The sequence below is a fragment of the Euphorbia lathyris genome, chromosome 2 (assembly GCF_963576675.1).
Source record: "Euphorbia lathyris chromosome 2, ddEupLath1.1, whole genome shotgun sequence".
NCBI classification, from domain to species: domain Eukaryota; kingdom Viridiplantae; phylum Streptophyta; class Magnoliopsida; order Malpighiales; family Euphorbiaceae; genus Euphorbia; species Euphorbia lathyris.
Genome location: NC_088911.1, coordinates 134,211,442 through 134,282,781, shown reverse-complemented (window position 1 = coordinate 134,282,781; position 71,340 = coordinate 134,211,442). Strand labels below are relative to the sequence as shown.

The 71,340-nt window shown below is 35.0% G+C and overlaps 6 protein-coding genes across 12 annotated transcripts in view; 3 read left to right on the top strand and 3 right to left on the bottom strand.

The window, feature by feature from the left end:
- Positions 1-1,775, top strand: part of LOC136217511 (serine/threonine-protein kinase Aurora-1-like) — a 6,668-nt gene extending 4,893 nt beyond the window's left edge. Inside the window, exons 2-5 of the mRNA XM_066004102.1 lie at positions 764-910; positions 1,217-1,312; positions 1,475-1,558; positions 1,590-1,775. Of these exons, the coding sequence (XP_065860174.1) occupies positions 764-910; positions 1,217-1,312; positions 1,475-1,558; positions 1,590-1,775 (513 nt within the window). The remainder of the gene's footprint in view (positions 1-763; positions 911-1,216; positions 1,313-1,474; positions 1,559-1,589) is intronic.
- Positions 1,776-16,902: 15,127 nt separating this feature from the next.
- LOC136216934 (U3 small nucleolar RNA-associated protein 20-like) lies at positions 16,903-20,291 on the top strand. Of its 2 annotated transcripts, none has more exons than XM_066003481.1 (5): positions 16,903-17,059; positions 17,239-17,304; positions 17,399-18,436; positions 19,068-19,422; positions 19,733-20,291. In XM_066003481.1, the coding sequence occupies exons 1-3, from the start codon at positions 16,946-16,948 to the stop codon at positions 18,347-18,349; spliced, it is 1,131 nt and encodes a 376-aa protein (XP_065859553.1). In that variant the 5' UTR covers positions 16,903-16,945; the 3' UTR covers positions 18,350-18,436; positions 19,068-19,422; positions 19,733-20,291. The 2 variants fall into 2 exon arrangements, with proteins under 2 accessions (XP_065859553.1, XP_065859552.1); XM_066003480.1 differs by having other exon boundaries at positions 17,399-18,877.
- Positions 20,292-23,784: 3,493 nt separating this feature from the next.
- Positions 23,785-26,897, bottom strand: LOC136220005 (uncharacterized). Its single transcript, XM_066007657.1, has 8 exons — positions 26,514-26,897; positions 26,298-26,428; positions 26,128-26,205; positions 26,006-26,050; positions 25,871-25,915; positions 25,734-25,785; positions 24,755-24,851; positions 23,785-24,197 (listed from the first exon to the last, which is right to left on the bottom strand). The coding sequence occupies exons 1-8, from the start codon at positions 26,809-26,811 to the stop codon at positions 24,032-24,034; spliced, it is 912 nt and encodes a 303-aa protein (XP_065863729.1). The 5' UTR covers positions 26,812-26,897; the 3' UTR covers positions 23,785-24,031.
- A 706-nt stretch (positions 26,898-27,603) lies between these two features.
- LOC136220004 (mediator of RNA polymerase II transcription subunit 20a-like) lies at positions 27,604-33,155 on the top strand. 4 transcript variants are annotated; one of them, XM_066007653.1, is made up of 6 exons: positions 27,605-27,755; positions 27,840-27,982; positions 28,065-28,243; positions 28,358-28,447; positions 30,021-30,267; positions 33,012-33,155. In XM_066007653.1, the coding sequence occupies exons 1-5, from the start codon at positions 27,742-27,744 to the stop codon at positions 30,252-30,254; spliced, it is 660 nt and encodes a 219-aa protein (XP_065863725.1). In that variant the 5' UTR covers positions 27,605-27,741; the 3' UTR covers positions 30,255-30,267; positions 33,012-33,155. The 4 variants fall into 4 exon arrangements, with proteins under 4 accessions (XP_065863727.1, XP_065863726.1, XP_065863725.1 ...); XM_066007655.1 differs by lacking the exon at positions 33,012-33,155 and having other exon boundaries at positions 27,604-27,755; positions 27,866-27,975; positions 30,021-30,381; XM_066007654.1 differs by lacking the exon at positions 33,012-33,155 and having other exon boundaries at positions 27,604-27,755; positions 27,866-27,982; positions 30,021-30,381.
- On the bottom strand, positions 30,970-35,660 carry LOC136220003 (probable protein phosphatase 2C 41). The gene is made up of 6 exons (XM_066007651.1): positions 35,502-35,660; positions 34,365-34,615; positions 33,150-33,437; positions 32,402-32,522; positions 32,080-32,303; positions 30,970-31,318 (listed from the first exon to the last, which is right to left on the bottom strand). The coding sequence occupies exons 2-6, from the start codon at positions 34,590-34,592 to the stop codon at positions 31,109-31,111; spliced, it is 1,071 nt and encodes a 356-aa protein (XP_065863723.1). The 5' UTR covers positions 34,593-34,615; positions 35,502-35,660; the 3' UTR covers positions 30,970-31,108.
- Positions 35,661-44,093: 8,433 nt separating this feature from the next.
- Positions 44,094-68,378, bottom strand: LOC136220002 (phospholipase D zeta 1). 3 transcript variants are annotated; one of them, XM_066007649.1, is made up of 20 exons: positions 67,889-68,377; positions 67,370-67,471; positions 67,129-67,244; positions 66,902-67,043; positions 57,880-58,050; positions 56,754-56,927; positions 55,014-55,256; positions 54,792-54,908; positions 53,963-54,102; positions 53,711-53,860; positions 53,338-53,494; positions 52,743-53,252; positions 51,845-51,955; positions 50,613-50,759; positions 50,333-50,530; positions 50,097-50,198; positions 46,841-46,972; positions 46,641-46,706; positions 44,846-44,907; positions 44,094-44,755 (listed from the first exon to the last, which is right to left on the bottom strand). In XM_066007649.1, the coding sequence occupies exons 1-20, from the start codon at positions 68,153-68,155 to the stop codon at positions 44,509-44,511; spliced, it is 3,354 nt and encodes a 1,117-aa protein (XP_065863721.1). In that variant the 5' UTR covers positions 68,156-68,377; the 3' UTR covers positions 44,094-44,508. The 3 variants fall into 3 exon arrangements, with proteins under 3 accessions (XP_065863721.1, XP_065863720.1, XP_065863722.1); XM_066007648.1 differs by having other exon boundaries at positions 44,094-44,907; positions 67,889-68,378; XM_066007650.1 differs by lacking the exon at positions 56,754-56,927.
- Positions 68,379-71,340: the final 2,962 nt, after the last annotated feature.

Sequence of the window (71,340 nt, the reverse complement as noted above, 5' to 3'; positions counted from 1 at the left end):
AGCAATAAATCTTAAAGCAAAATCAATATATTGCTAAGAAAATAATAGCTTAAAATTTAAAGATAATTTTATTGAGTTTATGAGGTGTACAAGAGGGTGTTCTCTAGAAATTTTCTAGAGTTACAATGAGATAAAAGAAAATAGTAGCACTCAAGTGTTTCCCGAAAATACCTTAAAATAATTATCTTACTATTTTGTCTCTCTCAAAACAATTGGACTACCCTCAATATTTTTGAACTCTAAAAAACTCACAATCTCTCAATTATCTTCTCTCTCACATTTTGCGTCCCCTTTCTTACATATTTCTTAACTATCAATTAATTCTTTTCTTTTATCCTTTGGCCTTTTATATGCCAAAGGATGGGTTCCTCCCATCTGCCAACTAACAAGTTGGCAGATTAATTCGGTGTGCACCGAATTGGTGCCACCCAATTAATGCCACTTTTTTTTTCCTTTTTTTAATAACTAACAAATTATAAAATTAATCCCTCAATAATACAAATTACAAAAATAGTCTCTCATTAATTGAGACTTCACAACAATTCTTTTTTTATTTAATTGTTTTAAATTAATAGTTAATTTTCTAAACAGTTAGTTGTGGGTGTCTTTAGTTACTGTATTACATAGATATTGCAATAGATTTTCCTTATGAATACAATACCAGCAAAGTTTATCACATTCTTGCACGCCGGAGCCAAATTGATTGTATACCTGCTAGAATGAGGTTTCATTCTTTAACCAATTAAATGTTCATTTGAAACAGTCTAATATCAGTGTTGCACTGAAGCAACTCTCGAGGAGTACGTTGAAAGAAAGACATATTGAACATTTTCTTGTAAGGGAGGTTGAAATTCAAAATCATCTTCAATATCCTAACATATTGCACCTGTATGGGTACTTCTACGACAAGGTATATTTCCTTTGTTCCGTTGAAATCTTTCAATAACCTCCTTTTCTTATTATATGATTTTTTTGGTTGATCTATTTGTTCGTTTTTTGATTACCCACGCACTTTTGATAAGTTTTCCCCAAATTTGTATCAGTAAGAGATGTTTAGTATTAATCCAAACAATCATATATGCAAGCCTTGCTAATTGAAAAGAAAAATGAGTTTTGATACGAAGAGAAGAGTAGAGTTTTAGAAGATAGGTATTAATAGTCAAATCACTAGTGTTAATAATCTAATTTTTCGCTATTGTTAATATGATTGTTGCAGAAGCATGTGTTCTTGGTATTAGAGTATGCCGCAAAAGGTGAACTTTCTGAACAACTGCATAAGTTTAAATACTTCACCGAAAGGCAGGCTGCTACAGTGAGTTATTTTACTTTTTTGGTGTGGCAAACCTTTAATTTTCATGAAACTTGTATGCATGATATTTGTTCCCTCTTTTCATTTTATTGTCAAATCTAGATAGCTATTTGGAAGTCATGTGACTCTGACTTTTGATGCTCTCCATGCTGTAAATATTTTCAGTATGTTGCCTCACTAGCTCAGGCTTTGATTTATTGCCATGACAAAAATGTAATACACAGAGATATCAAGCCACAAAATATTTTGGTATGTAGATGATTCAGCTGAATAGTTCAAGGTCGTTCTGATTACTTTAATTTGTTCATCACATAACCTGATTAATATTGTTGGCCTTGTGCATTCTTATTTCAATGGTGCAGTTGAATCTAGAAGGTATGATGTTGGGGTTGATATCTGGAGCCTTGGTGTATTGTTCTATGAATTTTTATATGGTGTTATTTGTTTTGAGGCCAGAGAACTATAGGGTATACTTAGAAGGTAAGCATAAACTTAAAATGACGAAGATAGGAATGCAATCTGTCAAGAGAGAGATGAGGTTGTCAGGACTCGAACCCTCGCACCTTGGGCTTGTAGGGTGCACAACACAGGCTCATCCCGCCATGTGTTTTAATTCCACAAATTAATTAGGTTGTCAGGACTCGAACCCTCGACCATTTGGTCCTAGAGGCTCTGATACCATGTCATGGAACCGATTGAACTAAAAGCTCGAACTGATAGTTAAGGCACAATCATATATCTTATATTAATCTCTGACATGTACCAGTTGGTTCTTCTGATGCAAAGGATCTAATTACTCAGGTGATCTCAAAAAGCTAAGCTAATCCCTGGATTTTTCAGGAAGTTGACAAATACCATACCATTGGTTGGATTTGAAATGTTCTTTTCTTGTTAAACAGATGCTGGTGAAGAATGCATCACATCGCTTGCCATTACATGAGCTAGGGAATATATAATCAATGATAGAAATTTGTTTGAACAAAATATAGAATTTGATTGAACAGAGTATAGAATTTGCGATGATTACACAAGATGTTGTGAAATCAATTTTAATACTTTTGCATTTATCAATTTCATATATAATTACTTTTAGAATGTGAATACTTTGGCTAGTTGCATTTTAATCAGCATTAAATTAAATTTAAGAATATAGTTAAAATATCCAATTTTGACCTTACCCCTATAAATAAATACCTACTAAATTTAAAGTCCATGTAAATATCTACTAAATTTTACTCATTTTCACGACATGATCATTAAACTTTAAAATATAATATAAAAGTCACTTTCTAACCATTTCTAGAATTCTCTCTCCTAATTAAATAACACTTAAATTGTTAATTGAAGTCTGCTACTCAAGTGTAAAGTTTAATAACTTTCATATTATGTTTTGAAATTTAATTTTCATAATATTAGTTGAGGTCATAGCCTATAATTTACACTACATTTATATTCCTAACTATTCTCTATATGTACCCTATTGTGTACTGCAATGCATTAAAATACCATACTTGTTTATTTCACCAATTTTTCAAAGGGAGCCCAGAAGTTCGACCGTATCTCGTGTTTTTTTCCTTACAACCTAGAAAGGGTTTGGGATCGACCTCATGATATCTTAGTGACCTGAGGAACTTGTGGGAATCCCGGTGGCATGTTCCGTCTAGTGGTCTTTTCGGCCAAATTCTCAAAAGGTGTACCATAAGGGTCCCATATTGTTTTTTACATGTTTATTTTATGGATCGAACCCGCGATATCATGGTACGCTGGGGGACACATGGTTCTCCGTACATGTTAGAAAGGGTCTTTGTTCGACCCCATGATATATATTTTTCACCGTATTTTGGACTCGTTTTGTTTTCTACAGTATTTTCGATTTGTGTGTTTTTTTTCGACTTGTGGTTCTCCATATGGGTTTAAAAGGGTTTGGGATCGACCGTATTTTTTACTCGTGTTTGTTCGGGTGATTATATTTTTTTGCTACTACGTTTACATCGACATATTGAACTTTATTCAGACCAACACACTTGGCGTTGTACGAGATAAGGGCGGTGTTTTCCACTTAAAAGGCAAAGATCATTATAATGTGATCCTTAGAGGTGATTTTTTCTGATTATTTTTGTTCTTCTCAAGCTCCAGGTGCAAGACATTGCTTCTAACTTTGGTGCTCATGCCCTCATGATAGAGAGAAAAAGAAAAAGGCAAGTATCCCTACCATATGAACTTTTGATAACTTGTGAAAAAATCTTTGATCGGAGCACTTCCATGTGAGGCACCATTGGGATCGGTTGGGATAGTTTGATGCTAAAGTCAGTAATATTCATGAGAGAATAAGCTGTAATCACAAAGTAGGCTTAGAATAATGTGTACCTCAATGCCTTGGGGCATGTTTATTTATACTAGAATTTAGTAACCATCGAATTAATAACTAGTAAAGACCTTCATTAATGTTCCCTTAATGCAAGATTGTTACATTATTTATGTATGGCCGTTAGCTAACTTATGGAGCTGTTTCTAGTTATTAATGATGCCAGTTTCTTTCTAGAAGTATTTGTTGCCATCATGTGGAAAAATTAATGATCAATGGCTCAATTAAAACCCTGAAAGTTTAAGGGCTTAATCATGTGTCTAGCCTCTAAGTACAGAAATGTTTTCTGACACCATGTAATAATATCAAATGCCTCCAAATGCAAGTCCACAATTATGTCCAATGTACGTGAATCATAACTCTTTAAATCTTTCAACATAATATCACATCAGCAATTTATAACGTGATCATTTCTGTATTCGTCACTGCGACTGTGTTTCGTAATCCTCATTAAGCCCAATGTACGTGAATCATAACTCTTTAAATCTTTCAACATAATATCACATCAGCAATTTATAACATGACCAACTATAAAATTTTCACTATTTTTTCCACCACTATGATATCACGTCAATAATAGATAATGTGACAAGCCATATATTGTTCACTATTTTTCCATCAATTTCCCCTCTAAATTCCTTCAGCCTGCCCATTTATTGTTGATATCCGACGAATATAACTTTACCATGTGACGCTTAAGAGACTCAAACTAACTCACGGAGAAAGAGAGCATGTGTCATCTCCTCATTGAAATAGAGTAGTATGACTGGATATCAAGAAGCTTGATTCAGGAAGTCTCACTTAATCAAATAATATTTATACCAAGAAAAAGTTGGCCAAGAAATGACGTGTCCAATCCGTTACCAATTCCTAAATTGATACCTTTTTTTAAAGGCTAAGCCTATATTGTTGTTGTTTTATACGTGGAGCCTAAATTGATACTTCCCCAAAAATCATAGGCCTATTTTGGTAATCAAATAATATTTATACCAAGAAAAAGTTGGCCAAGAAATGACGTGTCCAATCCGTTACCAATTCCTAAATTGATACCTTTTTTTAAAGGCTAAGCCTATATTGTTGTTGTTTTATACGTGGAGCCTAAATTGATACTTCCCCAAAAATCATAGGCCTATTTTGGTACCTTATCCCTTAGTGTTATTGTTATTTGTATTTTTTTATTAATGTTTTAAAAACTGGACCAGACGTCGAACCGGATTGGCAACGGAGTCATGGGTCAATGGATTCAACCGGTTGAATCAGATTTGTTGAACCAGACGACATCATATATATATATATATATATATATATATATATATATATATATATATATATATATATATATATATATATATATAGGAGATGACTCTTGTGAGAACCTTTTTTTAGGTGAGGACACACTCAAAACTATGTCGTTTTGAGTAGGAAAATTAAAAAAAAACACTACTATAGGTGGGGTTCAAACCTTGGCCTCTTCATTTACACTCCATACTATTTACCACTGAGCTAATTGTTTTTCTTATATATTATGTCGCGCGCTGCTTAATATACCAGTGTCCTTAATTTCTTATTTATTTAATTCCTCTATATTTTTTTGTAATTTATGTTTTAAAATGGTAAGGACGATGTTCTAAATATTGTTACATATGTTCTAAACTTTACAATTTGTGTTCTAAAAATTAAGTTTAATGTTTTAAAAAATAGTAAATATATGGACCATTTTTTTTTGTTCAAAAAAAAACTCATATTCTAAATAACATAACGTATGTTCTAAAAAACATAACGTATGTTCTAAAGTTTATAGTTTGTGTTCCGAAAATTAAGTATAATTTTCTAAAAAAATCAATAGATATCTAGATCGTTTTTTCATTTGTTCTATACTATAATTTGTAACTCATGTTCGAAAAAACATAACACATGTTCTAAAAAATATAACGTATGTTCTAAAAAATATGTCGTACGTTCTAAACTTCATAGTTCGTGTTTTAAAAGTTAAAATGTATGTTCTAACATATGTTTAAAAAAAATATATAGTTTGTGTTCCAAAAATTAAGTATAATGTTCTAAAAAAATCAGTAGATATCTGGATCGTTTTTCATTTGTTCTATAATATAATTTATAACTCATGTTCGAAAAAACATAACACATGTTCTAAAAAACATAACGTATGTTCTAAAAAATATATCGTACGTTCTAAACTTCATAGTTCGTGTTTTAAAAGTTAAAATATATGTTCTAACATATGTTTTAAAAAATATATTTTCTTATATAACATAAATTATAAAAATATAAAGGAATTAAATAAATAAGAAATTGGAGCATGTTCTTGGATTTTTTTATTAATAATTCATTATTATGCACATTTTTTTCTATTAATAATTCATTATTATGCAAATTTATTTTTTTTCTATTAATAATTCATTATTATGCATATTTAATCGATGTAAAGGAATTAAATAAATAAGAAATTGGAGCATGTTCTTGGATTTTTTTATTAATAATTCATTATTATGCACATTTTTTTCTATTAATAATTCATTATTATGCAAATTTATTTTTTTTCTATTAATAATTCATTATTATGCATATTTAATCGATGTTAATAAGTGCATGCGTCAAATATTAAACAATAGAAGCTAATAGCACAATGGTATATTAAGCAGCGCGTGATATAATGCACAAGAGAAGCAATTGTCTTAGTGGTAAATAGGGTGGAGTGTAGATGAGAAGTGCCAGGTTTGACACCCACTAACAACATTTAGTGTTTTTCTAATTGATTTTTATTGATTTCTATACTCAAAACGACGTAGTTTTGAGTGTTCTCACCATAAGAAAGTGTCCTCACCTAAGAGGAGGTTCTCACTTGAACCCTCCCATATATATATATATATATATATATATATATATAGGGTCGAACCTGAGACCTTTCCAATTACCCTCTCCCTACTTACCACTATGACAATTACTTCTCTTGTGTATTATATTACGCGCGCCGCTTAATAAAGCATTGTGCTAGTAGCTTCTATTGTTTAATATTTTACGCATGCACTTATTAATATCGATTAAATATGCATAATAATGAATTATTAATAGAAAAAAATATAAATATGCATAATAATGAATTATTAATAGAAAAAAATATAAATATGCATAATAATGAATTATTAATAGAAAAAATCCAAGAACATGCTCCAATTTTTTATTTATGTAATTCCTTTATATTTTTGTAATTTATGTTATATAAGAAAATATATTTTTTTGCTGCAAAAAAAAGAAAATATATTTTTTAAACCATACGTTAGAACATATATGTTAACTTTTAAAACACGAACTATGAAGTTTAGAACGTACAACATATTTTTTAGAACATACATTATATTTTTTAGAACATGTGTTATGTTTTTTTCGAACATGAGTTATAAATTATATTATAGAACAAATGAAAAAACGATCCAGATATCTACTGATTTTTTTAGAACATTATACTTAATTTTTGGAACACAAACTATATATTTTTTAAAACATACGTTAGAACATATATTTTAACTTTTAAAACACGAACTATGAAGTTTAGAACGTACTACATATTTTTTAGAACATACGTTATGTTTTTTAGAACATGTGTTATGTTTTTTCGAACATGAGTTATAACTTATATTTATAGAACAAATGAAAAAACGATCCAGATATCTACTGATTTTTTAGAACATTATACTTAATTTTTAGAACACAAACTATATATTTTGTAAAACATACGTTACAACATATATTTTAACTTTTAAAACACGAACTATGAAGTTTAGAATGTACGACATATTTTTTTTTTGTTATTGTACAACATATTTTTTTAGAACATACGTTATATTTTTTAGAACATGTTTATGTTTTTTCGAACATGAGTTATAAATTATATTATAGAATAAATGAAAAAACGATCCAGATATCTACTGATTTTTTTAGAACATTATACTTAATTTTTGAAACACAAACTATAAACTTTAGAACATATGTTATGTTTTTTAGAACATATGTTATATTATTTAGAATATGAGTTTTTTTTAACCAAACAAAAAAAAATGGTTCATATATTTACTATTTTTTTTAAAACATTATACTTAATTTTTAGAACACAAATTATAAAGTTTATAACATATGTAACAATATTTAGAACACCGTCCTTAACATTTTAAAACATAAATTACAAAAATATAGAGGAATTAAATAAATATGAAATTAGAGCATGTTCTTGGATTTTTTTTCTATTAATAATTAATTATTATGCACATTTTTTTCTATTAATAATTTATTATTATGCGTATTTAATCGATATTAATAAGTGTATGCATCAAATATTAAACAATAGAAGCTACAAGAGCACTGGTATATTAAGCAGGGCGCAACAAAATATACAAGAAAAGCAATTGGCTCAGTGGTAAGTAGTATGGAGTGCTAATGAGGAGGCTAAGGTTTGACCCACCCCAACAGTAGCGTTTTTTTCTTAATTTTCATACTCAAAACTACGTAGTTTTGAGTGTTCTCACATAACAAAGTGTTCTCACCTAAAAAAGAGTTCTCACAAGAGCCATCCCCTATATATATATATATATATATATATATATATATATATATATATATATATATATATATATATATATATACACATTAATAAGTTTATATAATAAAATTCAAATAGATTTACAATATAAAAAAAGGCCTAATACATTAGCAGCTCCCTCAACTTGTCCAAAATAGTAGATTGGCTCCTTGAACTTTGAAGTGTCTCACCAGCTCCCTCAACTTGCTTATTTCGTATCACCAACTCTCTAAATTTGTCCATAAAAGCAGATTAACTCCTTGAACTTTGCAAGTGACTCACCAACTCTCTAAACTTGCTTGTTCTGTAACAATTAAATACAAAACTTATTAAACCTAAATTCTAAAAATACATCTTCATCTATTCAAAAGTTAATTTTTTCGCTTCTCCTACCTTTCAACCTTTTATAAAAGTTAGTGTTGCAAGTTTGAGAGATTGAATGGATGAGGATCGAGAGTTACTATTATGGTTTTTGTATTTAGTTATTACAGGATAAGCAAGTTTGAGGAGTTTGTGAGACACTTGCAAAGTTCAGGGAGCTAATCTATTTTTATGGACAAATTTAGGGAGCTGGTGATAACAAATAAGTAAGTTTAGGGAACTGGTCAGATACTTACAAAGTTAAGGGAGCTAATCTACTATTTTGTACGAGTTGAAGGAGCTGGTAATATATTAAGCCTATAAAAATGATTTAAAAGTATTTTATATGTTCTAAAATTAAAAATCTTTATATATATAAACAATGGCCTAACTCACCCCAAAAGGTACCTCAAAGGGTGAGGATTGCCTCACATATTTAAGGAGCCATATAGCTTCCTCATTTAGCAATGTGGGATGTCTAACATGCCCCCCTCACGCCCAATTCATTTGGTGCGTGACGCCAATATTAGTGGGAGCCCCAACATTGAACCATGGCGCTGATACCATATAAATAAAGGCCTAACTGACCCCAAAAGGTGCCTCAAATGGTGAGAATTGCCTCATATATTTAAGGAGCCATATAGCTTCCTCATTTAGCATTGTGGGATGTCTAACACGCCCCCTCACGCCCAATTCATTTGAGTATACCCTCTGGCAACCAAACGAGCCTTATATCTCTCAATGGTGCCATCAGGGTTATGCTTTATGCGGAAAATCCATCTGGAAGTGATAGGAATTTTATCAGGAGGTAGAGCAACTAATTTCCAAGTTTCATTCTTCTCCAAAGCTTGAATTTCAAGATTCATAGCTTGCTGCCAATTTGGGTCATGTTGAGCTTCAGTATATGTCTTAGGTTCATGTGTTTGAGCCAAAGTAGTAAGAAAAGCTTTATAAGATGGGGTATAAAGGAAAGGACTGGATGAAGTTGAAACTTGATTCACCATAAAATGCTCAAGCTAGTTAGGAGGTTTAGACACACGATTTGATTGTCTAAGAGGAGGAATAGGTGTTGTGGGTAAAGACAACGAATCAACTATTAATTCGAGAATAGGAATTTGTGATGAAGCTGAATTATCAACTGGTGGTTTAGTTGTAAATGATATGGATAGGGATGAGGTAGAAGAAAGAATAGAACCAGGAGGAATAAAAATGTCTGGTAACTGATCTGAATCCACAACAGATGGAAATAATACATCATTAGATTCAAGAGAAGTAGAAGAAATGATAAGATTTGTGTGTTTGAAAGGAAAAACGTTCTCTTGAAAAATCACATCTCTAGATACAATAATCTTTTTGGTTTCAAGATTATAAACTTTATAACCTTTCTGAACAGAAGATTGACCAAGATAGACACAAGAAAAAGACCTTGTATCAAACTTCCCTTTGTGTGGATTTGTGTTTGCAACCTGACAGGCACAGCCAAATACTCTCAACCCGTCATAATCAGGTTGTTTATGATGTAATCTGTAGAAAGGAGTGTCCCAATCTAAGACCTTTGTGGGCATAGCATTAATAAGAACGGTGGCATGAAGTAAGGCTTCTCCCTAAAATTTTGTAGTTAAACCTGCTTGAAAAAGCAATGCCCTAGCCACTTCAACTAAATGCCCATGTTTTCGCTCAACAACCCCGTTCTGTTGTGGGGTATAGACACAAGTCTGTTGATGTAGGATTCCAAATTTATTAAAAACTCGTTGACAAGAGCTGCCAATAAATTCACTGCCATTATCTGATCTCAAAGCCTTGACAGTGATAGAAAATTGATTCTGTATCATGATTATAAAGTCTTCCAACAAAGAAGAGACTTGATCTTTACTTTGAAATAAGATAGTCCATATGGCTCAAGTAAAATCATCAACTAGAGTTAACATATATTTGCACCCAGTAAGAGAAACATGTTGATAGGGACCCCAGCAGTCCACATGTAAAAGAGCAAAGTTGAAAGTAGTAAAGATACTACTATTTGGAAAAGAAGCTCTATGTTGTTTGGATTTAAAACAAACATTGCAATTCAAAACAGGTGCAAGACTAGATAAGCTAGGGAAATGACCAAGTTTAGTAGAAGATACATGACCTAAACGTTGATGCCACAACATTGCATTGGTACAGTCATGATTAGCTAAAACAGGTACATTGTTTGTAACACATGCTATATCACTAGAATGAAAAGAAGACTGTGTGACCTGGTATAATTTGTGCTACTTGTAACCCTTAGCTAACACAGAATTAGTTGTTGTATCCTGTAGTAAACAACACTCATCAGTGAAAAGAAATCAAAGCTTCTTATTTTGTAATAGTTGCCCCACTGGGAGGAGATTGTATTGAAAATTGTCTATTAATAAGACTTCCTCAAGCACAACTTCCGGATGAAACACTACAGTGCCAACTTGCTTGACAACTGATGTGGAGCCATCATGGAGATACACCTTCTTTAGCTTGAGTAAATACCTCACTTTGTTGAGGTTATGCACAAAATAAGTCATGTGTGCAGTGGCTTCGGAATCCACCACCCATGGAACATTATTGCAACTACTAACTTGAAAAGTGGAATGAGAAGTACCTGACAATGAGGCAAAAGCAGAAAAATTGCCAGATTTGTGAGTTGAACTACTTCTCTTCTTGTCTTTTAAGTACTTCTGAATTTCAGCTTGAACAATCTTCTGCATATCTTGAGTTAATTGAGTTGAAGTTTCAGCATCATCATCAGACTCAGAACTATCAAGTGGTGTACAATATGTGCCTTGTATCAGTAAAGCTTTGGAGGAAGATCCTGCTCCAGAACCAGTTGAAACACTACGTTTTGTCCCTTTCCACCACTCAGGATATCCATGAATACGGAAGCAAGTGCTCTTATCATTTCTATTTGTCTTGCAAATATCACAATAACAAGTTGTACCATCCTTTGTTGTTTTAGAAGTACTGGTGTTCTTAGAAGAGGAACCAGAATGATTTGCTTTCGATCCAGAATTAGAGAAATGTGCAAAATCACTTACTTCTGCTGTTGTGACTTCCTTCCATTTTTCAATACGAAATAGCATTGAACAAGCCTTATTTACTGTAGGTAAAGGATCCATGAGTAATATCTGGTTTCTGATATGCTCATATTCCATATTGAGACCACAGAAAAACTGCATCAACTTATCCTCTTCACACAAACTCTGCACAATGAGCCTTGCTTCTCCACAGGTACAATTAGTGACAGGCTTCAACACAGCTATCTCATCCCAGAGTCTTTTCAATTTATTGAAAAATGCTGTAATTGTCATTTGAGCCTGTGAAATAGTGTTCAATTCCTTTCTGAGATGAAAGTATAAGTGTCCATCATGTTCATCGTACCTGTGCTCCAATTCTTTCCATAAATCCCTAGCAGTTGATGCAAAAAGGAAGGTATCTCCTAATTCTTTTGACATGGAATTGATAAGCCAAGAGAAAACTAGGTTATCATTTTGCAGCCAATTTTCATACTCATCAATGTCAGATTCATTTGGAATGACTTGATCCTTTAACACAAAATTAGTGCGCTTCTTAACATGTAAAGCTATCAACATTGATCTACGCCAAGAGATATAGTTTTTTCCAATTAAAGGATTATTGACTAAAACTGAACCTGGATTATCAGCAGTTCTGATCGATTGAAAATTGCTTCCTCTGTTTCGTTTCACATTACTGTTACGATCTCCTCTGAAAATACTGCTGTGATTTGTATCGCGATTCTGATTTGGAATGCGATTTGCATTCGTATTCCGATCTTGAGAATTGTCGCCGCTATGATTTCCTCTGGATCGATTTGCATCTGGATCTTCATTTAAGCTCTCCAAATGCTGCGATATTTCTTCGTCACTTGGAGTATCTAATGAAACTTCTTCTTCAATAACGACTTCATTGTTTTCATCTCGTACTACATCTGCATATGATTGCGTTTGCTTCTTCTTCGTCCTTTTTGGGAGTTGGATCTATTTTTGACGCTGGGCTCTGATACCATGTAAAGCAAATGAGAGAAGAAAACAATTCTCTTTTATTTATTTTTTGTGTATATAATACAGAATGAGGTATGTGTATTTATACTACTTTGCATACTCTACAGTGTACAAAAGTAATTTGTCCACATCAGCTAATTATAATTCTAACAATATATCATATACCATAAATTCATAAACCATAAAATTTTGATGCCTTAAATTTTATGGGCTTTTCTCTTCCACAAAGAAAAAAAAAAAGGTTTTGGGCTATTTCACAAGTCCAATTCGCATGAGTATATGTATCTACATAAATAAAAATCTAAACCTAAATTATTTGATATTCCTTCTCTTTTCATCAGCCTCCGGGCCTGTTTGTTTTACCTACTATTTGTTATTTGCTATTACGACTTGCTGTTTCCTGTTACGGTTTGCTGTTACTGTTTGTTGTTGCTGTTACGGTTTGCTGTTACTGTTTGTTGTTGCTGTTACGGTTTGCTGTTTGCTGTTGGAAAAAAACTGCTTTTCCAAAAAGCAGAGATTCTCTGCTTTTGTAAAAGACTGCTTTTCGGGTGTAAAAGACAAATAGGAGATCACTAACCAAACACCTAATACTGGCAAACAGGAGGTCACTAATCAAACACCTAAAACTCTCCTTTTTGAAGTGAAAAGGCAAGAATGAGTATGAAAAGGAGCAACCAAACACCCCTCATCTCTTTTTTTCTCATCACAATCAATTTCTTACTCTTTCATCTCTTAAAAATCTAAACATTTCTTCTCCTTCAAAGTTCCAACCACTATCACAACATTTTTTTTTCAGTTCCAACCACTATCACTCGAAAACTTGAAGGCCACCACTAATCACCTGCAAATACAAGATTAGAGAAGGAAAAGAAAAATTCAGAAAAAAAAACTAATTTCTTTTTTCTAAATACAAACGGGGTGAAACCGGTTCACCAGGTTGATCCCAGTTCGCCGATTTCACCCCATTCGTATGGGGCCACTACTAGTGATCCCAAAACACCATAACCGGACCGAAACTCTGGCCAGTTTTCGGTTAAACCGGTTCAACCGACTGGTTCGATTTTAAATCCTTAGAATCGTAAGCACAATTTATAAATTCTTAAGATTGTAAGCTCAATTTGTAAATCCTTGAGTTTTTTTTTATTTCCTTAAACTTAACATAACATCGCTTACAATTTTTTAGGATTATAAGTTCAATCTATAAATCCTTATCATTGTAAGCTCAATTTAAAAATCCTTATATTGAAATGATTAAGCTTATAATCTCTTACTCAACATAACAACCTAAGCTTAATTTATAAAAATTGATGAGGAGATCAATCCTTAAAAACCCTGAAAGTTGAAGGGCTTATGCGTTTAGCCCTCATTCTTTTGCGTCTGAGTTGTGAAGAGATAATTTGAAGTATGACCTTTAGAGACAAGGTTGATGTCAAGGTAGAAGCTAGCTTTACTTATGTTAATCAGTGATTTCTGTTGGGATTGTTTAGCCTTCTTTTTTATGTGTAAACTAAGGGGATGCGTTTTATTTATTGGTGCCTAATTTGAATTTTCATCAACTCCTTATTATATTCATGTTGATTCAGTAAAAGATGGTTTATAAATGACCCTAGGATTTATGAGGAAAAGTTGTCACTGCAGTTGCTTTTGAACATTTTTTATTCTTGTTGTCTAAGTATATACATGATCAATCTCAGTCAAAGAAATTTGTAGATCTCTTACTTCCATTGTTAGCGAAAAGATGTGAAGCTTCTGGTGAGGGTATTTGCTAACCATGTTACAGATTATTGTTAATGTTTATCTTGACATATAATATGTTATTCTTTGTCTTTGCAGATGTTTATATTAATTACTTGCAAATCATTCAAAATGTTATGCCAGCATTAGGAAATCCTTAATGCTATATGTCCACTTGTTATTTCTGTTGAATTGAATGTATGTGAACTTCTTGATGCTCTTGATAAAATTGATCCTTCTGTATCATGTGTGGTAATGTTTACTCTCTTTAGTTTCATAGCTTTGGAAATGTTATATGATATGTAAATTCTGTAACAAGATTAAAATTAATAATGTTGGATGGAATGCAGGCAAAACTTCTCTGTGAATTGAATGCAACCTCAGCATTAGAAATGGTGCTTATGAAAAGATAGATGTTGATTTTTTCCAATCTCTTCAAGAAGATCATGCGATACTTATCTTGTTGAATTTTCTACTCTAATTCTTGGTGGAGAAGTCAGTGAAACAGATAGCAATTGGACAAAAGTATGTGTTGGACGCATAATAAATAAGTTTCTTTTGAAGCATATGGGAAATGCAGTGAAAGAGGGAAGTTCAATTAGAAAGGTATCCAAAAAATCTTTCATGTATGAGTATCTTTTAGTCTTCTAAACAACTATAGCTGCTAAAGATTGTGAAATGTTGAAGCTTGGAGACCTCGATTGAACCAAGTCTTTTTCTTTTTACCTCTGAAAATTGTTTTAGTTTGCAAAAAAATAAAAAGAGAAAATACCCTTCAGTAGAAGGTCAGTTTACTTATTTCATTAACAACCACTAAAAAAATGCTAGAGATCATCCAAAGCAGCAACTTCTATTGGATTCTTTTTTATGTGGGATAATATGTTGGGAATTTTTTTTGATTGCGACAATTTAACGGAAGCGATAAATCTCAAACATAAAAATTTTATTGAATTTATGAGGTTTACAAAAGGGTGTTCTCTAGGAACTTTCTAGAGTTACAATGAGATAAAACAAAAATAGTAGCACTCGGGTGTTTCCCAAAACTACCCTAAATAATTATCTTTACTATTTTTATCTCTCTCCAAAATAATTAGCCTACCCTCTAAAATAAACTTTCAAAACTCACAAAGGCACAATTGTGTCTCCTCTCATAATCTCAACTCTCCTTACATTTTCTTTTTTTCCCAATTCTATTCTTTGAATTTAAGTATCCTTGGCTTTTATAAAGCCAATGATGACCTTGGCTCATTAATTGTGCCAGCAAATTAATTATTCAGTTGACCACCAAATTCGGTGGTCAACTTTCATCAAATTATCTATTTATTTTTTTTTTTTATAATTATAATTACAAAATCAATCCCTTACAAATTTCAAATATAGTTCCTTACTAATTAGGACTTTACACTAATTCCCTTTTTATTTAATTGTTTTAAATTAATAGTTAATTTCTCAACAATCTTCCCCTTAACTATTAATTTAAAACCTTCATTTTTTTTTGATATATATGATGTACTTTCCCATCATCACCTTGTAAAACGGAGCACTTCTCTCCGCAAACGACTTCTCGGTGCACTTCTCACCGAATCAATGATGTACTTTCCCATCATCACCGGAGCACTTCTCTCCGCAAACAACTTCTCAGAGCATTTCTCGCCGAATCGATTTGTTGATGCACTTCTCATCAACCTTCAACTATTGGAGCACTTCTCTCCAAATTAAACAAATTTTTTTTCGTCAACATGATTTGCCTCATTGACACTTTCTTTTCTCTTGTACCTGCAATTTTGTTGCACGTGCGTAAACTTCTTACACTTGAAACATTTAGGCTTCCCCTTGTGTCATTGAACCATGACTCTGATACCACTGTTGGAAATTTTTCTTGATTGCGACAATTTAGCGGAAGCGATAAATCTCAAACATAAGAATTTTATTGAATTTATGAGGTTTACAAGAGGGTGTTCTCTAGAAACTTTCTAGAGTTACAATGAGATAAAACAAAAATAGTAGCACTCAGGTGTTTCCCAAAACTACCCAAAATAATTATCTTTACTATTTTTATCTCTCTCCAAAATAATTAGACTATCCTCTAAAATAAACTCTCAAAACTCACAAAGGCACAATTGTGCCTCCTCTCACAATCTCAACTCTCCTTACATTTTCTTTTTTTCTCAATTCTATTCTTTGTATTTAAGTATCCTTGGCTTTTATAAAGCCAAGGATGACCTTGGCTCATTAATTGTGTCAGCACTAGTTGCTGGCACAATTAACTATTCAGTTGATCACCAAATTCGGTGGTCAACTTTCATCAAATTATTATTTTTTTTTTATAATTATAATTACAAAATCAATCCCTTGCAAATTTCAAATATAGTTCCTTACTAATTAGGAATTTATACTAATTCCATTTTTATTTAATTGTTTTAAATTAATAATTAATTTCCCAACACAATACTATAATGGTAAAAACTGTAGGTGGATGATGTTTGTAGAGAAAGTAGTGAGTTTCTAGTACTGACAAAGTATTGTAATTGATTGCATGAAAATCAGCAATGGATCGAGATATGGTTTTGAAACTTCCAGAGTTTGAAAATCTCAAACCGTTAAAAGCATTGTGCTCTGAGGATGCTGAGCAAGATTTTTTCAACAATATCATCCATTTGCAGGTCAAAGTTTTGTGCTTATTCTTCATCTTTCCGCAATTGTATGCAAATGTCTAATACATACAAAATGTTCAGTACCATCACAGGATACTATCAACTGTTAAATTATTGTCATTGTTTAATGGTGAGAGCAAATTATTGAGAGAAGCATATTGAGACCCTTCTATGTTTTGGTATTGCAGAAGCATAGGCGGGCAAAGGCTCTTTCTCGTTTCAGCAATGTTGTCAGTAATAGTATCGTGCCTGAGGTAAGTATCATTTAGCTCTTTAATTTTCCATAATCAGTTTTGGAAGTTCTACTTGATCTTCTATGGAACTGAAACTTTGCTTTACTAATTCCAGGGAATTCTGAATAAAGTATTTGTGCCACTCTATTTCAATATGTTGTTCGATTTGCACAGTGGAAAGGCTGGTCATGTTAAAATTGCGTGCATCGAAGCACTTGCTTCAATTGCTGCTCGGGTGGAACGGAACTTGTATTATTCATTGTTGAAGTTGCTTTCTGGAGATATACTGGATTCACAACTTCCAAGTATCATTCATCGTATTGAAAACCATTTAAAGAATCGCATGGAAAGCATCCGTGACGAAGCCAGGCTTGCTTTAGCTGCCTGTTTGAAGGAGCTTGGTCTGGAATACTTGCAGTTTGTAGTTGGGGTTTTGCGAGCCACCTTGAAGCAGGGATATGAGCTCCATGTATTGGGATATAGTCAAAATTTCATTTTGTCAAAATTTCTTTCATTTCCCATCTGTGGGAAGTTAGATTATTGTTTGGAGGATCTCCTTTCTGTGGTAGAGATTGATATTCTTGGAGATGTTGCTGAGGAGAAAGAAGTGGAAAAGATTGCTTCTAAAATGAAGGAAACTAGGAAGCTGGAGTCCTTTGAAACATTGAAAATAATTGCACAAAGTGTAACGTTCAAAAGTCACAGCTTGAAACTTCTTTCGCCAGTTAACACTTATATGCAGAAGCATCTAACACCAAAATTGAAGAACAAATTGGAGAGCATGTTGAATAACATAGCAAGTGGTATTGAATGTAATCCATCTGTTGATCAGACTGATCTACTTATTTTTATATATGGCTTTGTCGAAGATTTCATCAATGAAGAAAATGGTCAGAGTGAGAATTCTTGTATGGAATCAGTGCCCAACCGTAAACATTCTTCGAGTGGCAACAAAATTTCTTCTGGGAAAGTTATTAGAACTAAATCAGGGTGCTCACATCTTATTGCTGTGTTTCCTCTTGGGTTACTCCACAGCCGAATGAAGAGTGAAATTGGACAAAGATGACACTTCATTGTTATCAATGTTGGATCCTTTTGTAAAACTGCTTGGTGGCTGCTTGAGTTCTAGATATGAAGATGCCTTACTCCATTGGTAAGGTTACCTCTGCCATCCCTTGGATCACAAACTGATAAGTTAAAGATCACTTTATTGAGCACTGCCCAAACTGCTGTTAATGCCAATAATCCGCTGATGCAATCATGTCTAAAAATGTTAACTGTTCTCCTAAGGAGTACTAAAATCACCGTTTCTTCAGAGCAATTGCATATGCTAATTCAGTTTCCAGTGTTTGTTGACCTTGAGAGAAATCCATGTTTGGTTGCTCTCTCACTTCTAAAAGCAATAGTTAATCGCAAGCTGGTTGTTCTTGAGATATATGACATCACGACTTTTTATATCAGAACTAATGGTTACAAGCCAAGTTGAGCCAATTCGTAAGAAATGCAGTAAGATTTTATTGCAGTTCTTGCTGAACTATGATCTTTCTGCAACATATGTACAACAGCAGTTAGATTTTCTGCTCTAGAATTTAAGGTATGTACAACATCAATGACAAAGTATCTGCTGACCCTATAATGAATATTGTGGCTCCACCACAACTACTAAAGGCTGGCTCTATCAAATTATCACACTTGTATCAAGTTTCATGTTCTTGTTCACACATCTTCTGTGTGCTGTCTCTCTCTATCACTCTGTTCTCATACACTGATTTTTATGCTTGCAGTTATGAGCATTCAACGGGAAGAGAAGCTGTTCTCGAAATGCATCATGCAATCATAATCAAATCTAGCCAAAGTTCTCTGGACAAACATGCACATGTACTATTTATCTGCTTTGTGCATTGTTTGGTTAATGATAGTGATAGCCAAAGTTCTCTGGACAAACATGCACATGTACTATTTATCCGCTTGGTGCATTTTTTGGTTAATGATAGTGATAGCAAAGTTCGTCATTGAACGGGTACAGTTATAAAACTTCTGATATAACGTGTCAGTTCGCATTTAAAGAAGTCCATGCTTGACTTGTGCTTATCTTGGTACATTGATGAGAAGCGTCAAGTGCAAAGTACTGGTGCGCAGGTAAAAGTTCCAAAACAAGCAACATGTCATATTTTGTAAATGCATGAAATACGAGCAGCTAGAATTTCTGAGGCATGTGACCAGTTCTGTGCTTTTGTGTTTACTGATTTATGATATAGTCCAGGTTTTCTGTGACTTGAAGTTATAAAATGATGTGATAATAATTAAATTTTTGTTATTATCTCCTTGTGTTCTGTTTTCTTAACGAAATTTTTGTGCATAGGCCATGGGGTTGCTGGTTGAGGTCATGAATAAAAATTTTAAAAACCATGTCAGGACTATATTGCCAATAAGCAAAACCATTTTGCAGGTGGCTGCCATGGTTGCGAAACATATCGAGTCGCTTGGTGGCTTTTTATTTTGCTTCTGTAACCAAGGCTGAAGGACAAGATACAAAGAAAACATTCCAGCCTCTTCTTATGAGGCCAGAAAGAAAGGCTCTTTATGATTGCTGTTTCCTTCTGCTGCCAGCTGAGAACACAAGTCATCAATGATACAGCAGAAAACTTTATTGCACAGAATCTTGTTTTCTGAATTTGTACTATGCGTTCTTTGATGGGAAAGGAAGGAGGAATATGCGAATCCTTCTGTTTTCTGGTCTACTCGTGAACAGGGCCTATTTCTTAGAGCTTTTCAGTTGCTTGATTCAAGAAAGGGAAAGGACATATTTTTAAATGTCATCTCTGGTGTACATGAAGTTTGCTCTTCTCCCTTTTGTTCATCTATTTCTCTATGTGCTGATAATTTGTACTGCTTTTGATTTGTTTGTATTTCCTTTTGAGCTAAATTTATTGTTAGTTTAATTGTTTTGTTTTTAAAAGTGTAACCAAAGACATTTTCTGAAAATGTTTCAACATGGAAGTTGAAGCCTAATTTTGTTTATGAACTTATGCGGCTGATTTTACTGCTGCATTTATTGGACGCTCATGTAAATGGGTTTTGTTTTTTCTTCTCTTGCATCTATTCTCATTCAAAGTTTATGTGCTAATTTTGAATGGTTGAAATGTGTTTCGGATGATTTGAAGCAGCAGGTAGCGCAAGAGATTTGGGAAAGTATACGGAATTCATTAGGCATCCAAAATTTTGTAAAGATTTACAGTGAGATTAGGAAGAATGTGAAGGTGAGGAGGATAAGAGATGGCTGTTGTGAACCCGACACAAAATGCCAAGAGGAAGCTACGTATTGCAGAAAACCATAAAGTCCACAAGAAAAGGAAGATAATTGTTTGGCTTTTGGAAACTAATATATATAGGCCCAACTGAAGCGATGAGTCCAACTGCAGTATAGATGTGACCTCTTTCTCTGTAATCTGCATCTCTTTCATTATAGTAAAATATTGGTAGTGCCCCCACGTAGTCATTCATATTGAGTGGCAAACTGGGTAAACAATTCTTATGTGATTGTTGTTGTTTTTCGTTTATCGTAATTGTATTTTATTCCTAACAATAATGACAATGAAAATGGGAAGATCGATGCATTAGATATATCCTCGATTCGGTTATTCAGTTCGCCTAGACAGCCGAGAACAGTGTCTGGCAGTGGCTTCAATTTCTCGCCTGGACAGCTTCTCTTTGTGCGAGATATGTTGTTGCTGGTTTTTAGGCTTCTGCTTTGTATTCCACTGTGAAGTATGCTCTGTAAAAGAAACTGATCTATTTTTGGTAATTTAAAGGTCATAAGATGTAACTTGTACATTATTTTATTAAATCTTATATCTCGCAAATCTTATATCTCGCATATTTGCATCCTTAAAATTGGCTGCACCCTTAATTTTTAAAATAATATATCATACTCTTATAATTGACTTTAACAACCTATCATATACCCAAAGTTGGCTCATTCAGACTTCCTACATTAAGCCTGATTTTTGTTGGCACTAGGGATGCAAGTGAGGCGGGAATTCCCTGTCCCTGTCGATGACCTGCCTCCACGGGAACGGATCCCTGCTCTTTTACCCATTCTAGACCAATAAGCTTTTGTAATATGATTGTCATTATGATTATTTCTAGCTGATTGAACAACCTTATTCCTAAAATTACTAACTCTACCCAATGCAACTTCATCCCTGGTAGACAAAGTTTTGATGATGTGGTGATTGTATAGAAGGTTGTTCATTCAATGCGTGTGAAAAAGGGTAATAAATGGTTTGTAGCCTTGAATATCAACATGGAGAAAGCACATGATAGGATGGAACTCCTATCGGGTACCATTTATTTAGCCGGTTTTCTGGAGTACCGGTGTCAACTAATTGATAAATGTGTGCAATCGAGCTCTATGCAGGTAGCAATCAATAGAGAAACAACAGAATCATTCCGTCCATCTTGAGGTATCCACCAACCATATTTCCTTATTTATTTGTCAAGTGTATGGCTCGGTTGGACCATATGTTGAAAAGGGAAATCGAACTAAAAAAGGTTAAATCTATTAAACTCGTCTGTAAAAACTAAAAAAGGTTAAATCTATTAAACTCGGTTGGATCAATAGAGAAACAACAGAATCATATCGTAGACTATCTTTTTCCATGATTTATTGCTGGAACTAGATAGCCTTTTTCAACAATATCTCAAACATAGGACAAATCAACTTATAATTGATTTTGGGTAAAATGGTCACTTTACCTATTTTCACATTATGGCCACTGAACTTCATTTCTTCCCGGTATGGCCACTGAACTTTACATTCAATGGTCATACCGGGAAGAAATGAAGTTCAGTGGCCATAATGTGAAAATAGGTAAAGTTCAGTAGCCATGGGTGTAATTTACCCAATTGATTTTTGTAACCGGAATAAGGTATTCACTGCCATTTTTTATAAAATCTCTGAAACACACTTAATTTGAGGAAACAATATCATTTTGCTGAAAATAACTCAATTTCTGGATTGCTGGACATGAATGTATTTGACCTATTTTATTTGTATAATATAAAATATTCTAAAACGAAAAACCTAATTCCTTTCTTCTGGCAATAGGCAAATGGATCTTAAAGTTAGATCCAATAAAAATCTGATCTTTCTTCGTATGTACCGAATTGATTGATCATATAACGCAACAAAACAAGTAATGGAAAATAAGAATGTTAAGATGAGATAGTTTGTGAGCCGCACCCGGAGGTTCGACTTCCAAAAATTGACGGGCAGGACTACCTAAAGTAGGGTAGAACCCGCTCGCCTTAGATGTGTGTTCGATGTTCTAGGTGTTGGCAGGACCCGCCGTCTCTATACGATCATTGACGAGTCGCCTTCACCCCTGACAGGGCGAGTTGATTTTTCAGTTCTAATAACCAGCTCTATTTATTTGCCCACTCCAAGCCTTGGATCTCTATCTGTTCCGATGTGGGATTAGGCTTTGTTTAATATCACGAAGTATAGGTGAATATTTATTTACCCTTCTTGAAGTAAAATAAATTGGGATTATTATTTAGTGTTTGTTTACCCGGTTGGGTTCATATAAAACTATAAATTAGGCATACATAGGAAAGCAAATTGCTGCAATTTTCCTAAACTGCCCCCACCAAGTAGTACATATCTTAATTTATGGGTATTAATGTGTTAGGCTCGACTCGATGAAAACTCGGCTTGAAAGGAGTCAGCTCGAGCTCAAGATTGACTCATAACATTAACGAGTTCAGTCCGAGTGTTCCTAAACTCGACTAAAAAAATTCACGAACAGATTCGATTATTTTTTAATTATTGTATATATTTAATTACTTTTTAATTCAAAATAAATTTGTTATAAAGTATATGTTAAATTTGTTTTTTTAGTTTAAATTTAGTGCTTTCTTCGATAGAAGACTGGAATTAACTCAAAACATTAAAACAAATACATGTAAGTACATATTTGAACTCAAAATCATTTATGAATTGCTCTCAAGCTGAGCTTGTGTTTAGTTCTCTCAAGCTTGAGCGGACACAAATTTTCAAATTTGAACTCAAAATCATTTCTGAATTGCTCTCAACCCAAGCCTATGTTTAGTTCTCTCGAGCTTGAGCCGACACAAATTTTCAAACTTGAATTCACCCATTTTCCAGCCGAGTCTACCCAAGTTCGGTCTCGGTTCGACTCATTAACACTCCATCTTATCATATTAATTTACCATAGAAAACTATACTTAACATTTACATCACAAAAGAATACAGATATATTTACATATACTTACCTTACCTTATTAATCCTTGAACCAAACAGAGGATAAGATTAACTTTTGGAATGTTTAGTTCAACAATATGATATAGATATGAGATGATAACCACAAACAAATCAATGATGACTAATTTCTTGTATGCAGATCAATAAAATGGTTATTTGTTCATCTTGTTTTTTTAGTTCATTCCAAAATCATAATCAAAAACAAAATCCAAGAGGTTACAATGATCATGGTTGATTTACAATTACATGGTTAGTTTTAGAGAATGTAAAAATATATCAACACCTTTACAATTCACTCTAAAATCCCAATTAAAAAGCCTTCAATGGGTGTTCAGTAATTGAAGTTAGATCCTGTTAACAGTCTTGAACATTTCAGTAGCAGTTTCTTTGGCTCCAGCCCTGGTAAAGAGCATATGCACATAGCCACCTCCATGGATGTATGCTCAGGATTTTCAGCGAAATCAGCCACCGTATCGAGTCTTAAGGGACTCCGGTGGCTCTTCTTCCATTATACCAGCACCTGTTGTTGCTAGGTATTCCCGGATGGTTGTTTTACGATCTCCAAGGAAGGTGTGATCCAAGAAGTTTTCATAAGCTGTGTTGCCGAGATTCTTCGCTGCCAATACACTGAAAAGCCATTTTAATACCTTCAATATATGCACTTGGAAGGTTGCACAGGTACCAGGTTTAAAGAAAATTATTAACCTCTTTAAGAACAGTAATTAAACAAATTAGCTGCAACATACTCAATTGGCAAGCTTAGCTAGAAATCATATACTCGGTTATGGGTGAATCTTCAATACCGATAAACGCAAGCACAGAAGTGCCTTTCCCAACTAAATTGAGATAATTAGTCTTAAGAGAAGGAGACAAGATCAACAAATAGTTTGGATGGGAAACCGCTACTCATCTAAGGTCTTTGTGTCGCGATAACCTTTTCTAGCTATAAGCATATCTGTTCTCCTTTCATTTGTAACCATAAAAGTAGTTCAAGAGATCACACTTATGTAAAACACTACCGAAAGACTTGTGACCGGTTTAAACTCACTTTGATATCGTCCTATAAGCATTGATAAAATAGTTTTCAGAGGTATATATGTAACTGATTGAGAGGAAGCACTTCAAAACTTTGCACAGAATATGTCATTTCTTGTATGCATAAAATCAATGTGAAGCAGTCTTACCAATGGCGAAGGTAGGTACGACATGGTAAGATATCATCTCTCCATATCTGATGGATGTTATATCTTCCATAATGCTGAAAATAAATATCTTTGCTTCCTGAACAAAATTGGAAAGAAAATACAATAGCCTTGTGTTACTGGTAATGAACTGCATGAAGCAACAATTATAAAATGAAAAAAGTTTGGATGTTAGCTCAAGGCATGCCTAGAATACAAGCTCAATTTTTATTTTTATTTATGAAAATAGCAATTTATTAAGAACAAAAAGAACCAATCCAACGAAAACAACAAATCAAAGAATACACAGTGGAATTATATCCACGGATCCAAGCTAAAACTACTAGCCCAACTCTGAGACCCCCTAATTTTCACTTGCAAAATAATATTTATCTGTAATATGAGCCAAGACATTTTTTACAATTCAAAGGATCAATACAGGGTGGCAACAAACCTAACCCTTCTAACAGTAGGTAAAATGGTACAAGCTCAAATTCATATTCATGTGTCCATAATTCTACCAGAAAATTTTAAAAATGCATTCTTGATTGTTAGAGTCTTTCCAAGTAAGGGGAAAACTCCAAAAATTTGACTCCATGATAATGCAGACTGCAGAATATCACCAGGAATTTGCCAGATTTCTTAAAATAGATAATGAGCAACATTTCATATTATTTCTCTCTGTGCAAACTACAGAAATCTGAAATCTCTATACCATCTCACAAGAAAAAGGGTTGTTTACATGAAATTCATAAATATAATAGTATTTATTGTTTAATCAATATTTGTAATTTAATTAGTATAATATCAAAATATGAATCTTTTTTCTGTAAATGTCAATTCTTTGAATGCTTTAGTTGGTGAACTTACAGCAGAAATTCCGTTAACTGCCAAATTGACATAATTCAAATTTTTTATTGACAAAGCTTTAAATAATTTTTAAAATATGAATTTCTATGTAAATTCCCCCAAGAAAAATTACCTTTGCATCTAATTTGGAAAAATTCCTCATCACTATAACGGGCACAGAGCACCTGCATCCATAAAACCAGCAGTTTGTTATTAGTAAAAAATTTTATGAGCTCTTGCATTCCACAGAATTCAAGGATATCTACATACAGATAGACTATCAGATGGCTTGCCATCAAGTGTTTCTGGAACAGCCTGCCAAGGAGAGATACAATTAAGAGATAAGGAAGCTGCTTGAATGATCCATAAAAACAGTAATCATTTCTGAAATAACCAGCAACTCACAGCTAGAAATCGGAACTCAAGCTCCCTGTCCATGAAAGCAGGAATCTGACTTGAACAACACATTTATCTCAGTTCATCAAAGTGATCAACGAAATCATGTAAATTACACTCATTAAACATACCCCTGATTTATCAATCTCAAAAACTGTAACCACAAGAGTTTCACCTTCATAGGGCTCCACGCTCAAGCTCGAAATCTCCTGCAGAAATTCAGATAAGATGATTAACTCACATGTATATGAAGGCTTCCATCAGAAGTTGAACAGATTTATAAATTGATTTGTTTGCAGACCTTAGTTTCAGGCCTGGCGATGCCACGGTCGAAGAAAATTGGCGCCACATGAGCAAATACGCGCCGGAATCCATTCAACCTCGCAACTCTAAAGTTTTTCAGATCAGGAAATGTGCTTCTTGCACTTTTCTCTGTTTCATTAAGCATCACATAAACAATCAGTATCCACATACAAATATGAGAAGTACATTGCAAAATGATGATAATTGTACGTGCCGGAGAGGAGAGAGCCGAAGCCGCATATGGAGATGAGACCGGAGGGAGAGAGAAGGCTATGAAAATCGGACTCATCACGAAGTTCGGTTACTTCTGGTTGAGAGGTCGCCGAGGACATGACTGAAAAAGGTAGACGGGGAGTTCTCCGGTGGCTGGATTTGGAAGAGAGGTTAGTTGATGAAAATTGCGAGCTGGAGAGCGGCGAGAAAGTGATCGGAGGTTGAATTGGATACGCGTGAAAAGAGAGCGATGAATGAGAGTGAAGGAGAGGCGGAGCGACAGTCAGAAAAGTGGTCATATGGTGATGTCGCCGGTGGACCAAAACAATGGCGCCTACGGATGATAATGGCGGAAGTGAGAGGAAATCTCGAGTGGTTTAATTGATATTTTCTGGAAGAGTAGGGGTAATATAGTAAATACAATAGAAATTCCCCATTAAGGCTTTGAAGGGAAAGTATGAAAGGGTCAGTGAAACCCTTTAGCCTTTGTTTGGGAGTTTGGAGGTTAATGGAGGTGAGAGTTAAAGGAGGTAATGGAAAGGGAAGGGAAGTGATGAAATGGAAAAATAAAAGTTAACCTTGTTTGGGAGTTTATAGGATGTAAATAACCTTGTTTGGGAGTTTAAATATGGAGGGAAAGGAAGGTTAAATTTACACTGTAGAGACAACAAATTTTAAAAAAGTTTACGTTACTCCCATTAATCTCGAATTTGGAGGTTAGAGTTTGAAGGTTAGAGGAAGTAACGATTTAACCCCATTAACCTCCATTTACTCTCAAAAAATAACTCCCCAAACAAAGTTAACTTAATACTTAACCTTCCATTACTCTCATTTACTCCCATTAACCTCCTCCCAAACAAGGGCTTAGATTAAAAAATATGAGGGTAAGAGTTTTAAAGGTTTCAAAATCAATAAGTTTTTAATAGATTTTCAATCCATCAAATCGGTGGGTTTGAAAGAATTTTGATGAACCGTTCGCTTTCTCCTAAATAAGGGTAAGGGTAATACCCTCTATCCCCTTCCCTACTATTTCCTACCCTCCCTTTAATTGCGCTTTAAAACCTCTCATCGAATCAAAGCCTAAACGACATCGTTCCTCATCCAATCAAAGCCTAAACGACATCGTTGCTCCATTGCTTCATCAAACTTCAAGGTTCAGTTTTCTGTCTTTGCTGAGGAGACAGAATCTCACCGAAGGCGTTTCTGTTTTCTACTCTTCCCCGGAGACGATGCCACTGAAATGGTAAAGCTCCAATTTCTGCTCCCTATTTTCGCTGTAGTCAATGGATTTCGTATGAATTTCTATAATCGAAATATGTACTTGTAGGGTTTTACATTGGCAACCGAATGCAGGAACAACTGTGAACACCCAAATCCTAAATGAAGTATCGCAGTGCGTCGAGAGCATCAGTGGAGTTAAAGAAGGGAGATGGAAAGCTACTCTAACCTCTTATAAGCCCATGGTTCGAGGTTAATCTTGTTTCTTTTCTTCAATTTTACCTCCATTAAAGGACTTTCAATTTTTTGAAATTCGATTTTATACGATTACCAGAACAGAACCTTTCAGCGGAATTCCCGCGGGATTTCCTGGGGATTTCTCTACCAGAGCAGCCAAACAAGTATTATTTCATGATCCGAGGTCAAAGGCTCGTAGTCGAGGCGGATTCGTCAATTCAAGCCATAATGGAGAAACTTCAGTCTTATAAATCGAGGGTTGCACTTCTCTTTGAGGTTATTCTCTTCAAATTATCATTCTGATGCAAAGTTTTGATATTTTCTATTGGCATAATTGCAGAATTTTCTCGATTTGTAGTTTCTTCTTGTTGGTTTGTGATTTTTGTGTAGGGATTTCAATATCAACTTGGGGATTTTCAGTTGAGAGTGGGGAAAGTGGTTCCAAATCATTCCGAGAACTTGAGAGGAATTGTCATGGAGGTAATGTTCTTCTATTCCAAGACAAATCAAATCACCATAAAATTGGGATTTTTCTGTGCCTATTTGATGTTGAGTTCATTTGGCATGGTGCCTTTGCTTTCTCTGGATAGTCTGAACGTTTGTTGAGTAGGTGACTGGGTGTTTATTTACCACTAATACATAGTTAGGGATTTAAGTACATGTTTTAGTGAATGCTAATTCAGACCCAATTAAAGCAATTTGGCTTTGGAGATCGAAATAGAGCTTGGTTTCACAGAATGTTTGATCTAATGTGGTTGTATATAGGATTCACTCCACACTGAGTGTGTTCTATTGTTTGCTGCAACACAATGTATTAGCAAGATAGCTGCTTCTGCTTGTATTACAGCTTTAAGTATGGTTTGATTTTATGATACTTTGTCATCATCAAAATAATGACATAGGACCAGGGACACTCTCTCTTAAGGGTCAGCAAAACCGTACTCCAAAAAACCTGAACTGAACCGAATTCTAGTTCGGTTTGGTTGGTTTTCAGTTTGTTAAATAATTTGGTTTTCGCTGCGGTTAGGTTTTTTCTGAGAAAATCCAAACCATAGTTGTTAAAGGTGTGCCTTAAGCAAGGCTCAAGGTAGTGAGCCTTGATTCCCCTAGGCGAATCGCAGTTTAAAAGGCTCTCGCCTTGTGCGCCTCACCTGGGCTTCGAGGACTCATCAAGGTACACTTCAGTAGCCTTTAGTGTTTTGATTATGGTTTTTTTTTCACAGTTGCTTAATCTCAACCATTGATCTAATCTAATCTAAGTAAACTTAATTTTAACCCTTGATCTAATCTAAGTAAAAGTATAAAGAAAAGGAGGAGTAGGAAATTGGAGATGAAAATGAGAGTGGAGACTTTGGAGAGGACGATATTAATTTTGAGGAAGATCTTGATGATGATTATTTGGTTTTTTGGTTCTCTTTTTTTTAGGTACTTAGGATAAGTATATGCCTCTATGGACTTAACTTGGTGTTTTTGACATTTTATATTTAAGTGGTTTTGTCTTGTTTGTGTGGTTATAAGTGTGTGTTTTGGTTCATCGTGACTTATGCTTTAACTAGTAATAGAGTGAGTCTTAGTGATAATACGTAGTGTTCACCTCATTTTCATCAAGCGCTTGCTTGCGCCTAGGCTCCAGGACCCCTTAGTGCGCCTTGTGCCTTCAACAACTATGATCCAAACCAAACTAGCTATATAACTCTCTTAATACACTTTATAAGTTTATATGATTAAAATATAATTAGTTTCATATGATTAATCAATTACTGTCAAAGAAAATATTGTTATTAAGCAAAAGTACTATATAACAATTTTTTATTATTTAGTATTATTCTGGTTGCAAAATGATATTATTAATATAATCCGATTTGGTTCGGTTTGAACTAAACCAATTTGGTTACCGAACTGAAACGTAATCCATCCTCATCCCTACTCTCTCTTTCTCTCTGTGATGTTCTTGTAGCATTATTCTTGGTGTCATTCTCTATTATTTGTTGGAAGTTGTCAAATCAAAACTCAAAACTCTGATCTGTTCTAATGCGAGTTGTGTCTTCTGAAGGTGGAGTATCTCCCAATTTCTTCGATAGAGAAAGCCAGGCAAATCATGGAAGAATTTGTTGATATATGGCAAGAGACAGTCTCAAAAAGATCGTTGCCTGGCCATTTTATGCATATAGAACCCAGTTTTTCCGAGTACGGTCTCTTGGATCACTATACTGCTCAACATACAGCTCTGCAGTATGCTACTGTTGTGGCTCAACTGATTGTCACACAGCAAGCAACAAGAAATTAGAAGTCGATTTCAGGTGTTGTTAAATCCTAATCTCATTGCCAACATTTGAACTCTATAGGGATATCCAAATTTGTTATTGTGTTTTAATCGTGTTATGTGATCTATATATTCTAGGGATGTTAAAATAGGTTGACGAGTCGTAAACATGTCGGGTGAACCTGCTTTAGTTACCCGTTCATTATCAACCCTGATACACGGTCCGGTCGACCTAACTTGTAACAACACTTGTAGTTAACTAAATGGGACAAAATCAATCCATTTCTATTGATAAATTAGAATTTGATTAGAATTTAAATTTGTAGGGAAAGAAGAGTATGTATATATACACATTAGGGTAAAATGTATTATAAACCCATAAAGATATATTACTTAAATTGGTTGGATCGACATGACATGTCAACTGGTTAAAAATTATATGGATCATAACGAGTTGACGAGTCAATCCACGATATGACTCTTTTGTTCTGTGGGTTAAACATGTTAACCTGTTTTCGCTCTGAATCCATTAAGTTTTACCCCGGATTCGTTTAATTTGTGGATTACAACTTACACGAATCATGTTGACCTGTTTTGACAGCCCAATCACATGATTATATAATATAAATGAAACAAAATGCATAATCCTATTAAACGAGTTGTGTCAAGCATGTTATCTCTGTAAATTGTATTGTCGTATTAGAAACTGTCGGCCTACAACTTTATATGATCTAAAATACAAAAGAGAATAGAAAAAAGTAGATAGAAGTAAGTCTATTGCAGTATACAATATAAGAAAGATACATTGTTAAGACTTGATAGACCGGTAGTCGGTACACTTGAACCTTATTCCTACATGACCCGATCAGTTCGATTAGCTACTTAGCCGGTTTCTCAACCTGTTGAGATGGTGAATTTGAATCATGAAAGAAAAGACATATTGCAGAGATATCATCCATTGCAATGCCTCTTTTGTTGTCTTTCCATGCCTGAGTTGCACATTGCACTAATCTTTTTGCTGATTTCTTCCTTTTTGGTGTGGAAGAAACTATCTCTATTGCTTCTTTATTGGAAATAACATCCCATAGCTGATAAAAACAATAAAAATATCACCTCAAATTAGTTTGTGTTCCTTCTTTTTCATAAGGTATAAGAACTCTCTTTATGGTAGGGGTGTCAGATTGGGGCTGTCGTGTCATAATCTGTTGTGGATCTATACACTCCATATTAGAGGTGGAAAAAGTACACATGAACCGATTACACGACACGCAATGTTAGTGTTTGAGTTTAGGTAATGCGTCATTTGGGTTGACAAGAAAATAAAAGCAAATTTTTGGGTTGGATTAGTGTTGACTGTTAACCCGAAAACGACACGAATATTTAAAATTTATTAGTCCCTACTTTTTTACCTAACACATTGTTTAATCCTCGTATGTTAATAATACATTGTTTAGTCCTTAACTTTTGTTCAACTCAACAGTTTGGTCCCTCAAATATTTGAATTATTAAACAGTTCAATGGACTAAACTATTGAATAAAATAAAAATCATGACTCCCAATATGATATTAGCGGACTTTGGATGGTTAATGTTAACATATTAATAAAAAAATGACATAAATATTTAAAAATAGTGTCATATATAATATACGTGCATAGTAACCCGAAAACATGATACGAATCCGATTAGGTTAACACGATTATGATACGAAAGTTTTTTAGTTGGGTTAGAGTTAACTCATTTTGACACTAACCCAAAATTGACACGACTTGAACCTGATAATTGTCACCTCTATTCCATATGATTATCTATTATATAAATGCAACAAAAATATCGTGTTTAGTGCGTACCCCATCTGTCGCCAAAATGACAAACTGATCTCTGGTTGTTATAGTTCTATGAGTAACATCAGGGATAGAAATGAGTCCAAAATCTTTAACACAGTAATCACCAAAAGCTCTTGATAAAGCTAAACCAGGTCTTTTCCCATTTGGCATCCATACTCTATATACACCTGGCTCATCATTTAAGCAGAATACTCTTCCTTTTGACTGCGTTATTCTTTCTGCTTCCTCTGCAATAAACCACCATTCAAACATAGCAAATTAAGACTTACATTTACATGTTAATGTTTTTAAATTGATTTTTTTGGGGGGAAATGCGAGTACTAACGAGGTAAATTGGGTTTGAAATCAACGGTAAGTTGAATTGGTATTAAACGTCCATCGTCATCAGAAGCGGTTGCTAATACTGCTCGAGAATCGCCTACGTTTGCTATAACAAGATGATCACCCTGATGAACGAACATAGAAAGCATAATTAGGCTATTTGATATGTTTTTACCTTGCTAACATTCATACTCAAGATCAATGGATGAAAAATTGCATATTTTTCATTTAGGAAGCATCAGAACAAATAATTCTGACGTAAATTCGTGACAGATTCTGAATAGAGAGGAAATTAGATGTCTAGTGACCAAATCTTTTATCTGTAATTATAATTTTTCTTTATTTCTCTTCGGAATCGGGAGGTTGACAGACCCTCCTAACTCCCCTCTCCCTCTGCCGATATATATTTGTGCAGTGGTGGAGGGATAGGTGCACAGAGATGGTGACAAATTCAGGATTCACTAACGGGAGTGTTTGTGGTGGTCTTTCGTGCTAAATTGATATTTTTTTGGTGTTTTTACATAAAAAAAAGTTAAAGCCATGTATATAGCTTCCATAGAAATTTTGGCGACCAGTGGATGCTCAAACTCCCCCCACCCCATGAATCTGTGCAGGGCATGGAGGATCCATTAACACACCTCTAACCATCGAATTCTATTCCGGAAAGAGGGTTTAGAATGCTAAAATGGCACACTCGGGTTTGGGATTCAGGCTTTGCCGCTATATATGTTTGCACGGGGGAGTGTACGTACCTGTTTGATCATTGTCAAAGCAGTGGTACCACTAGAAAAGGAACCGAGTTGAGGATTAAGCTTGAGATCAAGATCAACGGCAGCATAAGTTTTCAAGTAAGAGTGCTTCCAAATATCAAAGTGATCATCTAATTCAATTTGAGGAGATTTCATAGCAAGAGTTTCTTGCCAATTGCATAGCAAAGAAGAAGCAACACTTTCTCTAACTCTTTTGGCAACTACATGTCCCCATGCTCCATGCCCATCAAATATTCCACAAAATATCATGTCCTCTTGACATCCAAATTCCTATAACACATAAAGAAGTATATTAGTAGGTTCTCGTCAACCCCGTCTTAAACATTTTTTGAAGCCCTCTGATAAATATGAAAATTGAGCTCTTAATATTAAAAAAAAATATACACAAGTTTAATACTTTCATATAACAATTTCTCTATTTATGAGGTTTCGAACTATCTATGTGTTTGTTGTAATTTTGGATCCCCTACCGGTTTGGAAGGCGGATAAGAGGGATGTGAATTTTTTTATATCAGTCCCATATCTCAACAATTGTGAAATATTGATCCACCTGTCTGATAGACGAACTAATAGAAAATTCTCACAAAACGAGCTAAAATCACCATAAACACAGATAGTTTGAAATTCATCCTTAATAAAAAGAAATTGTTTGAACTTTCTTTATACTTGTCTAAGCACATTAATGAACACTTTTTTAGGTTGAACACATTCCAAATTTCATGTACTTTGTCTGAAAAAGTCAATTATGTCATATGCTTTGAAAACATTTTATTTATTCCATCTGCAAGAGAATATTTTAAACAAGTTGAAGTACGTACATGTTAAGTTCAAGAAGCCAATAGATCTCTATAAGGAAATTCAAAAGGTCGTATATCACTTTTAGATAATAAGTCACTTTAAGCAAAATCAAAGGGTAAATGAAACGTTTTCAAAGTATAGAAGCACAATTGACTTTTCCGGACAAGTACATGGTACTAGAGATGTATTAAACCTTTTTTCTTTACTAAACCACATATATCCTTATTGAGATAATCATGTCCGGATCTTAGTCTAGTGGAAATCGAACATGAGATTTTTTTAATAAACTCAGCCTGTATTATCAACTGAATTACAATCAGTAGATAATTAATGAATTTTTTTTAAGAGGATGAGTTCAAACTCACAACCTCTCACGAACATTTTGATATAAAGAATTACCTCCCAAACGAGCAGACGATCCTGATTAATTCCTTTCTGACCTCTTTGAGAGCAAACAGAGGCAAAATTATGGGAATTGTTGGAGTTAACAATGCCTGAACTACTGAGCATCAACTCTTTCTTTCTTGCATCATTAGCCATAGCTTCTGCTGCTTCTTTTCCTCCATCTTTCTTCTTCTTCTTCCCTTTCTTACTTATTCCATCAAAAAAAGATGGAAATAGCACCATTTCTCTATTTTAATTTCCACCTCCTAATCACAATTAATCAACCACTTTCATATGTTAATTATAAGACATCGTGAAACTGTTATTAAGTGTTGATCTGGTTCTCCTTTTTATAGATCATTCAATATCTATCAGCTATCAGCAACAACAAATAAACACTAAACATATCTAAATTATAAACATATATGATGACCACATCGTATTCTAAATTATGATCGTTTCGAGGTTTATTAGGTACTTTAGAGTAACCAATACAAGCTTCCTGCAAGTGATGAAGCAGGATGGAATCCCAACCGGATGTACTAGGAGGCTGGGTCAACGGACTCTCCGTGACCCTTTGGTTTCACCTCCGTCAAGCTCCTAAAGTTGTGTGTATTAAAAATCAAAATCAAACCGAACTAAATTAAATATGCAGTGGCGGAGCTAGGATACCAAATATGAGAGTGCAATTGCAACATCCCCAACTAGATTTCTAATCTCGGATGCAATTGTAGCATCCCTAGACCTTTCTAGAACGTGTTTTTAGGCGGATGATTACCAGAAACCAGGGGCGGAGACGGGTGCCAGGAATGCCCTAGCCTCCGGAACCAGCTGTGGTTTCGACCTCCTGTTTCCGACAGATTGGGGGTTTAGGGTGCAAATGGCCTCCTAAAATTATCTGCTGAATAGAATTTGGTTCAGAAAAATTGTAAAATGTATATAGGCCAATATAAAATTGGACTCAGCCAAACAGTCCTCTATTAGCCACTGCCGGAAACCACCCTCTCATAGTGGATTCTGATGGCCGGAGGTGGTGCAACTGGCCCTCGGTGTATCATATAAAAAATTCACTTAGAAAAAAAAAATCCGCCGGAAAATTAATAAATTCTTTGACAGGAAAATTAAGAATAGAAGTGTACAAATTAAATTTACCTTCTTCTCACAGAAAATTCAGAACGATCACTTTCGTCAGATATATCACCTCTGGATAGCCGGGAAATGACGTCACGCCGGAAAAGAAATTTTGATGTCGATACTCAAAGGCTTCTTCAGGTTGCTTATACTCCATTTTCTGTCATCTTCGAGTTTTCATATGCTTTCAAGTATATAAGTAGTGTATTGGCTTTACAGCAAGTTGAATTCTGCAATGACTACAATGCCCTTGCATATATAGCTTCTACAAAGCTTTAATAATGGGTAGTTGAGTCATTTCCCAAAATAATTGTGAGGTTAAGAACTGCAATTTGTCAACTAATCAAATGTCAATTTGGTTTTCTTTTTTTAATAGCGTTTTAGTTTGTCCGATCTTTGGGTTCGTCAGATACCTTTTAGGTGAATTCTCTCCCAATTAAAGTTTTATGCGTACGTTAGGATTCGAACTCAAAATCTAACTCGAGCGATTTGAAGTCCTTAACCACTCAAACCAACCTTAATTGGTCTCTATATGGGCTTTTTTTATTGTTTTACTTCAAACTGTAAATATAAAGTGTTTCGCTATTTAGCTATTTTTTCTGTTTTATTTCAAATAGTGGATATAAAGTGTTACGTTAGAATTGAAAATCAATTAACATTTACTAACAACAACAAACAGTCAATATAATATTAAAATTCAGCTTGGTATTGTTGTGTCTAGCAGAACCTGTTGTGGAAAAAAGTTGATAAAAAAAAGTAAAAAAATATATACAGTAAAACCTTCATAAATTAATACCCGGTAAATTAATAATCTCTTTAAAATAATAATTTCTTCTGGTCCCGATTTGGGTCAGTTCAGTAAATTTACTCGATAAATTAATATCTCTATAAATTAATAAAATTTCATGACATCACTTATTTGAGCTGACACATGCCTTTACCAAACCGTCCCAGCATTATTAATTTATAAAGGTTTTACTGTATTAGGTTATATTGAAAGTTGTCTATTTTTTTTTCAAAACAAAATTATTATCAACTTTTCTCATAAGTTGTGACAGCTACTTTTAAAAGCTACAAACCGCAACTTTTCGCCAATTGTTAAGAAAAACAGTTTTACATTCTCGAAAAACTGCTTTTAGAGTCTAGAAAAGTAATGTCAAACACGCTCTAAATAGTAAACAATGAAACAAAACTAAACATCCTGATTTATATTAAGAAAAAAAAATGATCCTAGATTTTATATAATGTTATTATGTTTATTTAAAAAATCTAGTGAATACAAGTTGTCCAACTAATTAAATAATGGTAAAATTGGAGTTGGAATGATAAATTAAAATATGTAATTGTAATACTAATCATAAGAACATGATAAAGAATAAATGATTAAATATAAAATGGCGGTCCATGAAAAGCATATAATATAGTTAATGAAATAAATAAATGATGGAGAAGATTAGTTTGTAACGATTAAATTAAGATGATTCTAGTGGTTAAGAAAAGCGTTGGAATTAAAATGCATATCTTGGAGAAAGTTGTTAATTAGGATTTCATTAAATTAATCAATTAGCAAACAAATGTTTTGCCTAGTCGCAACAAAAAAAAATTGCTACATATATATAAAAAAAGGTATGGATAGAGATGGGACATATATAAAATAAGGTATGGATAAGATATGTCCATGGGTCGGCCGGGCCGACCGAGCTTTCAACCTAGTCTAGTCCACTATTAATTTAGGCAGGCTCGGACCGGGCTGGATTCGGATTTAAAAATCAAATCTCAAACTCAACCCATATAAACCTACTTAAAAATACATACCTAATTTTTAATTACAAAAATTAAATATTTATATTAAATAATTAATATATAAATATATAAATTAATAATTAATATTAATATTAATATTAATATGCGGGTTGGACTGGACTGGACTGGGCTGGGCTATTTTTATCAATCACAAACCTGCCTAAAACATAGATGGGTTTTAGCGGACTTGGTCCGAGTTAGGCCTATAATCAATTTCCATTGTCGAAACCCAATCCATGGGACATGGTTTTGGGCAGGCCGGACGGATATCCGGAACCGTGGACAGGTCTATTTATATAAGAAAGGTAAAAGTTTGATTTGTTTAAATTTATAAAAAAAAATATAATTAAATAAGTTTCAATCTATATTATAGATCATGATAGAGTAATGGTAGATAGTTGAATTGCTTTTCATACAACGGCACGAGACGTGCTTCACTCATAATTGATTTCAGAATCTTTCTCGAGGATAATGAGACAAATTTATCAAATAGTACACAAAACTCTTCTACCTTTCTATGAAGTAAAACGTAATAACACTCCTATATATAGAGATGATATACTTATATATGGAGAAAAACCTCAAATATGGGTCGAAAACAATATACTTCAAATAAAGGAGAAACGACCAAACTTACCATAATAGATAGATCGATTAAAAGTTTTATTCAATAAAGTAAAAGCAAAACAAAGTAAAGACAGGCTTATCTTCCAGTGTTTAGCCGGAAGAAATACCAAATCCAAATGAAGGAGCGGAGAGAGAGATGGATCTAGCGGGTTTGATGACCATTGGTTGATGGAAAATGTTGAATTTTTTTTGGAAATTGTGTGGAGTTTTTTATTTTTTATATAAAAACACAAAAAAAAATATTAATTTAGCATTTATAAATCACAAGGGTCCATAACAAACACTCATATCAGTAAGTTTTGGATTTGTCATGATTATTAAAATCGGACCTGTCAAAGAATCGGAAGAACTAGAAAATTAAGGGTTTAAGGTTCAATCATGGTTGAACCGGGATTCAAATAATCCTAAAAAAATAATAATTTTAGTTTTTATTTAACCTTCAAACATAATAAAAATGTAAAACTAAAATGTCCATAAAATCAATAAAAAGTAGACTAATAATATAACAATATTTTTTTTTTGAAACAATATAACAATATTTTTAGTACCAAAATATTAAATAAAATGTCAACATAATAATAATTTGTTAATATAAAAATATAATATCTAAAAATACTAAATTAGTAAAATACTTAATTAATTATTTTTAATTAAATTTTGATTTTCCTTAAATAAAATTACAGTTCAAATATTAAACCTAATCTTGAACTTAAACCGTGATCGGGTTTCCAGATGACTGGTAGGGTCACTGGTTTTTGAGCGGTTTTATAAGGTGTAATAAAATAGCCACTTTCGGATTGTAATACCTATCAGGTCCGATTGAACCAATCGGGTCGGTCCGGGTTTGATAACCTTGATATATATTATATCTTTGATATATATTATATGTTGCTCAAGTTGAATCATTTCATTAGGGTATATAATCATATACATATATTATGGTATATATGCAATCAAAGATAGTTATTTATTGATTAAAATATTAAAAAAGAAAGAAAAAGATTAAGTAATGATCCTATGATGATATAAAACTCATGGCTATAAGTTAAAGAGTCAAGTTTGAGGAACATGGATGGTAGGTCAATGGAAGGAGATGATTTTGACCAATTATGCTGAATTGATATTAAAGTAATAATCTAGAACCATAAACACAAGATTATTGTGACCACATGTGTGTTTAATGGACCATAGCCATATTATTGGAAAGTAGAGAAAGATATATACACATTGCTAATGTGAGATTACTAAATTGCCCTTGGAGTTTGTTCCTTATTGAGATGAGACTTGGCGACGGAGGGAGGCGGTCCGTTGATCCTTTAGTTCGTCGGTGGAATATGAAGAGCTAATTTGGTATTGTTGTGGCTAATAGAACCTGTTGTGAAGAAAAACGTTATAGGAAAAAGTTGAGAAAGTAGAGAAAGATATATACATGTTGCTAATGTGAGATTACTAAATTGCCCTTAAAGTTTGTTTCTATTGACATTAGACTCCGCGATTGGGGGGGTACATTAGGTCGGTCAGCCCTTTAGTTCATTGGTGGCATATGAAGAGCCAGTTTAGTATTGTTGTTGTTATGGGTCCCGCCCATATTTAAAGTCCATTTATTATTAATTTTGGCTTCTTTGAGAAGCTATATTAATGTGTATTTATTGGAATGAGTTGTATTCATTTAATATAAGTGAAGGAAGAAGAAAAGACACACAGAAAAGAGATTTTCGGATTTGGCCTTTCTCTCTTTAGGTCAGTTCACGTTTTTTGTCGATTCCCGGAGATTGAACCGTCGGATCGTCACGATTTTTGGACAGGAGCTTCTAGACATATTGTTCCTTGTTCTCACCGTTGGGAGTATCGTTCGGAGGTCGGGAAGGTCTGTTCGGAGTTGGGGCAGATTGTAGATTGATTTCTTCTCTTTCTTGGTATTTGTCTACTTCTTGAAATCTCTTATTGTTTCATGATTATTGGTGGGTTATAAACCTTTTGTAAGACTTTGTTGGGTTTGTTTTGCCCTCAATTTTATCATAATAAGAGAAGTAGGGTGGACTCCTCAAACGTCCCGTGGTTTTTACTCTTCACACCGAAGAGGTTTTCCACGTATAAATCTTGTGTTGTTGATTGTGGTTTTGGATTTCCATTCTTGTGGTTATAGTTGCTATTTTGATTTGGACTTGGGTTGTGCTTTGGTTGATTGTTTGTTAGATTGATCCTTGTGATGTTGTTATTGGTATTCCGCGTATTTGATTGTTGTTATTGGTAACCCGTCTTTTGGGTCCTTCAGTTGTGGCCAACCGAACTTGCTGTAGAGAAAAGTGTGGTGAGAAAAAGTTGACAAGTGTTGGATAAAAATACAATAAAAGTTCTAAAAATCAAAAAAAATATATAATAATAGGTTATTTTGAAAGCTATGACTATTTTTGTCCGAAAAAAATTTATATCGGCTTTCTTGATATTTTGTAATAACTACTTTCTCTAAAAACTACAAATCGTAGCTTTTTCTGAAAGCAGTTTTTCCAACTTTCCCAACTTTTAAGAAAAACAGTTTTGCAAACGCTGCTTTTAATTAGAAAAACTGTTTTTAAAATCTGGAAAAGCAATGTCAAACGTTAGTTACATTCAAAGAATAAGAATTATAGGAAAAAAAGATTAATCATATTGGCACATGTGTATAGGTAAAGATGAAAATCCTGATTTCGTATTCTTCTTATTTTATTAAAGTTCTACTAATAATTAGTTGCGATTTAGTCCTATGATTATTGGAAGAAAATAGATTTAATACTCTCAAAATATCGTAATTTTAAACTAAAATCTTCATTAATAGAAAATATATAATTTCAAGTTTTATTGGGGGTCAGGTTGGAGGTTGAAAAGTGATCAGAATATAAATTTGTACGAGAAAAAAAAACATATCTTCAAACGGGGCTAAAATTAATCTGTCTAGTAAACGTTAAGATTAAAGTTGCATTGTTTTTTACTTGAAGATTAAATCTGATCTCCTCCCATAACCATAAAACTCAATTTGTATTTGATCTCTAATAATAATAATAATAATAATAATAATAATAATAATAAGAGAAAAGTACAAAAATAAACCTTATGATTTGACTGATTTGCAAAGACAATCTTCATGGTTTAAAAGTTTGCAAACAGGGGTTTGTGCTTTTTGCAATTTACAAACCCAGTCATTTCTTCAAAAATTGTTGTCGTGATTATTTACCGCCAAAATGAGTGATTTGAAAAGAATTAAAAAAACTGACTTTGCAAATTAACTAAATCACAAATATTGTTTGGCTAAAAAATTAACCCACACATCCTTTAAATGTAAAATTCACAAAGTACGACCCCTTATTTCTAAACTTTTGAACCATAGAAACTATCTTCGTAAATTGGCCAACCCATAAGAATTACTTTTATAATAATAAGGGATAAGGTACCAAAATAGGCCTATGGTTTTAAGAAAAGTATCGATTTAGGCTCCGCGTACACCAATATATGTCTAACATTTAAAAAAGGTACCAATTTAGACCTCGATAACGGATTGGACGCGTCATTGATATTAATCCGTTAAGTTATGATTTCTCCCTTCACGTACAATTGACGGAACTTAAGAGAGTAATATCAATGACGTGTCTCGTTCCGTTATCGAGACCTAAATTGGTACCCTTTTTAAAACGTTAAGCCTATATTGGTGTTATTTTGTACGTGGAGCCTAAATTGATACTTCCCCAAAAACTATAGACCTATTTTGGTACCTTATCCCTAATAATAAAGGTTAAGGTGCAAAAATACCCCTAACGTTTTGGGTCAGGAGCAATTTTACCCCTAACGTCTAAAATTGTAAAATTTTACCCCTAACGATGGAAGCCAAGATCAATTTTACCCCTAACATTGATAAATAGGGTTAATTTGAGAAATAATTCATCAAACTGTCTTCTCGGTCATGAATCTTGTCATCTACACTTCGCACGTATGTCATTTTATCAGTAACAAATCACAAACATTTTTGTACGAATTAGACAAAAAAAAAATTCAAAAAATTCACCGAATTTATAAATATTAATCTCCAATTCTATTATTAAATTATAAAAAACATGAAATCTTTGTTTAGAACGAATTGTTATGCAATTGGTGTAGTATAAGGAACAAAAATATATGTGTTTTATAATAGTGTCTGAAATTGACCCGATTTATTAACGTTAGGGGTAAAACTGCTCTTGACTTCCAACGTTAGGGGTAAAATTGCACTATTTTAGACGTTAGGGATAAAATTGCTTCTGGCCCAAAACGTTAGGGGTATTTTTACACCTTAACCCTAATAATAATAATAAATAGATCCTTATGGGGTGTACAACTTGAGATAATACCTAATAATGGATTAGTTAGGCAAATTATACGTGTGGCTTCAATTGTGTCGGACAAGAAATGCCATCTGTGAATGGTTTTTGCAATGTTATCAGAACCGGACCGGACATCAAACCGGATTGATGGCTGGGTCATGGGTCACTTTGTCGGACCGGATAGCTCGGATTGGTCGAACCGGATGACGTAATAAATAAATAAATAATATTTATATATATTAAATATATGTAATTAATTTAAAAATATTGTTATACATTGTATATATCCAAAATAAATTATAAACAACTTTTGGTTTGTTATTTTTTGTTAATTTGAGTCTTAAATATATGATGAATAAATTAAATTCAGAATAAATTGAAATATATCAATGTATTCTATGCAATTGATTAACCTTCGGGTTAGGGGCGCACCCGTACGACGTGGGCGACGCGAATGCCGTGCCAAAAATAAATTTAATTCTAGCCTGCCCATTGTGTTAATTTTAGGTTTTTTTTCCCAGCCCTCAATTTATAATTTCATTGTCTTACTTTTAATTTCATTTGTTTAGTTTTTTTTCCAGCCCTGCCCATTAAAATTTATGTTCAAATTTCAAGACCGCCCATTCAATTCCCACCCCGCCCATTAAAATTTCTGTTCAAATTTCAAGACCGCCCATTCAATTCCCACCCCACCCATTAAAATTCTGTTCAAATTTCAAGACCGCCTGCCTACAAATTACACAGCCCGCCCCGCGTTTTTCTTTTGCTTCTACTGACCCGGGGTCACACCGGTTCCCGGGTCAACCGCCGGGTCCCGGGCCAACCCCGGGTCACTCCGGTTATTTCACTGCTGAAATAACCGGACAGGCTCGGACCGGCTTCCTAACCGGTTCCCGGTTCGACCGGCTGGTCCGTTCCGAGCCTGATAACATTTGGGTTTTTGATTAAAATCTTATTTTGATACCTACAAATCTTATTCAGATTTGTTAATTATTATATTAATAAGATGGATAGCCTAAATAATAAGATTTAGGTCAAAATCAAACTATTACAAAATCAATCTCCACGTACGATATGTAGATTCATGAATTGAACAAAAAGAAGCTAGTAGATCTATAATGACCTCATCTAAAAAAAAGTATCGGAATGAAAACTACACAAGAAACAACTAGAAGATACGAGGGATAAAAAAAAATAAAAAAAATAAAAAAACTCAATTACACATCAAAAATAGTGTTTTGAATATATTAGTAAAGTGTATTTTTAATATAGACATGTTTTAAAATAATAAAACAAAAAGTATATTATCTACATAATATTGAATTGAAGTGTTGTAATAAACCAATCATTTCAATTTATAAATCATGTTATCCCGTCAAAAATCACGATCCCTATTTAAAAGTTCGTAACTAGTATGGGTTTTTCAGTATATATATTTTATTGAAATAGGATTTAAGAATATGGAAAAATAAATATTTTAAAGAAAAATACAAAAAAAAATATCTGTAAAGATCTTCATGTTATAAAAAAAAATCCAAACAGTGATTCGGTACTTTATAAAACTTACAAACTATCTTTATGAAATTTGCGATTCAATCAAATAATACTTATGATTTAATAATTTATAACGTCAAATCTTACATTTTGAATAATTTACAAGTCCGTTCTTTTAATTGTTTCAAATCGTTCTTTTTTGGTGCAAATAACCACGACAACAATTTTTGATAAAATAACCAAGTTTATAAACCGCACAAATGTTTGCGAACTTTTAAACCACGAAAACTATCTTAACAAATTTTCTCAATATTTTACACTTCCAAGAAATTGAATTTTCCCCAAAAGGAATGGAAGAAAACATGAAAAAAGACATGCTCATTAAGCCATTATTAGTGATATAGGATAATCAGAATTTGGTACATCAGTTGTCTGTATTACATTCCTGGAAAGTGGAAAGGGATCCCTTACCCTCATTTTCCTGTTCTTCTATCTATATAATCTATGTGCAAGTATGCAACTTTGCAAGGAAAAATAATAATGTCAACACTGAACTCTATCCCGACGGCAATTATCAACCCGAATGCTGATCTCTACCCGGGCGGCATTATAAACCCGAGTTCTGAACTCTATGTGGATGTGCATTATCAACCAACAATAATGCGACAACCACTGCCCTTTCTATCATAACATTTATCTAATTGAGAATTAGTAAAATACGTGAGATGCATAGTATTCGTTCTCATTAAATACAGGCCTCGTCTAATTGGGAATTAGTAAAATACTTGAGATGCGTAGTATTCGCTCTCGTTAAATACAGGCCTCAAATCTTCCTTGCACATGAAATCCAAAGGCAAGGAAACGAGGTGTCCGCGCACTGTTTTTAACCGTTCCATGGGATCGGTTTTTGTTATGCCGCCATTTTCATATGATTCGAGCTTTTCAGGGGCTATACCTAAATCAATGGTTGTGTGGCCGAGTCTTTCCTTCCACAAGGTCATGCTTTGTCTAAGTGCAGATCTGAATAAAAAAAAGTTTCGGTAAACCGCAGTAAATAGTGGAAAAAGACATAAGAGGTGAAAAGGAAGATGAAAGATAATTCGTTCATACCTGGACTGCATAAGATCATTAGGAATGCAAGAAAAGACGTCCTGGTAGATCGCCGTATTTGTCTGTCAAATCAATTAATAGCATGAGAAGTTATCCGCAGATTAATAACTTGAATATGGTAAATTCATAGTTAGTAAAGACGCGAAAGGGTCCTGGAGCCAAGGAGCAAGGCCAGAGGCGGAGGGAGGCATAAGGTACCGTCGGCCCCCAGCTGCTGGGAACCACCCTGGGAGGGGTGGTTCCGCCCTGTCTTGCCTTGAAATTTCATCTGCTAGGGCTGCAATTTGCACCCTCAGCAGATGAAGGATGGGCTGAGCATCTCTTTTTTTTTTTTCTTCCAGCCCAGACCAAGACGGCATCTTTTCGGACTGGGTAGGGTAAAAAAAGAATAAGCAGCAAGCCCAAACGACACCGTTTTGGCCTTCAGCTTCCCCCAACAGTCTCTGCCACTGGGCAAGGCAAGTGCGCGCCTGACCGACACAAGGCATACTAAAGAAAAATAATATATAAAATGATAAATAACAACAATTAACATATCTAAAATGCAACAAATAGTCAAATACTAAATCATATCCAATTATCCATAATCATAATTCATAATAACAAATTCTAAATCTAAAAATAAAGTTCAACCAATTCCCAAGTTAATTAACTAATCATGTAACACAATTATCATTCATCAAAGTCATCACCACCACTATCACCATCTCCAACATCAAACTCATCTTCAAGGCACTCGTCTAAAACGCGAGATTCTTCTTCTACCTCATCTCTAAGAACTGTAGGAGTTCTTTCTCGAACACTAGAAGATGGTGCTTTAGCCTTCTCCTTTGGCCTAGGCCTAGGACTCGAAGTAGAGGTATTCATGATAAATTTTTCCTATTCTAATATGCTAAGCAGTTTCTTCAACAGTGGATGATACAGGTAACACCGGTTGAGATTGAACAACCACTTTTTAACTTCAAAACTGTCTGGCTTATAAAATTGCGCCTAGGCGATGTATAGGATTGAATTCTAACATTTTTGTCGGTTGTTTAATGTATGTAGCCATTTCATCTTGAACTTCATTAAGTTCAGCTTCGCTTCTGTTGCCACTTTCCAAAAGGAACTCTTTCTCTAAGAAAGTTGCACGTTTTGACACAAACAACTTTTGATCCAATGGATTGTAGAAATAATACCCAACCGTTTATCCAAAACATGCATGTCATATTTGGGTTCTAGTTTATCTGACACTACTCTCTTCATACAAGCGGGATAACCCCAAATTCTCATAATTGATAATTTTCGGTTTCTTCCCAATGAACACTTCAGAAGGAATAAAAACAACAGACTTCGATGGAACTCAGTTTAGGGAATGCATGGCTAGGGCATAGCCCCATAAGGACTTAGGAGGAAATGCAAAGCTTATCATGGAAAGTACCATATCATATCTAATAGAGTACGGTTTCTCCTTTTCGGACACACCATTGTGATCTGGTATATAAAAAAGAGTCCATTGTGAGAAAATCATATTCTCTTTAAAATAATTTTTGAAATTCATGGAAAAGTATTTACCACCACAATTTGATTGTAATTCATTGATACTTTTACCAGGCTCACAAAGGTGAGCACTCTCGAACAGAGCCCACACTTTGGCTTCTCAGACGACATGCCTAGAGAGACGAGCATTTGATAACTATGGGTAAATTACATTACATTTGACTATCACGAAACAAATAAGACGATTTCATGGCATTGCATGCATTAGCGAATTCCATGAAATTTGCAAAACGTGAAACGAAATAGTAGTCAGAACCTTTGCTGTCGATGCCCACACATCTTTGTACGTTGAATCGATTACTGGGTCAACTATTTGATTGACCTGAAAAGTAAAAAGAGAAGGGAGAGAGAGAGAGAGATCAACATAATAACAGAAGTTAGTGCAGAATAAATCTTTCAAATACTAAAATTCTCTAATGTTCTAGCAGTATATTATTTTCTGCAGGGCATCCTGACCTCTTTGCCATGAAGACCAAGGTGTTCAGACCATAGTGAAAGGCGTAGACTCAAAGAAAATTTTCCAGCTTTCCAATTCTTCCCTCCCATGAATGAGTTAACCATCTCTTTGTCTTCAATAAGTACGCCAATCTAAAACAAAAGCTTTTCAATCAGCTCAGAAGCCTCTTCTTTAGGGTAAAATGCACAGACATCCATTGAAGTTTGTATCCGTTTCATAAAGGTAACTGAACTTCATTTTCTTTCAATGAAGTTATGAACTTCACATTTGATTTCGATAAAATCACTCTGGCCAATTAATGTACAGAAAATTGGAATATTGAAGTGACACAGAATACAATCAACTATATGTCAATTAGACAACCATGCCAGACATGTCCAACTTTAATAGCTGACTTGACAGCCAAGTGTGTGCCACGCAACATATCCTACGCTTAGCATATAGTCAATTGTCTTCTGTGCCACGCATTCAAAATTGACCAGAATGCCTTAATCAAAATCAAACATGAAGTTCAGTGACCTTCATGAAATAGACCCCAAAGTTCAATGACTATTACTGCAATTTACCCCCTTCTTTACAATTGATAAAGTATGTGCTCAGAGATAACAGTACATGTAACAAAAATCTATGTTTTACACATGGATTCATACAATGTTTGAAAGCGGTAATGCAGAAACAGGAACTTCAATCGAGTGTGATTCCATCATTTTTCAGAATGAATAACAGTTTTCTACCAATGAAATCAAAACAACAACAACAACAAAGCCTTAGTCCCGAAATGGTTCGGGTCGGCTAACATGAACCATCATATAAAACCGTGAAAATCAAGTCGTGTCAGCGACACAGATTCGCTCCCTCCACTCCGTCCTATCCACTACCATATTTTCCTCAATTCCCAATAAACTCATATCACTCTCGATCACCCTCCTCCAAGTTTGCTTAGGTCTTCCCCTACCCCTCACCACTACATCCCTTTGCCACTCTTCGGTTCTCCTAACCGGCGCATCAAGCGCTCTACGTCTCACATGGCCAAACCACCTTAGTCGGTTTTCTCTTATTTTATTCTCAATAGATGTGACCCCTACTTTTGTCCTAATTATTTCATTACGCACCCGGTCCTTTCTCGTGTGACCACACATCCATCTCAACATACGCATCTCCGCCACCGACATCTTCTGGATGTGGCAGTGTTTCACTGCCCAACACTCCGTACCATATAACAATGCTGGTCTAATTGCCGTCCGGTAGAATTTTCCCTTCAATCTATTAGGCATGCCGGGATCACAAAGGAAACCCGTAGCACTCTTCCACTTCGACCAACCAGCTTTAATCCTATGAGCAACATCTCCATCTACTTCTCCATCCGTTTGGATAATAGATCCTAAATACCGGAAGCAATCCGAGGCCTGAACAACTCTCCCATCTAGGGTGATTGTCCCTGCCTCCCTACTCCTACGGCCGCTAAACTTACACTCCAAATATTCTGTCTTACTTCGACTCAACTTAAAGCCTCTAGATTCTAGAGTTTGCCTCCATAGTTCCAACTTCATCTCCACTCCTTCTTTCGTCTCATCAACCAACACAATATCATCTGCAAACAGCATGCACCATGGTATACCATCTTGAAGTGAACTTGTTAGTTCATCCATAACGATGGCAAAAAGAAATGGGCTTAGTGCGGAACCTTGATGCACTCCAATCGTAATAGGAAACTCTTCAGTCTTCCCAACACTAGTACGTACACTCGTGCATACTCTCTCATACATGTCCTTTATGATGTCAATATATTTCCGCGAAATGTCTTTCCTTGTCAAAACATGACAATTAAATTTTTCTAGGTCTATATTGTTGGTTAAAGGCGCGAAAGAAACCGAAATATGCTTATACAAATTTTCAAGAAACCTCCATCAACTATCATTTATGCAAATATCAAAACTTCTTACTACATCTGGTTAACCAATGCAATACAAAACCCAAGCTACAGCTAAGGGTGTGTAAACGGGTTATCGTGTTATGTCATCTATATATTTCACATGATTATACTCCCTCCGGTCCATATTATTTGTCACATTTGACAAAAACACACATATTAAGAAAATGATTAGTTTGCATTAAATTTATGTAAAATGGACTAGAATACCCTTACTAATTAAGCATCTGAAATTGAAACCATATCCTGCCATAAAGAGAGACCCTTGGACTATCTTTATCTTTAACAATGAAAAATGATTAAATGCTGCCATTTGTTTGCACATTTTTAGAGGAGTCATTTAAAAACTGAATTCTCAAATTATGGAGAGCATTTTCACACGTATGTTTACTTGTTTAGTAAGTATGCCAAAATACAATCACTCCAAAAAAAATTCATGAAGATTCATTTTTATTTTTCAAATTTTCAACAAAAATTTCATTCTTCCGCCAAAGTTTCCCACCAAAATTTTCATTCCCACCAAAATTTTTATTCTAAAATTATGAAATATTGGTGCCTATATAAGAACTAGTCCAGCCAAAAAAAATCATTATGGACACAAGTAAAAATCACGAAATGCCTATATAGAAATTGATAACTTTAACCCTTCATATTCCTACGTTTTTCTATGTCTAAAATTAAAGATATTGTTCTTCAAATACTACCCAAAAAGCTGAATGAGTTATGTTGGAGTAATTAGTGCTTAAACCATTATTAGGGGTAAAATAGGAAAAATTCACATAGAAAACCTAAACTGACAAATAATATGGAACAAGAAAATTTTTCTCTCACTGACAGATAATATGGACCGGAGGGAGTATAAAAAAAAAAAAAAAGGGCGGCCCGGTCGCATTACGTGTCCCCGCTGAGCGAGGGTCCGGGGAGGGGTCCCACCACAAGGGTGTATTGGGGGCAAGCCTTCCCTTGCCAATTTAATTGGCAAGAGGCCGCTCCTAAGACTCGAACCCGTGACCTCTGGTCACACGGCAACAACGTTTTTACCGGAGGGAGTATATGATATAAATAACACATAAATGATAATCGTGTCAGATGGGTCATCTTGTAAATCATGTCAGAAATTGACAGCCCTAGCTACAACAACTTAAAATAACCAATACTCTGGAAGGTCATTGCATGAATAAAATCTCACTAGTACTGATGTTAGAAACAATCAAAAGTTAAAAGAGATAAAGATTTTCTGATAGATGCCAAAAAGTTGGGGTAAATTCATGGTCCCTAAACTTCATTTCGTGACATACAACAAAAGAAACAAAATAACATAATACCTCAGAGTCTCGTGAACCAAGCAAACTTCTATCATTGATATTAGCTGATCCAATCAAAGTTGAACAATCATCAACTATCATAACTTTACTATGTACGTACACCTGTATATACAATAAAAGAAGATCATGACAGGGATCAAAAGAAGATGAATAGTCATTCCATAAATTCTAAGATTCAACGATATGAAATACTAAAGGACGAAAGTGAAGTCAGAATTATGAATGCAAGACTGTACCTGACTGGTGGCCACTGGACCACCGTCAAAAAGTCGACCATAAGCCCTAAGACCATAAAATGATATGTAATCTTGTGTTTTCGGACCAAGAACATCATGAAGATTGTGCAATATTGAATGGTGTCCTTTGCAAATGGTTCTGTACTGCCAATGCATTATGGCTCTTACGGATGCAGCACCACTATCATCCAAACCACCCTGTTAACATTATAATTCAATGAAAAAAAAAAAAAACAAATTCACTGGTTTCCATTAAAAGGCATCAATCTAGAATTCAAACCTGGAAACCAGGAATGAGAGGAATGACAATGATAACTCTGAAACACTTCTTCTCATTGTAGGCTCTCATGATACGCCGATATAATGACTCTAAAACACGATTCCGTATGGTTTCATCTCCTGAAAGACCTGATATAAAAAATTGATTCTGGGAACAGGTTGCCCAAGAATAAAACAAAAGTCAGGAAAAACAGATAACAAGTCAGAATAAACATCATGCTAACTCATTTGTGAAACCATCTGTTCAGTAAATCATGAAAAGACAAACAGTAAAATCCTTCTGTGTCATTATTCACATTAAAATGAAAATCGTCCAGAACACTCAGTAGTTACAGCCACGGAGTCCTAATATTTCCCCTAATAAAGGTAACTATTCCACAAAAGGACTTTTACTTGCAACATATAGACACGCACCTCCAGGTTAACATGGTGAACTGCCTCAATTAAGGTTCAAAATAACCAAGCTTCCATCTTATCTTAACTATGCCATTTGAATAGGTCCCACCATTAAGTGTTTCTTTTTAGTATCCAAAGCATTAAGTCAACTGCCTAATTTATATATTTTAAGGGTGTGAATTCTTCATAGGCTAGCTTATGTAAGTCAATACAATGAAATTAGAGTCTAAAGATGAATTCTTAACCAAAGGTGAACTAATAAAGTTGAAAGTGTGTTGGCCAGAACATGAAGAGATGGGCATACAGTATAAATAGATAGCTAAGATATTTTGGTAATCGGTGACAAAAGAAATCAAATGAGCAAGTAGAATAGTGCTCATCTAGTACAGACACTAGCTCTATACTCATGAAAGCCTGAACCAACAAATATCTCATGTAATTGGTTAAAACCATTCTCCCTACAATTCACTAGAATGCATACTTGATATTCAGGTCTTCATACATAAACCTATGTCATTGATGGTCATTTTTATTCCTCAGACTAGAATTTAGCCACTCTTTCAAAGACATTCCACTTATAGCTACTAAACTGTCTTACTAGTATAAAAAGCTACTGAGAAGCCCATGAGTCATATAGAAAAAACTCCTACAGCCCTTAGTTATAGTTGAAAAGGAGAATAACTGCAGGTCATCAGCCTCTTTCTGAATAAACTGCACCGTTCCATATTCCATACATGTTTCACAAAGCGTCAATGAAATCCTATGATATATTGTTTAGCTCATGTTACAGTCAAGTTGACTGGAATAATTGATTAAATATTTCGTAAATGATTATACCTCAATATATATAAAGTGCTCTGCCTTCTCAATGAGAGAACAATAAGTGCAATGAATGCTCTCTTCAATTTGGCTTGTTCCAGCAGACCACTGGCTGACGCTTCTTATAATCTGAAAATAAGAGAGAGTTTTTGAAGATGGAGAACGAATCTATATAAAAGCCTTTGCTACTGTGTAACAGTGACTATAAATCATCAACTACAACTACCAATGAACTCGCATCTCTCTGCACAAGCTACCAAAGAAGAAAAATAAAATAAAAAAAACACAAACACAATATTACAGCATGCAAGGCTTCAATTTTGTTTTCCCAAGATATTTCCAAAGCTAACATGATAATTTCAGATTTTTTAGTTTCCAAAATACATCTCTCAATAACTATAAATTCTTTTGATGAGATGCTACCCAATATTTCTTTAGCAAAATGAATATGGGATGCTTTTGTGCAACTTAAAACCTAGAAAATATCCCAAGTTCAAAGGATGCACACTGCTCATTAGCTATAAGGCCCTGTTCTTTGTCATTTGATTTCAGTATCAGTAATTTCAGTTCAGTAGCATTCAGTGCAGTACAATAATTTTTATTCAGTTCAGTAATTTATCTTTATTAATTATAATTATAATTATAATTATAATTATTTATTATTATTATTATTAGAACCATTATTATTATTATAAGATTTTTATTTTATTTTTAAAGTCTAATAATATAATTTCAGTTAAGTAGCATTCAGTTCAGTTTACTTAATTTCGATTAACAAACTTAAGATGCATAAGGATCCAACACAATAAGCAGACTATTAAATCCTAACTAGAGAGTTAGTTCAAACAGTCAGTTATATTCTTGCTAGAATATTTTTCAGTTTTTGGTTAAGAAAAGATTACATTCTACAACGCACCTGGCAACGGCAAGAAGTGCGTGGACCAACTTGCCCTGTTTCATCTCCGAAACCAACCTGATCTCCCCGTTCTTGCATTTCCCACCACTCTAAATCTGAAGATTTGGTACCATTCTGTGGTAATATGTTAGTAGACACTTTCACATGACGATCCAAGACATCATGATCATCTACAAATCCTTTAAGTGGCATATCAGGAACAACAGCTTCAACTTTGGATTTCCTGAAAGCAAGAGAAATATTTCTTCCTGGAGTAGACTCAATTCCATTCATTTTTGAGTCTCCACCAGAGCAATCCGGCTCTTCAGGTTCTTGAGGCAACAGCAGAGGGATATCTTGTGACGATAATCTAGAGCAAAAGGAATCATCCCTTTTCATTCCTTCACTATTATCTTCAACATTTTTATGCTGAACCTCCAATTCCTTGCTGCTTCCCCTATAGTGTGGAATAACCATGTGATGCTGAGGCATAAGTAGTGGAATTGTTTCCTCATAAAGAGCTTTATTTCTCTGGAAAAATGCAAGCTTATATCATATAACAACTCTTAGTACAAACTTTACCAGAATTAGCTATATCGATTGGAGCTAACAATACCTTTGCATAGTTCCAACGCTGAACAAAGTGCCTAGCTACATCACGACATGGTGGTCCCCATAGGGCACAATGGACATCATGCCAAGGCATTCGAGGATATTTTTGACGATCCAATTCATCTTTCATTGTAGCTTCCCATGAATTTGGTTCAGATTCCCTGCCACATAATATTCAATGTTCACATTTATAAACAGAAAGTAAATCATGATCCTAATAAACTGAACCGATCTTGTGATTCAGAGCAAATTGAAGAACAGAAATAACATAGTACGAAAGATAAGAAATAAGTGAAAATAGATATTAGGTAACAATTTTTCATTGTCTTTCTCTTGACAAAAGCCCATTGATATTCTGCAGGACAGGATCAACTTACCTTGGATTATAATAATCCTTTCCAGGCCAGATAAGAGGAGGATGATCACCCACTCTGTGTTCATGTGTGTCATAACGCCCAAAACACAAGTCCAGTCCTCCAATAAAGCAAATATGATAATCAATGATGACAAGTTTTTCATGGTGGGACCTACATATCCAAAGTACTTATGAGAAACAGAAGAAATCCAATCTAACAATCAAAATTCATGAAACTCTACTGCTTAACCAAAGGAGTAGCAGAAATGCATACCAAAGGTATACTCCACTAGAAAAGTGGTCAGGATAACGTAAAACCCTCACGTTCTCATGAATGCTAAGAAGCTTTTTTTTGCTATACACACTGTTGATTTTTAAAGCAAGAGCCACCTCCTTATATAAAAGAATGTATATCTGCAGTCACAAAAGTCACACTACATCATTCAGTCATCAAACAGAACTAGAAACAAGTCTCAAAAGGAGTCATGCAATAGACTAAATGAAGTTCCTGTACATATTGATTTATTTGATGATATCTCCCCATGCTTTTGATATCTCAGCTTCAATTTATATGTAAAGTTTGGCACCAATACTCCTAAGCATTTCATAGTTTGTTAGCGCTTGTCACTGCTTTTAGATTGACACAACCACCATTTTTTTTCTCTAATACAATCCCCTAAGATACATGTATAGACAGGAAAAAATGTAGAAAATGCCAAATATAATCACGCAGCATATTATGCAACCTGGAATAAGATGCCATTTTTAATCAAGTTTTTGGAGAACAAAAACATCTCAAAATTGGAAAAGGAAAAAAAAGTTGGGAAGTCACGGATGCACTTTCACCTTTATGTGATACTTCGGTAAAAACTTATTATATATGATCACTATTGACAACGTTAAAGTCATCTTGCCATCAAGAAATAGCTTAGTAAGGAGTAGAGTACCCATACCTATAAAAAGTTGTAACAAATTACATGCTTTCCAACACAAGTACTTACATCAGAAAAAAATACCAAGTTCTTGGATCAAAATAAATAAACTTCCCTAGTAAGGAATTGCAATAGCATTGTTATAATTATTATAATCCAATTGAAAACTACCTGAACTCCTTGCTTAGCTTTGGCTTCGAGCAAATCATCTAGCCTAGAAGATGCATGGGCATGAAAAGGACGTCGTAGATAGAGTTCTGGGCACAACCACCAGCCACAAATAAAAATCTGTACAAAAGTTGCAGCAATCCAACATATACTTTTAAATTTTAAGCAAAATAACCAATATTCATTACTTCCAAACTCAATGTGCTCGAGCTAAATAAAACTGACCTCTGACTTAGCATTCTCAATTGAAGAAGCAATAGCATCAAAAGCAGCCCTACCATCTACAAACCACTGCGCCTGACTACCATCTTCCGTCAAACCCCTAGGGGGAGCAAAGGAGCCAAAGCGATGAGGGTGACACCAACCTTCAGGAGGTCTAAGTCCAGCATCATTGACTGCAGCAACCCAGTCTTTAACTTTAGCACCAGTCTTGGCTCGTAATTTTATGCTCCGATTACCACAAGTGACCTTTGAAGTTTCCAATCATCTGTTAGCGAGTGCAGTTATCCATATAGTATCATTATGGATAGCAAAACACCTAAAACTAACTATATACAGGTACAGGTCATCCATCACAAACTGGGACGAACTATTTAACCATTGTTATTCAATCTCATTTTCTGGAAGGTGAAAAATGTCATATCCCCTTGTTCAAAAACTTCCATTTTGATGGATCAATTCAATTGAATACTAATTTCATCAAATCTCTGGTTTGGAAAGAAATAAAATGAAAATAATTCAATTATTTATTTACAAACATATTAATCTGAAAGCATTGGAAATCATGCAGGAATTAATTCCTTTCTTTCAAGTAATTTTTTCCAACCGATGCCATCGAGATTCCAAAAAGAAATGGCAGCAAGGTCTAATCTATTTAAGTACCAGACCCCAAGGCCTTAGTACTAGAATATGGCACTTTTGAGTGTAAGAAGTGGAATATCTTCAATCTAAGCGACTGTTATATCCTTCTATAATCAAGCATTCAAGTCTAAGGAAATATGGTTTCATACTTCCTTAAACACTATTTTGCTCCATGTCATACCTCTTCAAAAACATGCCTAACTATATCTGTCAGATACAAAAGAAAGGAAGAAGCACGGCATCAGAAAATCAGTATCTTTTCAGTCCCCATATTATGACAAGACCCTTAATTCAATAAACTCAACATGGACACACAAACCAGGAAATATAATTTCTAGCAGCACACTAAAATAGCCACGTAAAAAAAGCAACAGCATTAAAACTACAAGATGGATACAACAACAACAACAACAACAAAGCCTTAGTCCCGAAATGATTCGGGGTCGGCTAACATGAACCATCATATAAAACCGTGAAAATCAAGTCGTGTCAGCGACACAGATTCGCTCCCTCCACTCCGTCCTATCCACTACCATATTTTCCTCAATTCCCAATAAACTCATATCACTCTCGATCACCCTCCTCCAAGTTTGCTTAGGTCTTCCCCTACCCCTCACCACTACATCCCTTTGCCACTCTTCGGTTCTCCTAACCGGCGCATCAAGCGCTCTACGTCTCACATGGCCAAACCACCTTAGTCGGTTTTCTCTCATTTTATTCTCAATAGATGTAACCCCTACTTTTGTCCTAATTATTTCATTACGCACCCGGTCCTTTCTCGTGTGACCACACATCCATCTCAACATACGCATCTCCGCCACCGACATCTTATGGATGTGGCAGTGTTTCACTGCCCAACACTCCGTACCATATAACAATGCTGGTCTAATTGCCGTCCGGTAGAATTTTCCCTTCAATCTATTAGGCATGCCGGGATCACAAAGGAAACCCGTAGCACTCTTCCACTTCGACCAACCAGCTTTAATCCTATGGGCAACATCTCCATCTACTTCTCCATCCGTTTGGATTGAATTTGAATTCATTCACAGAAACACAACTGAGAGCAACCTTCTTTTAGTTAAAAAAGAAGCACAAATTTCTTACCTTGAATGCATTGCGTAAAGGATTGCGTTCCTTCGTTTCCGCAGCTAATGATATTCGACCTTCACCGCTACCATCTGAAGCTGGTAGTACATCAAAAACAATTATATCCAGAGGTTTGTCATCAAAAGGATCTGACAGCAGGGCCAAGAATCCAGGTTTCAATACAGCCCACACCTACATAAAACCATAAAATGATGAAGATTTTGAATGATTCATCCTAATTAAGGGTCTCTACAAAGTAAAGAAGTCCAGTTGTGTGAGTTGCGAATTCGTTCCTAAGGCAATAGCTAGACCATCAGCGTTGTATGAGCCTCTTCTAATCTTTTTGGTAGTCAACTAATCTTTTTGTGTTACTGTTTAACAGTGAAAGACACATATTCCTGTCATTGATGAAATTATTGCTCCCTAAACTCAGCAAAAAGTCACCCCACCTAGCCAAATCAATAATCCTATGCTTGAAAGTGGCATGGTTCGAAACACATTTCTAAATAGGCATTCTTAACATTACAAGATTTTTCAAACAAACTGTATTTAACACATGGCACAAAAATTATGATGTCATTACCCAGTTTCCTCTGAGTATAATGTAGTGATTTCACAGGGGACCACAATAGAACAATTCTAGATTGGAAATCTTTTCCCTATTTCTTATCCAACAAAACATGAGGTTGCAATAATCTATTTATCTGGTTGCTTTTCCTGAACATATCTCCCTAACTAATACCTAATGAAAGTGAATTCCAGAATGATGCATAAAGAAGGCATCCGTTCACAATTCTTTTCACCCATAAAACTTGAGTTAATCACACCACAAAAAAATAAAAATAAAAATAAAATTTAAAAAAAATTAAGAATAGCAGCAAGTGATGAAAATAATTGTAAGCCACCTAAATGTAAAAGATATGGGAAGAACCCTTCAATGGGCATGCATGTAAATAAGTGCACTAAGAAACAAGAGGTCTCATATAGTCATATCATATACACATTCCAGAAGAAAAAATTCAGTATTAACTATTTAGATTTTACTGAGACCTATGATTCAGCACCACATCCTACACACACATATTTTCATGGAATACAAGCAAAACTGAGTATCCGCCTAGTTTCAGGGACAAACTTGAATTACCTTCTGCCAGTTATCATTACAGCAATTGAACCACTGACACGAACAACATTTCCCAGGATCATCATGCGTTGGAATTTTAGGTAGGTGCCTTGCCATAACATAATCTTCTTTCAGCTTGGGGCCATATTCTGGAGAAAATGACAATTTAGAGACCTCCAAAAATTTGCAAACCTGCGACATAAATTGGTCATTCTGAGGGTTGTATAAAAAAAATGACATTCTAAATGAAAAACGACAAATAAAATCATTGCAAATTCTTAACAATCAGCAATTAAAAAGGATAACTAATGAAAAGTTAATTTTTAACTGTATTGGAACTACAAAAGGATGGAATAATTAGTTCAAGGCCTAATACACAAATAACCCCCTGAACTTGTCCAAATGTTGCAACTGCCCCCTCCAACTTTCAATTGTAACAACTTACCCCTCAAACTTGTCCAATTGTAACAACTTACTGTTAGAACTAGCAGTTCTAAGGGTAGAATTAGAAAGAATAGAAGGGAAGAAAGTAGAAATGAGATAAGAAAAGAGAAGAAAGTAGGAATCAGGTAAGAAGAGAGAATTGAGAGAGAGAAAGTATTGATTTGATTACTCTTTTGATGATCCTCTGGTACAGCATTGTCTCCTCTAAATAGAGTGAGGACAAAAACTGTTACACACACAGCAGCTTTAACTTTACAGCTGTCATTCTACTTTTCACTACCTTACAAACTAAGTAGCTGATACACCACCAGCATTTAGGGAAATAACAATTGCACAAACATAGATGCAAGGAAATATCAAAACAGAATAAACAAACAGAATAACTAACAAAGGATAATTCCAAATAGGTCCTCTAACTTTTGAATCTTCGTTTGTATGTGACAATACCCCCTCCTTTACTGCATTCTTGTCCCCAAGAATGATAAAATTGCGGAAACTGAGCTGCAATTGTCGCCTCATCCTCCCAAGTGGAGTCAATAGTAGGCATCCCTTCCCACTGGATCAATAGCTGAGGAACTGCCTGCTCTTCAATGATGGCATTGCGAGTATTCAATACCTTTGCTGGTTGTAAAACAAACTCTCCAGAGTAAGTAGGTGGAAGGGTAGTGAGGGAAGTGGAGGTGACTGGTGGTCGCTTTTTGAGAAGGGAGACATGGAAGACATCATGGATTCTGCTTTGTGGTGGAAGCTGGAGTTTGTAAGCTACCTTGCCCACCCTTTCCCTAACCTGAAAGGGTCCATAGTAGCGAGCACTGAGCTTGAGAGAGTTCCTCATAGCCACTGTAACCTGCCTATATGGTTGTAATTTCAGGAAAACCCAATCTCCAACTAAAAATTCCCTGTCTGTTCGATGCTTATCAGCATACTGCTTCATCCTATTCTGAGCAGTGGACAAACATTCCTTTAAGAATGTATTCATTTTCTCCCTTTCCTGCAACAAGTCATCAACAGCAGCCACAGTTGATGCACCAGTAGGTAGAATAGGCAATGTGGGAGCTGTTCCATATAATGCTTGGAATGGTGACATTTTTATTGCACTATGATAAGAAGAGTTGTACCAGAATTCTGCAAGGCTTAACCACTTAGACCAAGTCTTAGGTTTGAGGAAGCACATGCTTCTAAGGTAATTTTCAAGGCACTGGTTGAGTCTTTCAGACTGGCCATCGGTTTGAGGGTGGTAGGCACTACTAAAGTGCAATTGGGTGCCCAAGAGTTTAAGTAACTCTTTCCAAAACACTCCTGTAAAAATTCTGTCTCTGTCAGAAACTATGGATCTTGGTAAGCCATGAAGCTTAAAAATGTTATCCAGGAACACCTGGGCCACATTTGCTGCATTGAAAGGATGTGAAAGGCCTATGAAATGGCCACCCTTGGAGAATCTGTCCACCACCACCAGTATTGTATCAAAGCCAAAAGACTTAGGAAGCTTCTCTATGAAGTCCATAGCAATATCTTGCCAAGCCCCTGCAGGAATTGGGAGAGGTTGCAGCAACCCTGGATAGGCTGAGTGGTCTACTTTGCATCTCTGACAAGTGTCACAGTTGGTAATCCAAGCAGTGACAGTTTTAGATAATTGGGGCCAGTAAAAATGTTGTTGGACCCTCGTAAGAGTCCCTTTGATTCCAGAATGACCTCCAATGGGAGCATTGTGACATTCTTTTATAATCTTACTTCTTAGATCAGTAGCTGACCCAATGTAGAGTTTGGAATTGTATCTGAGCAAGCCATTCACATAAGTAAAAGCAGGGTGAGAAGTTGGACTGACAGATAATTGCTTAATGAGAGACTCAACTAATGGATCAGTGTTGTAAGAAGCTTGAATCTCTTCTATCCAGGTGGGAATAACCATAGTGAGAGCTAGTATAGCAGAGTCTGAGTTCTCCCATGTCTCATGCTGCCTAGATAGTGCATCAGCCACTTTGTTCTCTTTTCCCTTTTTGTATTGAATAGTGTAATCCAGGCCAAGTAATTTAGATATACCTTTATGTTGTAAGTAGGTATGAAGCTTCTGCTCAAGAAGATGCTTTATACTCTCATGATCTGTTTTAATAACAAAAACAGAATTCTCCAAATAATGCCTCCAAGTTGAACAGGCCTGTAAAATGGCCAAAAGCTCCCTCTCATATGCTGATAATCTCTGGTTTCTAGGACTGAGAGATTTGGATAAGTAGCATAGAGGTCTACCTTGTTGCATCAAGACAGCTTCAATGCATGTTCCACTAGCATCACATTCCAATATAAAAGGCTGAGTGAAGTTAGGAAGGGCCAGTACTGGGGCTTGAGACATCAAGTCCTTGAGAAGCTGAAATGCATCTTTAGCCTCTGGTGACCAGTAGAAACTGTCCTTCTTTAGCAATTCGGTTAGTGGCTTGCTCACAGCACCATATCCCTTCACAAACCTTCTGTAGTAGCCTGTAAGGCCTAGGAATCCCCTTAGTTGTTTAAGATTAGCTGGTATAGGCCAGTTCTGCATGGCAGCTACTTTTGCAGGATCTGTAGCGACCCCTTCTGCTGAAATAATATGCCCCAAATAGGCCACATGAGATACTCCAAAGTCACATTTGGACCCCTTTGCATAAAGTTGATGATGAGATAAGGTCTGACATACCAATTCAAGGTGTTGTATATGTTCTTCTAAATCAGGATGTCATCAAAAAAGACTAAGACAAATTTTCATAGGTAAGGGGCGAAGATTGTATTCATTAGGGACTGGAAGGTTGTTGGTGCATTAGTTAGGCCAAAAGGCATGACTAAAAAGTCATAATGCCCTGCATGAGTTCTGAAGGCTGTCTTGTGCACATCTTCAGGCTTCATTCGAATTTGATGGTATCCTGCCCTCAAATCTATCTTAGAGAACACTTGAGCCCCTTGAAGTTCATCTATCAATTCTTGTATGAATGGGATTGGAAACTTATGCTTGACGGTGGCCTTGTTAAGCTCTCTGTAATCCACACAGAATCTCCAGGTGCCTTCCTTCTTCTTCACTAAGAGGACTGGAGATGCATAAGGGCTGTGGCTGGGTTGAATTACTCCATTTTCTAACATCTCTGCAACCAACTTTTCAATTTCATTCTTTTGGTGGTGAGAATAACGATAGGGTCTTACATTGATTGGGTCTGTAGCTTCTTTAAGAGGGATTGCATGGTCATGGGATCTTTGAGGTGGTAATGTAGTTGGAGGTTGAAACAGGTGTTGGTATTTATGTATGAGAGGCTGATAAGGTTCTAGTACTATGGAAACATTAATATCATTGTTGACTTGAGGCTCACTCTCTTTAACTGAAATAAAAAACAACCTAGATGTGACTCCCTTCCATCCCTTATACATTAGCTGATTCACAGATTTTAGTGTCATAGCCTTAAGCTTAATTTCTCCAGTCATGCCATGCAATTCTAAAGGTTTGCTGTCCTTATAGATTATAAGTTTGTTTTCAGCAAAATCAAAAGTGATAGGGGTATGATTCCTCATCCAATCTACTCCCAAGATTAAATCATAGTCCCCTAATTCTAGGACTCTCACTGGAAATTGAAACCTAGAATTCTTCATTGACCACATGAACTCATCGCACTTAGTACTTACAGTGAGTTGTCTACCATCCGCGACTGCAACTGCAGCAGGTCTCACTTGCAGCAGTGGTAATTTGGCTTCAACAGCTAAGCCTTGGTCCACAAAACTATGTGTGCTCCCTGAATCAATCAGGATCATGATTGGCCTCTTGTTCACTATCCCCTTTAGCCTGATAGTATTATGGGTAATTCCTCCATCTAATGCATTCACTGAGAGTGAAATAGGTTCTGGGATCTCCGGGTTAGGTTCCTCAGTGACCAGGTCTTCTTCTTCTTCCTGGATCTCTTGATTGCCTTCTTCTACTGCTTCAAGATTAATCACATTCAACTTTTTGGTAGTGCACTGATGACCTGAAAAATACCTTTCACCACACTTATAGCATGCACCAGGGGTTTTCCTGTAGTTTTGAACAACAGTATTTGGTTTAGGCTCAGGATTTCGAGCTACAATAACAGTGGAGTTGTTGGTAGTGTTTGGAGGTTTACAACAACAACAACAACAACAAAGCCTTAGTCCCGAAATGATTCGGGGTCGGCTAACATGAACCATCATATAAAACCGTGAAAATCAAGTCGTGTCAGCGACACAGATTCGCTCCCTCCACTCCGTCCTATCCACTACCATATTTTCCTCAATTCCCAATAAACTCATATCACTCTCGATCACCCTCCTCCAAGTTTGCTTAGGTCTTCCCCTACCCCTCACCACTACATCCCTTTGCCACTCTTCGGTTCTCCTAACCGGCGCATCAAGCCCTCTACGTCTCACATGGCCAAACCACCTTAGTCGGTTTTCTCTCATTTTATTCTCAATAGATGTGACCCCTACTTTTGTCCTAATTATTTCATTACGCACCCGGTCCTTTCTCGTGTGACCACACATCCATCTCAACATACGCATCTCCGCCACCGACATCTTATGGATGTGGCAGTGTTTCACTGCCCAACACTCCGTACCATATAACAATGCTGGTCTAATTGCCGTCCGGTAGAATTTTCCCTTCAATCTATTAGGCATCCCGGGATCACAAAGGAAACCCGTAGCACTCTTCCACTTCGACCAACCAGCTTTAATCCTATGAGCAACATCTCCATCTACTTCTCCATCCGTTTGGATAATAGATCCTAAATACCAGAAGCAATCCGAGGCCTGAACAACTCTCCCATCTAGGATGATTGTCCCTGCCTCCCTACTCCTACGGCCGCTAAACTTACACTCCAAATATTCTGTCTTACTTCGACTCAACTTAAAGCCTCTAGATTCTAGAGTTTGCCTCCATAGTTCCAACTTCATCTCCACTCCTTCTTTCGTCTCCTCAACCAACACAATATCATCTGCAAACAGCATGCACCATGGTATACCATCTTGAAGTGAACTTGTTAGTTCATCCATAACGATGGCAAAAAGAAATGGGCTTAGTGCGGAACCTTGATGCACTCCGATCGTAATAGGAAACTCTTCAGTCTTCCCAACACTAGTACGTACACTCGTGCATACTCCCTCATACATGTCCTTTATGATGTCAATATATTTCCGCGAAATGCCTTTCCTTATCAAGGCCCACCAAAGTACTTCCCTTGGTACCTTATCATATGCTTTCTCCAAGTCAATGAAAACCATATGCAAGTGTTTGGAGGTTTATATGAAGTTAATGGTGTAGGATTCCAGGGTTTAGTTGTGGGAAGAGGTTTGAACTGGGTTTTAGGTTTGATAGCTTCAATCAATTCCTTGATATGAACCTCTTGGAGCTTAGCTGCCTTGATGGCAGAATAGATCTCATCATGCTGGTCAGGTTTGAAGGAAGATCTTATTTCTGGTTTAAGCCCTGAAATGAAACTGCTTACATAGAATAAGGGAGTGATTGTAGGAAATCGCTTTTCCATTTTCGGCTTCAGAGATTCAAACTCTTCCTGGTAATGCAGAACTGTGGAGGTTTGCTTGAGATTGGCCATTTCTCCTACCACATCCTTGATTTCTGTACTCTGGAATCGTTTTGTCAATTCTTCTGTAAAATCTTCCCAACTAGCCTCAGGGTTAACCTGACTCCAATTCTTGTACCAGGAATCTGCCTTCCCTTGCAAATATAGCCCTGCCAAATCCTTCTTCTTCTCAGGCACAACTTCAAAAAGTTGAAAATACTTTTGGCACTTGCTCACCCAGTTTTCTACGTCAATTCCTTCAAATGGTGGTAAATCGCATTTTGGAAGCATTTTGTTAGGGTATGGTGGTTTGGGAGGCAACTCTGTGAACTAATGATTAGGTGTATGTAAAATGCCCTTGTTGGTGTTGAGCAACCCAGATGAAGATTGGGTTTGGGCTAATTTGGCTAGAATGGAGACAGACTTACCGAGCTCTAAGAGAGTGTGTTGCATATTGATTTGCTCCTGATGAACTTGAGCTTGAATCTTGCGAGATTCAGTTTGCTCCTGGTATACATCATCCCATCGTTGCTGCTGTGTTGTCTTGATCTCTAGCATTTGGGTTTGTAAAACATGAATCTGAGCAGCAGTGGACTTGGTGACTTGCTTGAGTTGCGATTGCATCGCATTAATTTGTTGCTCCAGGTTTTCCATGGCTGCGTTCTGTGCTTTAATGGCTGCTCGTGTCTTCTTTTCTGCGTTATTTACCATACAGATATTGGCCGGAGGAAGGAAGTTCTCTGATACCAGTGTTAGAACTAGCAGTTCTAAGGGTAGAATTAGAAAGAATAGAAGGGAAGAAAGTAGAAATGAGATAAGAAAAGAGAAGAAAGTAGGAATCAGGTAAGAAGAGAGAATTGAGAGAGAGAAAGTATTGATTTGATTACTCTTTTGATGATCCTCTGGTACAGCATTGTCTCCTCTAAATAGAGTGAGGACAAAAACTGTTACACACACAGCAGCTTTAACTTTACAGCTGTCATTCTACTTTTCACTACCTTACAAACTAAGTAGCTGATACACCACCAGCATTTAGGGAAATAACAATTGCACAAACATAAATGCAAGGAAATATCAAAACAGAATAACTAACAAAGGATAATTCCAAATAGGTCCTCTAACTTTTGAATCTTCGTTTGTATGTGACACTTACCCCTTAAACTTGTCAAATTGTAAAACACAACCCCAAATTGCTGACATGGACTGCAATTGAAGAAAGACGTGAAATACAAAATCTGCAACGCTCGTGGAGTATGATAATCAGATCTTTGGCGTGATACGAATACGGGAAAAAAAATTTACGGTTGCTTCAAATACGGGGTAAAAAAATTCCCAATTTGGGGGTTATGTTTTACAATTGGACAAGTTTAAGGGGTAAGTTGTTACAATTGAAAGTTGAGGGGGGCAGTTGCAACATTTGGACAAGTTCAGGGGTTATTTGTATATTAGGCCTTAGTTCAAAGGACCATCCACAAATTGACATAGTTCATCAGCAGGTCACATGGACAGGAAGGCCCATGCATAGTTGTGAAAGGCGCAAGGCGCACTAAGGCGTAAAGGGGTCCTGGAGCCTAGGCGCAAGGCTCATGCAACAAGGCGCACCAAAACAAAATAATATATAAAATTATAAATAACAACCCTTAACATTTCTAACATGACATAAATAATCAAATAACAACAATATTAGTCATAAAATGCATGAGATAAATTCTAATTAACTACTCAAACAGAATTATAATTCAGAATAAAATTTAAATCTGAAACTAAAGACCAAAGTTCAACTTTAACTCAACACTAAGTTATTAACTAACAGAATAATAACTACTTTTCTTCAAGCAAGACTAGTAAACTCTTTAGTCTTTATAGTCCCTATTCATCATCAAAGTCACCATCATCACTCTCATCTCCTCCATCATCATATTCTCCCTCAAGGTTATCAATCTCATCATAGTCATCATCATCATCATCTTTTTATTTCTTTTTCTAATTTAATCTGAGCCCTTAATCCTAAAGATTTCCTATGGATGTGATTAGAAGCTGAAAAAACCCTCAAAACCCCTAAAACAGTGCCTAGGAGCGACTTGAGTCAAGGCGCGAGGCGCACTAAGGCGCGCGCCTGGCTGACATCCCCCGCCTCACACCTGTAGAGGCGCTAACCTCTGTGCCTTGCGTCAGGCGCGCCTTTAACAACTCTGGGCCCATGCAAACACAAACAGCAATTTGAGCTACAGATCAAGAGTTAAATGCAGACAAAACATGACAAAAAGAATAAAAAACAAAGTAGCGGATTAAAGGCATAACAGCAATTTGAGCTACATGTCAAGAGTTAAATGCAGATAAAATATGACCAAAAAAATAAAAATAAAGATTAAAAAAAAACAAAGTAGCGGAATAAAGTCATCTAGTCAGCAAAACAATTATAGTAATTTAAACCAAAAGCCAAGTACATGATTTTCTGCTTAAACAACTTCAATTAATTTGAAATACAAACATAAAATATATAGTGCGACAATTAGATGGTCAAATGGTTGAATTTAATAGAATTATAGAAGATGGAACTAAGAAAAGCTAGCCTTCAGTTTTCAAATTAGATCCCAAATTATAATGGCTTAATGATCCATTAAAAAAAGAATAGAAAAAGAGATATATAAGCAAAAATAATGAGGACAGTTAGTAAGATTAGCACAGGGTTGACTCTTTTACGAAAACTTCAACTTGTCGTGAGTGGCAGTTACATGGTAGTCAATAATGTCGCAGTCCGTGCAGAATTAAGGAAGATGATGCAACAAGAACAACAAGATACATACCAACTTATAGATAATTTAAGTAGAAAAGGCTGGAGTAGGCATTTTCCTAGACTTCATTACCATAAGTAATTTCAGTACTTACTCGTGCCACAATAATATATAATCTATGAAACAGAATGCCTGAGATGCAATCTGCGTGAGGACTAGAATAATCATTGTCACAAATGTAACTTCCAGAATATCTGACACACAATAAAATAAGCATCACAAGCTTTTTTTAGAGAGAGAGAGAGAGTCTAGCGATACCTCTCGGGAGTTGACAATATCCAAGTTTCCTAAAAAGTTGTCCAAATATTCTTGCATTGCAACCTTCGCTCTTACGGCAATGGAATGCTGCCTCCCCAAGGCAGGGCGAATAACTGGCAAAGCAGCACTTGATGGAACATTTCTGAACAAAATACTAACTTATAAGAACTACAAGATTACATAACATATTCCTTTTGCACATCCATCTTAACATGTTGCAATAGTACCTGTTTTTAGCGCTTTCCTCGGTATGGATGGGAATAGGGTCATCATCAGGATCATCTTCATCGTGCACAACTTGTGCATGATCTCCTATTCCTAGATTTTGAAGCCATTCTTTAACCTTTAATATAATGTCCCAATGGGAAGTACATCAAAACCACACACCTTTCTAAAACAAAATCTAAATAACATAAAACATGTAGAAGATTGAAACCATAAGTTTGCAGGTGGAGTCTTTTAGCACACCTGTTCCTGCTTCTCATGAATTTCCTCAAAAAAGGCTCGTCTTTTCAATGCAAAGTGCAAATAGAATACTTGTGCTGGTTTCTTCAATAATTGCCACTTAAACTGGTGAAGAAAAGAACAAAATAATATTTTATTTATGAAAAAAAGGTCAAAATGTACCAATTTGTTAAAAATCCAAATAGTTATTATACAGTTCATACCAAAAGATAGCAACCAATCAAATTTACAAATAAAGACGTCAGCAGAATGATAATTGAAAGCCAAATTCAACTTAAAATGGCAGAAATTGTAATTTCAAAATGCAGCACAAACAAGCAGAGTGTAACGTACATACTCCAAGTGGGAAATATTCCTCATTACAATCACATAGCTAAATTCTGATTTAGCTTTCCCCTCAGAAAATTCTCAGCATCCAAAAAATACTAATGAATATCCAAATTGAACCATTAAAACTTGAATTTGATTTCAATCTTATCCAAATTGAACCATTAAGAGATCACAGAGGAGAAGAATTCATGCCTGTTTGTATTGAACCTCGATTGTATAAGATAAAAGCACCGGAGTAATATCGCCTGGATCAGGTCTAGATACAGAAACAATGGAAGCCGTGGGCAACTCGTCAAAAATCCAAGAGGACTCCGGAGTAACGCCCTGAGCGAAAGAAAATAAAGACGAAATCATCGATGACTGTTGCTGTTGAGGAGGAGGAGGTGTGGACGGCTCTGGTTTCATTTGTACATAACGGGGAACACTGCTACCGGCCATTAACTGCTCCGCCGAGGCCATTGGTCGGATCAAAAACAAGAAATTAAATAACAATTGGAAGGAATTTGGGATCTAATTAGAAGAATTGTAGACGATCGTCAAACCTATGAAGTTTTTTTTGGAGAAAATACAAAAATTAGGTCGGTTTTTCTTCTTCCTTCTTCTTCTACAATTGATATACGTCAAATTCGGTAGCTTTGAATTCTGGTTCTATGCTTAGCTTTCAACACATTATAGATTCAAAAAAAAAAAAACTTTCTATTTTAATTTCCAAATTGCAATTATTTTATGAATCCAAAATACATTTATTACAAAAACAAAAAATAAAACGGAAGAAGCATTGTGAAGTGTATCATCTTTTTTATTTTAATTTTTATAAAATATTTTTTATATTTATTTTTTTATAGTTTCTCGGATATCTTCGGTTAAACACATTTTAGATGAATTCTCTTTCGGTTTTCTGCGTATATTAAACTCGAACTCGAAATCTAATTCAAACGGTTTGAAGTTTTTAACCATTCAAATTAATCTTAATTTTTTTATGGGTTAATTACAAAACTGGGTCAAATGAGAGGCTCATTTGCATATTTAACTCATTTACTCAATCTACTACATATCTAGATTGATTTTGCGTGGCTTTCCCATAATACCCTCAATATTTACGCGCGGCTGTCTTCCTCCCGTCTGACTTCGCAGAGGTTAGCATATGCGAACCCTGTGAAGCTAATGTTTGGTTTAGTTGATGATTTTAGTTAGCATATGCGAAGTCTGTGAAGCTAATGTTTGGTTTAGTTGATGATTTTAGTTAGCATATGCGAAGCCTGCGAAGTTAATGTTTGGTTTAGTTGATGATTTTAATTAGCATATGCGAAGCCTGCGAAGCGAATGTTTGGTTTAGTTGATGATTTTAGTTAGCATATGCGAAGTCTGGATGTGCTTTTAACAAAATTCGCTAAGTGATATATAACAAAAAATGGCAAACAACAACGGATTCTAACATTATTTAACAAAAAAAAACAGAACATAAATGAATACACCAACAATAATTCAGTGAGATTTATAGAATTACGCATTTTCTCTGCGTTTTCCAATCTTCCGCCTCACGAAACGAGGTTGTCGTTCACTCTAAAATCGCCCTTTTTCTTCCCTTTTCTCTGTTGTTCGCCTTCTTCCTCGTCTTTTCTCTCACTGTTCACTTTCTTCTACCGTCTGTTCGCATTCTTCCTCTTCTTTGTTCTCACTGTTCACCTTCTTCTATCGTCGTTCACCTTCTCTTACCGTCGTTCGCCCTAAAATTGCCCACTCGTTTTTCCTCTACCGAAGTTCGCTTCCCTTTTCTCTCACCGGAATAAGAGTTGCTGTAGAATGCCGTCAAACAACAACGGATTTTGCAGGTTAGATACTTGTGGAAGGAGGAGGAGCCATTTTGGGTGAAGATGAAACCGTAAGGAAGAGGAAGAGGAAGATGAAAGATTGGGGGTATTATAGGAAAGTCACACAAAAACAGTCTAGATATGTAGTAGGTTGAGTAAATGGGTTAAATATGTAAATGGCTTCCTATTTGACCCATTTTTGTAATTAACCCTTTTTTTATTTATTAAGTGTTTAGTCAATCAATTTGATAATATTAAATTTTGATTAATTATACTTTATCAAACTGTCTTCTCGGTAATGAATCTTGTCATCTATATTTCACATATTAATCATTTTGTCACTCATTAATAACAGGTCATAAACATATGATTAGACGTAAAAAAAAATAAAAATATTACTAAAAAATATAGTCTATTATACAAGTTGGATAAAAAAACTCAAAATATTTCGCCAAATTTATAAATATTAATCTCCAATTCTATTATTAAATTATAGAAAATATGAAAAAAATTAAAACAAACTGATATGCAATTGGTGTAAAATAAAGAATACCCAATTTATAAATTTTAGGGTAAAATTGCTCGACTAATAAGAAATCATGGTTTTTTACATCTATAATTTCATTGAAAAGAAAAGAAAAGCTTCATCGAGAGAAAGAGTATGTAAAAGGTAAAATTGCATTATTTTAAATGTTTGAGGGTATAAGGTAAAATTGCTTTATTTTAAATGTTTAAGGTAAAATTGCTACCGTAAACATTAGAGGTTTTTTTTTTTTTTTGCATATTATCTTTATTATAAACTATCTTTTCTATATTTATTTTTTATTCTTTTTGCATATTATCTCTATTATAAATTATCTTTCCTTTATTTATTTTTTATTCGATATAATAAATCATAACCGAAAGTCCAACAATAATTGAAATTTAATCTGATTATGATTTAACCAAATGATTAGAATGAAATATAACATTATTGTTGCTCTCTTTTAAAGCTGCAATAAATTAAATGGTAATTCAAAGAAAATGTATTTGTATTTTATTTTGTTTTGTTTGTATTTCCACACTTTTTTATTTTTTATTTTTTTGAGGAAATCCACAGCTGATTTAATAGTGCAATAATATGGAACTGCCCCCAAAAATGACATCAACTCAAAGTCGATATGTTCCTGACACGGTCTGCTTCGATGCAACCTATGTTGCTCAAAACATTCAATATTATGGATTTTTCCTTAAATTATAATAATAATAAAAGAAATTCTTATTGTTGCAAAACAATATCATAAAATATTAAATTAATATTTTTAAAGAAATAGAATTAATGAAAAGACAAAAAAAAAATTGTCATGTGAGTAAACACGTGATTTCTGAGCAAGAGTATGAACAACCGCATTAGCTTATTGTTGAACAAAACAGACTAAATAGGAATCATGTTGATGAAGGATGGTTTTGCACGGAAAATAAAATCTTCAAAAGAAGAGTTAACCACATCCACTACAAGTTGAGCGTCTGATTCAAACATCGTCGGCTCATGCAACAGTGACCCATTCAATAGCCTCTAACAACGCTAGAGTCGCGCATTCATGCAGAAAGATGGTTACTTATATCTGGTCCATTCTTGATAACAACCTAAATTATTCTAGAATGAGGAATAACGAAAATTTAATAGAAATAATGACAAACAGATATTCCTTATAGAAAAGGGGTTACTGACAATTAATGATAATTAATGCAGGGATAAATGATGGGATTGATGAAGAATTAATAGCAATTAAAGATGAGTAATGACATGACAGTTCATCTATATCTCCATTTGATAACATCGAGATATTATCC

Excerpts from the sequence above, each read along its gene's own strand:
- LOC136220002 (XM_066007648.1), bottom strand. The coding sequence starts at position 68,155 with ATGGCCTCGGCGGAGCAGTTAATGGCCGGTAGCAGTGTTCCCCGTTAT. Across the intron at positions 56,928-57,879 it reads GTAATGATAACTGGCAGAAG|GTGTGGGCTGTATTGAAACC; the intron begins GTAATTCAAGTT and ends GGTTTTATGTAG. Across the intron at positions 50,760-51,844 it reads AGCACTTTATATATATTGAG|AATCAATTTTTTATATCAGG; the intron begins GTATAATCATTT and ends ACCTGTTCCCAG.
- LOC136220005 (XM_066007657.1), bottom strand. The coding sequence starts at position 26,811 with ATGACCACTTTTCTGACTGTCGCTCCGCCTCTCCTTCACTCTCATTCA. Across the intron at positions 26,051-26,127 it reads TTGAGATTGATAAATCAGGG|ATTCCTGCTTTCATGGACAG; the intron begins GTATGTTTAATG and ends TGTTCAAGTCAG. Across the intron at positions 25,916-26,005 it reads TTGAGTTCCGATTTCTAGCT|GCTGTTCCAGAAACACTTGA; the intron begins GTGAGTTGCTGG and ends TCTCCTTGGCAG.
- LOC136220003 (XM_066007651.1), bottom strand. The coding sequence starts at position 34,592 with ATGGTGCTATTTCCATCTTTTTTTGATGGAATAAGTAAGAAAGGGAAG. Across the intron at positions 33,438-34,364 it reads ATCGTCTGCTCGTTTGGGAG|GAATTTGGATGTCAAGAGGA; the intron begins GTAATTCTTTAT and ends TATGTGTTATAG. Across the intron at positions 32,304-32,401 it reads TTTCAAACCCAATTTACCTC|AGGAAGCAGAAAGAATAACG; the intron begins GTTAGTACTCGC and ends GGTTTATTGCAG.
- LOC136220004 (XM_066007653.1), top strand. Across the intron at positions 27,983-28,064 it reads TTATAAGCCCATGGTTCGAG|AACAGAACCTTTCAGCGGAA; the intron begins GTTAATCTTGTT and ends TACGATTACCAG. Across the intron at positions 28,448-30,020 it reads TGAGAGGAATTGTCATGGAG|GTGGAGTATCTCCCAATTTC; the intron begins GTAATGTTCTTC and ends TGTCTTCTGAAG.
- LOC136216934 (XM_066003481.1), top strand. The coding sequence starts at position 16,946 with ATGGATCGAGATATGGTTTTGAAACTTCCAGAGTTTGAAAATCTCAAA. Across the intron at positions 17,060-17,238 it reads ACAATATCATCCATTTGCAG|AAGCATAGGCGGGCAAAGGC; the intron begins GTCAAAGTTTTG and ends TTGGTATTGCAG. Across the intron at positions 17,305-17,398 it reads GTAATAGTATCGTGCCTGAG|GGAATTCTGAATAAAGTATT; the intron begins GTAAGTATCATT and ends TACTAATTCCAG.